At 37.8% G+C, this 72,089-nt stretch overlaps 1 long non-coding RNA gene across 2 annotated transcripts; it reads right to left on the reverse strand.

Annotated features, from left to right (window-relative positions):
- Nucleotides 1-7,632: 7,632 nt before the first annotated feature.
- Nucleotides 7,633-40,672, reverse strand: LOC135412503 (uncharacterized). 2 transcript variants are annotated; one of them, XR_010429700.1, is made up of 3 exons: nt 40,562-40,672; nt 8,206-8,290; nt 7,633-7,782 (listed from the first exon to the last, which is right to left on the reverse strand). It is a non-coding gene; the product is annotated as an uncharacterized LOC135412503 (long non-coding RNA). The 2 variants fall into 2 exon arrangements; XR_010429701.1 differs by having other exon boundaries at nt 40,504-40,666.
- Nucleotides 40,673-72,089: the final 31,417 nt, after the last annotated feature.

Genomic DNA, 72,089 nt, shown 5'->3' on the forward strand with positions numbered 1-72,089 from the left:
AAGCTTTCCCAGTCAATTCTATGGAGGAAGAGAGGACTGTTCTGATCAAAGAGCAATGCTGCTGGCCAATAGTCAATTACATTTTTGGATGAAGGAGCCTCCTAACTGATCTATTATCCATTTTGCCGTGTTGAAAAGGTTGGACAACGCCATGTCCATATGTGCAAACAAGATGTGCATTGTGTGGGTTGGTTAAATAGTCCCAAATATGCGATGCCAAAAAAGCTAGGAGGAAAAAAAAACAAACCACACTCCAGCAAATGAGCTTAAAAAAAGGTTAATAATGGTCAGCTTGAAAGCCATAAGGAATGCCCTAAAAATATAACCAAGAACTGTGGATGCTGTCTCAACATATAAGCACCAAAAAATCACTCACATGAGTCTAATAACATGTGAAACAGCTTGTATATATCTAGTTAAAAATAAAAAAAGCCCAAAGGAAGCTCAAAAAAGATTAAGCCTTAATTCAGTCATATGTATTCATGTATTTGGGAAAATATCCCTTACAAAAATTAGACTCCATAGTCATAACAAAAATTAATGCAGAGAAATGTTTGTGCATTATATACATATATATGATTCTCTTAAGTAAAAGTAACTTATTTGAAGTAACTAAAGTCTCACTTTTCATTCTAAAATTAATTAAAGGAAAATCCAAGTACTCAAGTTGTTTAATAAACACAGTAAGCAATGTCATGGTCAAAGAGAAAAACGAACAGGGTTTTTGCTGAAAATGCACCAAGAGGAAATAAATAGCTTTCTGGATAAGTAATAATCAACAGCAAACTGCAATGCCATTATGCTTTACAAAGGATAGAGTGGAATGTGTGGAAAGATTAGAACAAAAAAATAAGAAAGCTGTAAAAAACCCAGATACTTGACAGAAGAATGAGAAAAGGACATGGCTCGGCGTTCTGCAAAAATGATTCAAATAAATCTATACTTTGGCAAATAGGAAAAGGAAACAGAAAAGATGTAATAAAATCCAGTTATTTTTCTTGGCATTTCATTTGACAGCAATAATATCTAAGGTCATCTCTCATATAAACTTACCCTAACTAGAAACATTTTGCTTCTGTTTACATTGAGATTGGACAGTCAAGTCATTATAGTTTGTTCATGTGGTGGTGTTCTTTATCTTGTATGGCTCCTCACAAAGTAATACATTTTATAATTGGAGAAAGAAAAAGAGATTTGTATAATACCAATGAGTGTTATAGGTAGCAAAGACAATTTTACTGGCTTATAAAAATTGCCAATGAGTTCATATTATACGCAAGAATACAAAACTCTTGGGATACTAACTTCAAATCATCATCTCTGTCTCCTACTATACCATATCTTTGGCAAGGCTTATGAACAATGTTTCCATCTCTCAAAACTCTTAGGTTCCCCACGTGAACTTTGACTATTTTTCAAAAGTTTCCATTAGCCTTCAAATAAAAACCAGATAGTAGGGTTCTTTTACAGAGTGAGTAAAGGGTGTTCTCATAGGAATCTTTATACCTATATATGTGTATGTGTGTGTGTGTGTGTGCATATACATACACGTACACACACAGAGAATTAGTTTGAAAGCATTTTTGTCCAGGAAAAATGGAAAGACACCCTAAAATTTTTTGAGGGATAGGTGCTATGTGGTTTGAGCTTTACAGTACCATTACCTGAGTTCCAAAAAATGGTAATGTTAGAAAGATGTTCAAGTAATCGCTCTAAAAGCTTGACTGCAATTATAAAATACAATATCCCTACACCTTTTGATGTTGTCCTTTCTCTTTTTTTCAATACATTGAGGATGACACTAATAATGTCAACAATATTAATGCATCAGTCTCACGCAATGTATGTTTGCCATGTTCTGTATCATGTTAAGAGCAGGAATGAAGGCACTGATCTCTATTAAAAAAAGTTCTTTCAGCCAAAATTCAGATCAAAATGTTACCACTTATAATGCAGTACCACCATTAGAATAAAAAAACAAGCCTAGGTAACTGCTGTGACAATAAGCAGAGTAAGACTGTATTTTATGTCCCCCTTCATTAGAAATCCAATTGGCATCCATTCTAATTGCTAGCCTATTCTTAGAAAAAAAAGTTATTTGATGGGTTGGTGGATGTCATGTGTGCATTGTACATTTATAGCACTTCCATTGTAATTCAACATTAATTATATTTCACATTATGTACTGCGTGATGCTGCCATATGAAATGGTCCAATTCTGTAAATGAGAAAATTAAGCTCACTTTTGTCTGTTCTAATCCCATTTTACCCTTATTACACTTCAGTATCAGAACTCTCCTCTTTTGTTGTATTACCAAATCCACAAACACATGAAACACAGCTCTTTCACACGGAAGAGCAAAAGCTTTAACAACCTTTAAAAAAGAAAAAAAAAAATCCAAAAAAAAAAAAAATAATTTTCAGCAATTCTGTATCACTTTAATACATTTTCCTACTTTTGAATTCTTACTAGGCTCATAAAACACTAATTGAGAGAAAAAATGGAGCACTAGTTTCCTGTCATCATAGATATAGAAATAATAAACACGCATGACAGCAGACTATTGGTCAATGATTTTAAAAAATGTGTCACTTCATGTATACCCTGACCTCTTCTCAGTCAGTTTGACATTTGCTCAGAGATGGTTAGTGTTTATTTTCCCATAGCTGTGTTTATCACAGAAACATAGCATAAAAGAAAAAGACAAAAAAAAATGGCAGTTAGAGGGTTTTCATCTTTTGTTGAGTCATAGAGAGCTATCCCTACTGAAATGAACCTGATTATTAGTACAAAATAAAGAAATTAAAAAGGGAGTAGTACAGTGGAAGATACACATATATTTGTGGAAAAAATATTTTAAAACATCAGAATGCTTTTTACACTTTCTCTGATGCCTCACAATTGACAGAATTTATAGAGGTTGGGTCCTTTTGTAGGAACTTCTGTTGCTTGACTTCATTTCATCAGTACACCAGGTAACCTTTCCAGAGATCCTCTGGAAAGGCATTTTTGAAGCCTTAGGTGCTTAGTGTGGACAGACAGGTTGAAAGCCCAATTATGTTCTTCAAACAATTTACTAGGCAGTCCTTCTATCAAATATTTATGTCAAATGTGACACTTCTCAAACAGAGGCTAAAGAGCCCATGAAGGTACCGGGGGGGGGGGGGGAGGGGGGGGGAGGCAGGAAAGGAAAAATAAGAAAATATGAACAAGACGGGAGCTTTAAGACCACCCAGATTCCCTTAATCCATGAAGCCTTTCTTGTCCACCTTTGCTGACCCTTTGAGCTAGACTTTCCAGAAACTTTCTAGGAAATAAGGTAGAGAGGTTAATGACACTTGTTTGCTCATAAACATTCTTCCAGAATAGACACATGGTTGAATAGGATGCACAAGTCTTTAGTTTAAGAAAAGTATTGGGAATATCAGACAAATTATTTCTGCACCTGTAAGCAGGTGTTACTGTATCCGATTTACTACAGTTTTAGAGTAGAACCTCATGAGATGTTACTTGACTCTGTGGGAAAGTTGCCCATACTAGACCAGAGGACCAGATCTTGTCTTCTTCAGTGAAAGTGGGAAAAGCTACATTCCCATATGCAGTTGGTTATCTTCAGTAGCTAGTTGTCACGTCCACACCAAGAAATCAAAGGATATGATGACTAATGGGAGACCCCAGCTACAGAGCCCTCAGGCCACTTAGGCAGAGAAGGCCTAGATGGGAACTCCGTAGTCTTTCCTCAAGAGCTCGGCTGATCTGCCTATTTTCCTTCAACAGAAACAGGGCCTTTCTCTATTGTTTCTCAATATTTAGATAAGCAACCAAAGCCTTCATCCAATTTCCATGGGCTTGGAACCTTACAAGTAAGTGCTAAAATCTTACTGACTGTAAACTGCTTGTGGTTAAGACCCTTAAGGTACATCCCGCTGACAAGCTAAAACACAGCTAATACAAGCTAATACAGCAAGCTCCTTCAGAGCTAGACATGATCATCTATGTCCTGAACGGAAAAATGATAGCTACCTAGACCAAAGTAATACCTTTATAAGCCACAGTTTCATTGAGTAGTAGTTTAGCCATGCTATTATCTAGCTAGAAGAAAGTGATAGCAAGGAATCTATTCCTGCTTTTTATACAAACACAGACTCCACAACAGTCTACACATGCTGAAAGTGTCAACCTGTGCCACAAAAACTGAGAACAAATCTGGGATATCTTTAGGTAAAGTACCCAGAAAATATCTGTGTGCATAACGGCTGTTTAACAGAAGTTTTCTAAAGGTACTCCAATTGTTATAGGTAGAACATTCCTTCTAAATCTTAGACAGTACTAAAATGTTAAACCTTCAGGCTCCCATACAAAAAAATCCTATAGGTAGATGCTTGTAGTTTCCAGGCCATTTTCTCAAAGGAATAACCTACAGTGCCTCAGTAAAGTGAGCATTTACTGCATCCAGGAAACATTATAAATAAGGTGAATGATTTTTTAATATTATAGATAGTTTTCAATAAAATCTCCTAACAATACTGCTCCAGTTAATTACACCATTCCTGGACATGTTGATGTCACCATATACTTAAATATAGGGTTTCAGTAGAAGAGTCCTGTTTCTGAAACTTTATTGTGCATCTATAAAAGTTTTATGTTGAATTACTGGATTTTTAGTGTAATTATAGTATGTCAATTACATATTTATAACAGCATTACAGGGCTTGAGAACAGAGACTGCTGGCATTCTCTGTCTAGCACTTCAGAATTAGTCAGATAACCTTCAGCAGGGTATCTCTGCATGCAGGAGCACTGCAGTCCTGGAGTTGAGACTCAGACAAAAAAGAATAAAATCTGCAGCCTTTATTCAAAGGACTACAAGAATCAGCATGCCACACACACAGCAAAAACTTGTTATGCATGGATCAGTCACTAAAGCCATAAAGATTTATTCAATATTCTTCCTTTACAGTCAGAATTTCTTATGCCATTTTAGAAACCATGACTGTGTCCTGGACCTGTACCAAGCTTCCTGAGCACAGCAGCCTACCCTATGCTTTGTATGTGCAGTCTCAAGAGTATCCTGTGAAGGCCTAATGAATCTCCTCATCACTGCTCTCTCTGAGCCAAAATCAGACATTGTAGTAGCAAAGATTTTTACTGCAGTCAGAGGTTACAGACAGGTTAATAATACAAAAGACCAATACTCTATGGAGACAGTACAGGTTTGGGATACTGCAAAGGGATATCATATCATCTCATCAACCCTTTTAAAATTTACTTGACCATTCAGTTTGGTTTAATATAGATACAATTGTTAATTTAGCTAAAAATGAAAAAAAATCAGCAAGAGAATATATATTGCAGAAGTCTTCCTTTATGGCAGCGTATGCCTCTTAGTCCATTTTCATATAATCAAACTAGTCTTGTCAGAATTTGTCACTTAGTATTTGCAATAAAATTTCTGGTTATGATAATGTTTGTCCTCTATTATCCTTAATAACATTTTCAGAGGTGCTGCCCTAAGGATCTGCAGAAGACCTGACATTTAAAAATCAGTCATTTGATATTTGGAATTACTTAGAATTATTCTAACTCAAAATAAAGGTTGTGTATGCATGAAAGTGCACAGCCTTTCTTCGCGACACCTCTATCTTTCTTACCTTTTTTCTGAGCCACAATATTTTTGGTACTTGAAGTCCTGTAATAGCAAGTTCACATTCAAGATTTAACCAATGTCAGTGAAAGAAGTGTTAATTGCTTCCAAGTTACACTATCTGTTGGCTGTTCAACTACATTTGCTATACATGCTGACATGTGAAAGCCCAGACTGTAAGACAGTCCACTGCAACACCTCCAGAACCTTGCAAAGCCTGTTTGGATATAACATTAATTCACCAGAAGCTGGTCGGTTCTGGACTTCCATTCGTTTTAGTATTTGTCAAAAGTAGTTTTTTAATAAAAGTTCAATCATTCCAGTGGTTTAAAAAGCAGAAAAGTATAGTTATGCCCATTGTACAGATCATATATTCAAGCCTCAGATAAACATGACCTGTACAATTGCACCAAGTAGATCAATACCAAAATGGGAAGAGAACTTTTCTTATTTTGACCAGTGTGATATTCAGTGAACTGTCTTGCCACTTTTGAGTTATTTCAAGATTTACCATTGTCATTTCTAGTATCCCAGTTTAAAACACCTACTTTAAATGCATTTTATGAAAGCATAAGTAACATTAACGTGAAATTGAAAGAGATTTTTTTTTTGGGGAGCAGAAAGAGCAATACACTAATTATTACTTAAGACTGCTTCTCAGACAAAAGGCAGAGAGAACTGCCTAGCTTCATATTTAGTCTTCTCATACTGGAAATTTGCCAATTAAGACTTTTCTTCCTTGCATTATTCTAAGATTCCTTTAAGAGACAACCTAATTAGCACAAGGTGTCCAAATGGGATGACAATTTATGCTGACAGTTAAATGCTGAGTTATTCTTGTTTCTCAGCTTTAAAAAAAATGGGAAGAACCAGAATGGTAATGATAATTTCATATTATATAAGATAAAGTGAATTATTATGCTCACATTTGCTCTTCAGGCATAGACCATAACACATCTTGTTTCGAAGTCAGAGCCATTTTAAATCAATTGCAGGGCATTTAAATCAATTGCCCAATATTGCCACATTTGGCAACAAGCATTGCCAACACATTTTTTCTCTCTCTACTCTGCTTTGAAAGTCAAAGCAATCACAGAAAGGAAGTTCACAGGTAGCACCCAATTTCAGAAGAGGGCATAAGTCATCCCATGATGAGCTATTAGATGGACTGCTGGACTACTTTTGGTCAGTTAGGTCGAAGCTATCTGGTTTGGTCTGCAGTTATATTGCCATGCTGCAGACATACCCGAGTCATCTTTCCTTGTTTAGCCTCAGGCCCTCTTATGGTGGCCACAGCAGAATACACAAAAGTACAGTTGTTTTAAATGAAAATACAATAACAGACCCTTTATTAGGATGCAGAAGAACCCAGAAAGGAAGCAGAGATGTAACCTACCTGGTCTTTATAGAAATAGAGGTCAAGATTCAATGGATGAATTTTTAACAAGAGAAAAATAATCAACTTTTGTATTTTTTATTGGTTGTTTTAAACCATTGCCACTGATTATTCCAAGATTGGGCTTCTTTCTCATTATTCCTCTGAGCAGAGATAAAATAAAGCCTTCAGGAAAATACAATGCAATGGAAGAACTGTCCATGGAATACAGACATTTTCAAAATAACAAAAAAATAAACCCCAAAAAGAACCTGATCTCTATCCCTACTGTGAGCTGATTTATCAAGACCTATACAGTAAGAAACACTCAGAGAAAAATGGAAAATGCTTTTAAAGGAATATTGTTGCAATCCCAATTAAAGCAAAAACAATATCATTATACATTCCAAGAGGAAAAGTTTCCAGCTGCAATGATACACCTTTTCAGCAATCTGAAAGTGAAGCTATTTAGAAGAATGAGAACAGCTGACACTTCCCCATTGCTGTCCCCTTGATTCATGTGTCTAGATGACTCATGATAAATAAATCCACATATTTGAAATGGTCTTTTTTATAAGTCTATGAACAAACCACATTACCATACCATGGAGATTTCAGAATTCCAGATAGACCAAAAATTTATTTCCACTGTCCCATCTATTTTGCAAATCACTGCACCAAAACTCTGCATTATCCTGTCAGATTCCTGCAGTACTCATTTTTCTGCTGTGCTTCAGTGAACACTTCACCAGCTGCATCTTTCTGCATCAGAATAAAATGAACATGAAGAAAACTTTCAAATCATCAAAGTGGAAAAACAATTTTTCTTTTCTCCTCCACTTTTCTTTATATCCACTTTCTCAGGTGCTTGCAGAAATCAGTATATGATCATCTGATTGCAGGAGTTAAGAGACATGATGAAGCCACAGTCACTGCAGGAGGAAGAGCTTAAGCTGCCTCTCTCAGCTTCAGTTGTTTTCCTCACCACATCCTTGCTCCTTTCCCTCAGACTAGAATATAAGCACTACATTTTATAGACTGCTCTTTATTTAAAAAGATAAGAAAATTGTGCATATTGTGTATTAGAATGTCTTGAAATTTCAGTATTCAAAAATTTATTTGGTGTTTCTTTCCAACAATTACAAGGCAGGATCAGTCCAGAGTAGAGATGCCTTGTGTTTTTACCTGGAATAGTGACTTGCAGCTCATCAAGAGTCTGGAGCTGGCTGTGTGGCTTTTATCAAAGCCAGGAATGGCACCAAGTGTGTTCCTACAGGATTGGAAAAATTTAAATTTAGGAAGATATTAAACACCTAGTCACACTTCTCAGGTGCATTCTGATCAGAAGAAAGGCGCTGTGCAAAGTATTACAGAAGAGCCAAGCTGGACATTCCTGGAGAAAATCTTGCCATGGTACCATAACAGAGGAAGCTTTACACACACCCCTCATCACTGTACAAAGTCTTGCATGAGAGCAGGCACTAAGGAACGGAGGCACAACTAACAAAGGTTTAAACAGATCACGCTTTGCAAAGGGCAGCAAAGACCAAAGCTAACAGGTAGTCTGAGCACAGCAGTCCTCCAGGACTCTCTTTTCAGTCAGAGGAAAAAAGAGCACGACAATATTCAGAATACAATCTAGATGCTTTCTCTTAATCAGATTACTTGTTGGCAGCTTTGTTCAACTGCTTAGTGAAAGTGAGCCAAGTAATTAAGACACCAATTTCTGTCTAGCCTCTTCTAAAGTATATTTATTATTTCTTCTTCTCATAATCTTTCCCTAGTACACACCTTCCTTTTCCATATTTACTTAAACAGATTTTATCTTGTTAAGTGTTCAAGGCACTCTACACTTATGTTTGTATTTCAAAACTGCCCTGGAAATCAGTAGGATGTCAGTAGTCTCTATGTCCCACTGAAAACAGACAGAGTGGTGAAATAACACCATTAGCTGATGACACCACACATTCAGGGCAAGTGATGTTGCATGCAACCCTTACCACCCGGTTTGATCCATGAAGAATAGCAGTAACTGGCAAATCTTGTTGGTGTCATTAAGATGAGCCTTGAGAATTAGCCAAGCTATAGATACTACACAGAAGTATGTAATTGGTGCTTCCCTCGGGGAAACATCTTAATTTGATTAGTGTTGAACCCAAATTGTTTTCATTAGCTATTACTAGCCATGCGGGAAAAGGGCCTGCTGTGCACAGGTGGCTTGGACATCTCTTCATGCTTTCAGGACCTCTGTTTACGCCAGTGGGACAGTGGCATAAACTATTAGAGGCAGGGAAGTGATTCAAATTAATTTTCTCTGGGCTAGCAAGGCCATTTAATTTAGTCCCAGGAGATAAAACAAGAACTTGTAGCGACAAAAACATCTGAGGCTGCTGAAGCTGGGCAAAGGAGTTCAGGGCTCTTTAACAGGAGTCTGCTTGGAAGAGTTCTGCTGGCTTGGATTTTGCCATCCCAATGTGAAAGAAAAAGAAGCTTTAGTTTATTTACACGTGAGTTCATTTCCTCTGTCCTACTTCATCACCACCATCCCACTTGCAACCTCTGGGTTGGAAGCCAACTTTTTCCAGAACCCTTTTTTTCCAACCATATCCGTAAAGTCAAATCAGTCCCTACCTCTGCTACAAACACAATAGAAAATACCATGAAGATTAAGAAATGTATGCCTACAGTTACAGTTTCTACTAAAACTCACTGTTCTCTGAATTTCAAAATAAAGTAAAATATAAAAGTTTCCAAGGCAGAAATCATGACAGCTAGACTGGTTGTCTGCCATCACAATCCCAGTGAAAAGTAGCTAAAATCTGACCTCAGGCTGTGGTTCACACATATTTTCAATGCAAATATGCAACTACTTTCAAATCTGCAAAATCACAATGTACCGCAGTTTTATGCAGGCCTATGTTTAGGCTTCCAAACATGTTCTCCATCTGCCACAAGTCTCATACTTTTAGTAATAACTCTGAAAAATTACTCTGATTCAAGACCTGGTATCTTCCACTACTCATAGTTTTCATAGTCCCTCAAGCTAAAATTCTCCTTTACCTCTGGATGGATTACATAATTTCAACTGATAGCAAGAGGATTAATGTCATAGGATAGAACTGGAGTTGAAACTATTTACAAAATCAAGTCCAGCTGGGGAGCTTAGCCCTTAAAAATGAAGCCAGACATCAGACAAGCAAACTTCAGAAGAAAGAAGCCAGAAGACACTGCAACAGAACACCCATGCCAACATTCTTTAGTGTTGCAATATTTTAGCTTTCTGTTACTTTAAAAAATACATATATTTATAAAAAAGTTATCTCCACACACAGCAATTATTTTTCATGAAAATTATATTAAAAAAAAATTATTTAACTGGAAAAACACTTGCTCATTGACAGAAACCGGATAAAAATACCAATCAGCTTGCCTCACCTACTGCTGCGGGAGAACTTAAGGGGCCAAGAAAGTGGCCAGCTCTTAACGCTCAAAGTCCAGTTGCTCCTTATGTCTCCCTGACTTTGACTTTCCATACGGTCCCTGGTCATTCCTCTTTCCTGCACTCACTCCTGCCTCCAGGAAGGGAGCACTGCTGGGAGAAAAAGCCTCTGACTCCCTGCTAGAGTTCCCCAGAAGAGGGCTTATAACCAGGAAGAACAAACCACAGTGACTTGCTGGATGGAGCCAGCTGGGCACCACACACAAGGGAAAATAGCACGGGAGATATTTTGGCTTCCCTGAGCACAATATCTCATTTCTTTTGCACCAGGCAAAGCAGCCTCTAGTGCTGCTTATACCACAAATTATGGCACAGAGCCCAGATAGTCATTTCTACTGCTGTTGCTGCTTAAGAAGTTTCCTGGCTTCAAAAATAGGTTTATACAATTCTTTTAATGATTTCTATTAGCAAATACTCATTTATTATGAAGTCCTAAGCTAAACAAACAAGGAAGTAATCTTGTGCAGCACAAGGAAGTGTGCTGAAAAATAATTCTTTCACAGAATTAAAGCCTCTTGATACTACTCGTCACCATCAACCTTTCCCCTATCCCATTTTTTTGAATTAGGGTTTCACAGTCCATTCTTATATGCCACTGAAGCTTCATCTACCTCACTGCGGGTAAATGGGGGCCATGAAGGCTTATTTGTGAAATGTGGCATTGAACTTTATTGCTATAATGCTGGGAAAGAGCACTGGAATATATTCTAGTGTCTTCTGTGTTCTAATCCCTCTGTGACAGGACTGGAAACCAAGCAGAGACACTCTCCATGGAACATTACAGCACTTAAGGTAAATACACTGAGGCAGATAGCTGAATCCTGACCTCTTTTTGTACCAAGTCCTCCACTCCTTTTTTTCCTCATTATGATATTTTTACAATGACATGTTTTGATAAAGAGGAAACTTTTCATACAATGTTATTCTGAAACCTCATTTTTTTTCCTATTACTATATAGTTGCCATAACAACTTGATGCAATATCTTATTTAATAATAATTCTCTGCATCCTTTTTAGCATTGTAGTTGTCATGACAACAACATGGATTTTATTTCAGACCTACCTCCCCACATTCTTTCATGTGTTTTGGTTGCTTTGAATGAAATCAGACTCAGTCTGCACTAAAAAGACCAAAAAAGACTTTGATGAAGTGCCTAGAAAAGAATCATCCTTTTGGAAAAATGTTCTCACGCTGTTGTATAACACATAACTATGTCTTTTCCTGATGTAGCCATGTTTACTTTAACAAAAATCTCAATGGAAATCTGTGTTTGAGAGCTAAATGCATAGAATGGAGCTATATAAACATCCAACATTCTGTCTAAAAATAAGCAATAGTTATCAATTAAACAAAAAGAAGATAATGGAATTGTTTAAACTAAGCTAGGTATTCTTTCAATTTGTAGCTTACAGTGAAATATTGTCTTTGACCTCTCCTGCACTACAGCTAGGTCAGATATTTATGTTACATCAGAGTGTTAGCAAAACTATCTAAAAATATTGTTATTTTTCACTCAAATATAACATCAATTGAGAATCATTCTAAGCTTCAATGGGAAAAAAAATAGAAATATTGTGGCAATCTTATACCACTCTAAACTATATGCAGTAGTGGAGATTTACTTTTTTGTGTGTGTGAGATGATTGTCATGAAATAGTGAGCTAATGTAAAAAAGCTTCCAAGTCAGTGCCCCTTTTTCTGTTGAATATCAGAATTTACAAATTATAACTGAGATTTGAAACTTACAGTATCATGAGTAGTAAATTCACATCGCTTGTATAGAATAGACAGATCATGAAGTTCACCCTGGAAATAACTGTTCATAGAGATATCAGGTCAAAGACTGAACCAGTTCTTGTCTCTTCCATTGACAGCAATACAAACTCTGTTACCTGGAACCTACTTGTCTCCTTCTGAAAAGAGTTACTACCTTATCACTTGAAGTGCTCTACTTTTTTCAGCTGTCTGAATTGTGAAATTCAGAGTAATATTTACATAATATTTACGAGCTGTGAAAACTTAAGATCAGCCCAAAAAGATTTCCAGCCACTTCCTACTACACATCAGAATATGCTTTATGTATCTGCAGTTCTTACAAATGTTTTCTCAACTGCAGGAAACGTTTTAGCTTTCCCCGAATATTTCAAGCTTCTTTTCCCAAAATGTGAAATTCAGAGTCATCCAAAGTGCAACATGTGGTTTCTAGGCTGCAGTAGCTATAATGATAGGAAAGGTGAAGCACATGTGTAGTGAGGGAGACAGAGGTTATGAATTTTAGAGACATGAATCTTAATTTCCATTTTATTGTTTCTGTGGATTGGTATCATATGTGCTGTATGCATATGCACCCTAAATCCCTCTTTAACATTTTCTTCAGATCTACTAAATCATATTATCTGGGCATCCTACTCTGGATCTGATGTTTCTCTCTAAACATTCTACTTCAAAAGTACAAAGCAGAAGCAAAAATATAGAAAAGAAGGGGATTGTCTGATTTTCAGAAATATGGAGAAATAATTTATTTGCAAGAAAAATGCAGACAAGACTAGAACACATAGTAAAAGGATAAGGAATGGGAAGTATTGAAAAGATCAAGTATCTTAATTTTTTTCTTAGCACAAGAGCTAAGCAAAAACGACCAAAGTTAAAACACAGAATTTTTTGTCACAGAATTTTTTGTCACTTATTATCAGTGAACTTAGTAGAATAAAAATTATGAATTTGGCTAAAGAAATATCTGCAATTACCGAAACAAGATGCAATAAAAGAATTGTAAGTCCTTATGCTCATTTGTTAACTGCAAACCATGTGAGATTGGAAATTTCCTACTGGTAGAAATTCCCATGGATATTTACCAGCTTATACACAGAGATACATAAAAAGCATGGCAATAGTGATAGAAAGCAGTGTGCTTTGTACAAGTGCACAACACGCATTTTAGAGACAATTTAAAGAGAAACTAAATTAACATCTATCTGGTTGGAAGGGAAAGAGTGAGATAAAGGGAAGGTGAAAGTGAGTTAATATAAAAGTCTTTATAGAGAAGAGGAATCTGGTTATTTAAATCTTGCTACTTACAATTATAAAGCTACTACATGCAGCATCTTGGCTGATTTATTAATCTTCACCTTACTCTTATCTTTCAAAATGCTCTTATCTGTTACCATTTGTGTTAAAACACTACAAAACAGCTTGCTTTGTATTTCTTTTGTGTGAATTGAGAATTTATTTAGGAAAGAGATAACATGAATGCTTCTCATTAAGAAATGCTGTTGCTCTAATTTTCTCTTAAAGGAAACATAAATGTTCATATTATTCTGAACTTTATATTGGGATAAAAGGTAATTGACAAGAACAAGTACCAGTACAAATGCACTCCCCTTCTCCTAAAACACATTTGTATTACCTTATTTTTCAAGTATCAGCACTCTTACCAATGAAAATCCAGTTTCTGTGTTACTGCTTTACTCTAGGTGATAACAATATTTCCCAAAGTCAGTTTCCTTTCAAATCATCACTCTCTGCTCAGGCTTCCATTTAGTGTTTCAAATATGAATTACTACCTTTTTAGTTTATAAGGGTACAAACCTAGTTTAGCCATCACTTCTGCAAATAAATTCATGGCATAAGATGACAGAAAATATTATATGTCTTATTTTTATATATTTACATTTCAAATATGAGATTTTTGTGTGACCATTTTTCATCTCTTGCCATAGTAAATCAGCTTACCAGTTTCAATGAGTAAAAAAAAAAAAATCACAAAAAAAAGAGAAAAAATAAGAAAGAAAAGTCTTTCCTATTTTCTTCACAAAATATTCTTATGAAATAAAGCTGAAATTCAAGTTGCAGCTACAAAGTTTATATACTTTGATTGTATTTAGTAACTAGAAGAAAATCTGGAATATCTACTGGTATTTTGCACCCGGAGGTATTAGAGTCCTGTTTCAAGTAGGTTTGCAGAGCCTGGCCTCTTAGACTAGCCAACTCTGAAACTGCCTTTTATAAATACCCAACAATATCAGCCTGTTGACTGCAGCATACTAGATGTTGGAGAAGGCAATTTATAGATCTCATTTTATTTCATCACATAAGAAACAGAACTGGAAAAAAAAACCCTAGATTTTTTTAAAATAGCCAAATTTAGAAAATCTTAATTATCCATAAGCACTTACATATGTTTGTGCATGTGGGTACTTTCTGTATGCGGAAAGAACAGACAGGGCATCATGCCTAAGAATAAGAGGCTAACTAGTCCTGCCTCCTGCAACACCCTAGTTCACTTTAAAGTGTTTATTATCAGAAACAATGCAAAGCAATTGGGGAGGGGAGCACACAATGAGTAGGTGAGTTCGCTGTAACAAACAGCTGTAATCACTCAACAGCATAGCTTGTCTCTATAGTCAAGACAATAGGGTCTTCCATACCACACTATGATCTTCCTCTAAAATTTCCCTCTTTGGACATGAAGCATATCACAAGTAAGAAGGGGGGCAAAGAGCCTCTAGAAAGTAACTTCTGCAGGTGACTTAGGTACTCAAGTCCTGAGGAGCTGCCTACATATTTTCTGGGCTGTTCTAAATTGTGTCAGCCACAATAAGGTCCAGCACAACAATTTGGCAAGTGGAGATTGCCAGAATGCAATAACCCTTTGCTTTCCAACTCTTCTTGACACCTACAACTCACTGGAGTATACCTCAAATACAGAAAAAAATTATAAGTTACCTGCTTAGACAATCTTTATTGCAGAATTTTGCTGCTGTAGAGGCATACAATGAACCCAGGAGTGCCAGAGACTCAGGGTAGTTTCTTCGTAACACTGCTTGACTACTGCTGAACCAAACTGCTGGAGATAAAAAGGCACACAGTCCTATTCCTACTCAACCGGAACAAAACCAAAACAATTACTTCAAAGTCCCTGGGTTCCAGTGATGGCAAGACATACTTTTGAAAAATGGAGGCAGGCATTAGCATGTGCTAGGCATAAGAGGAAAGAAGAGGGCCACTTTATGCATGAGGAACACATCTGAAGAAAAGAAGGTGCATGTGGGACAGAGTCCATGTCATTAGTCCCTTGTAAATGACTCCCAAAAGTGAGAACAGAAAATATAAATATGGGAAAGGGTTGATAATGGGATTTTCTGAGTCCTGTCCCAGCAACCCTGAGTAACATGCTCTAGGGAGCACAGCTTAAGCAGAAAGGTTGGACTAGGTGATTCCGAGAGGTCCCTTCCAACCTTAGCCATTCTGTGATTCTGTGATCTGCTTCTGTTTGTGTTATGCAGCAAAACCCTGTCATTTCCAGGCAATGTCCACAGCGGTATCTGTCAATCATAACTGATCATAAAACACAGCTCCTGGTCACATCTTTTCCCAGACAGCTAGGAAAATAATTTATTTTCTTAGAGTGACAGAAGTCTTTCTGGGGCAATTTGCTGGCAATATTTGTAATAATGCACAACACCATTGCATCCATTTCCACTGAAAACAATGGCTTTAGCTCACAGTGAACAGAGCCAACCTTATTATTATTATGCAGAATCACATTCTGTGTCATGGCACCTGGGAATTTAATATCACAGTGTTGCCTTCTTTTTCCAATGAACTGACTGACTGCTTTGGTAGCAGCGTTAATTATAGCATTGGCAGAGCTGCAATTAAATTAATGTGATCACAATTTACCATTGACCAATATCAAGCAATTTACTTCAGACAACTACCAATTAGTTAGCTATCAAAAAACACCCTCCAGAGACATGATTTGCAAGTTCAGCTGTTAATCTAATTGAAGTGCAAACAGTACTGTGATTACTTATCAAAACATTATGTAGTCTAGCAGGTCACATACCCTTTGGACATCTTGAAGCCTTCACTTTTTACCTCTGAGCAGGTATGAGGGGAGAAGCTGGAATGAGTACTATCAGTATCATCTCTGTTACAAAACGAAAAACCTATCCCCACTTATACATCCAGCCCCTGGTATGTTTTACTGTAAAACACTGCAAGAGTAATGGGGAAATGAATATAATCTTGCTGATCAAAGACCACACAGCAATTAACAGGGAGTATTCTGTTCAGAATTTATTTTGACATTAAGTCGAATTGAAAGGATGCTGAAATTTTAATAAAACTTACATAGTTATAGACATGCAGAATTTTTTCAAAAGCTAAAAAAATTTTGATCTCAGAATAATGAGTTTTACTGATTTCTGCTGTTGGTTTAGTTGTTTCAGTCTTTGTTTTGGTTTGGTTTTTTTTGGTCTTGATTTGGATTTTTTGTGGTTGGTTTTTTTTTTTGGTTGATTGATTTGGGGTTTTTTTGTAACTTCATTCATGCATAAGATCTTTGGGGAAATTCCAGACCCATCCTTTCTGCAACATATCTAAAAACAATCAATATGTGAATTTTTACTTTCTATTTAGAAAGGTTTTTTTCCACACTTACCTGAACCCTTTATATTTTAAACAGTTTAAACACTCATTACTATTTCTATTTTCTTTTTTCTACATTCAGAGGAAGCAAATTTGAAGTATAAAAATATCTGTTCCCTCCAGTGAACCAGCAGGATCGTAGCACTGGCTAAGTGTTGTGCCAAGTGAGAGAGGACCTCAGTGTCCTGGGCCAGGCAGGCAACGGACACCTCTGTAAAAGCACATCCATACCCTAGACGCAAGCACTGTATTGCATTTACTTGAACTTGCTAGGTAACACTGCAAGCAGAATAAAAAATTACGCCTAAACCATGACGATTGGAAGAATTACAGTTTGATTTGTAATCTCTGTGAAAAGGAGAAAGTTAAGAAATGGAACAGTTTTTGTTCCTCCAAAAATATTTGCATGTATGTAAGCTGGTTCAGAGCTAATGAACTCAAAGACCTATTCCACAGTCTGACCATTTAATATTTTTTTCTGTGAAATTTTCAATTATTTAAAAAACTCCTCCAGTTTCTGACTCCTATTGAATCATATCACAACACAGTAAGGCAAATTATAGATATCAATATAGAATCATATCCGCTGTTGAGAGTCACCTTATACAAATATTAGTCTAACATTTAACACACACAGGTTAGGACTGATTCTAATATAGAACAAGAAGCTTTTAGAGAAGCTAGTCAAGGTCCTGTTTTTACCCTTCTTTAAAATTTTCTGGAAAACAAAACAACAAAACCCACCCACAATAACAACAACAAAAAACCACAAACAAACAAAAAAACCCAGGCAAAAGACAGAGTGGCAAGATGTCTTGCAAATTTACTAAACGCATTGCTCCTCTTTAATAAAAACTCTTTTTTGAATGCAAAAGCAAATAATACGACTCTGTTAGGTTGACACAGGCAACAAAAGAAAGCATAAACTCCCGAGGTCAGATTATTCGTTCTGAGGGACTTCTGTTTACAAGACCAGATGAGCTTTTGCATTTCACTCACCCTAGAAGAAGTACAAGAAAAATGTGTGCAATACTGCTCTTCCTCTATATTTGCTATGGTCACTCTGAAAGCACATAAACTCTTCTGCCCCAGCTGAAAAATTTAAAATCTCCAATATAAACTCCGGAGAGATAGTGGACAGTCCATAAACTGTTCATTTCTCACTTATACTATTATATACTAAAGACAGAATAAAAATATTATTACACCAGTTCACAGGAATTGTCAAGCTTCACTGAGGAGAAGAGGACAAAATATATTACCATTTGAATCTGATTGATACTGTTCAATCATGGCTAACTAGTGATGCTGTAACCTCACTTTAGTACTGTCAGCACTTAAGTGGTAAAAATTCATTTCAAATAAAGTTGGCTATTTTGGTATCCCAGACAATTTCATTTAGGACATTGTACAAAAGTTATATCTATGGTGAAAACACTGGGATTTTGGGCAGACTAACCATAAAGAGAGATACAACAAAACCCCTCGCTCATGATCCACAGGAATCTATTTAGTATCTCCAGCATTCATAATGCTCTGAAAATACTAACTGCACTTTGAGCAACCTTACAACTGACCTCAGGATCAAAAGGAATTACTCACTTGAAAAAGGAATGCTCAGATGGCTGACGCTTCAGAGTATAACTTGATGGGAAGTCCCATTCAAGCTTTGTGTCTACTGAAAAAAGTGAAGAGAACAGACACCTTTAGTTTTGTGTGCTTGCAGACATGAATTGAGAGCTTGTTCTGCTAAGTGGTGCCACTGAAATAAACTGTCTTAAAGAAGGCTGATCTGAAACCTACTGGCTCTTTCTCAGAATTCTTTCCACTGACAATAAGAGACTTCAGTTCTGGCCACAGCTTCATACAGTTAAGTACAACTCATCAGAATCAAAATTTGGTCCAAAATATGTCAGTACAGACAGAAACAACTGTTACCTCAACAATATTCAACTCTGTAGCTGAATGAGGTGTATTATTGCTGTGAGTTTTGCAAATGTTTATTTGGTTGGCATTTTTATTTTCTTTTAGCATTAACCAGTGCCACTTACCTTATCTTTTGTCTAGCACACTGGCATGAAAAACAAATAAATACATCTCCAAGCCTCCAAAAAATTCTGCATTTTCCTTTAAAACAGAATCCTGCTTACAAATTAAGTGTTTATTCCAGTGACTGCCACCTAAGCTAGAGCTGGCAAAATTATTGCCCCAAATAAATCAGCAGCCTGAGACAGGTAACTTTTTTTTTCCATTTGCCTTCTTCAGCTCTTTTAACATATTTGTTCGTTGCACCTGTGCTTTGGCTATGTGAGACTATAAAGCTACTTGTTGGCAAAATATTTTCATGTCGATCATACGTTCTCCCTTGGCTTTGGCTGACCACACTGGGGTAACGTAGTATCCCTTTGCTCTCTCATACAGATACTTCCATAACAGAAAACAAAGAAAACCTACAAACCAACAGTGGTTAACAAGTGATATATTGTAATTCCCCAAGTACCACTGTAAAGACAAAGCAGTTTCCAAAAACATTCAGTAACAGCCTGGCCACTTGATCAGCTCTTTAGAAAATATGTTCAAAAACACTTCTTCCAGCTACCTATGATCTTTACACTTCAAAAAACACAGCAAAAGAAAAGGCAGAGGCCTTAGCTGAAAACATAGGCGTGCTGCAGCAGACTTATATGACCTCTTCTGCTCTATATGTGTTACACTCAAAATGGCTAGAAGTACAGAAGAAAGTAAGTAATCTTATAGCTCATTAAGGCTTTTTCAAAAGATGCTGACTTAGGATCTCATCCATCCTTTTGATTACCACAAAGAATAATTGTGTAAGAAAAGAAAGAATCAGGAGGAAGAGGGAAAGCTGTGTTTTTCTGTTCATATCCCTCTTCTGCTCCAGCTCTTTAGCACATCCATCACAGATTCGCATGTTCCTCAAGGAGCTTGTCATAATAAAAGGTGAGATTCTTGCAATGTCAATGGAGCTGACTGGGGCAGTGCCCCCTAAGAAGGCTCACTGAAGTGAGCATGACTATTTGTACGACAAGACAGTGACCCATCAAGAGTTGAGGCAGACAATAGCCAGCATTAAAGCATGACCTTTGGTCAAGAACTTCTCCAGACAATTCAGCTTACTGGGATGTGAGTGTATTCTTGGACTGAAAGTTCTCTTTGAAAGCCCTGGGTTTTGTGGGTTGGTTCTTTTCATTGTTTTTAAGTCTCTTGAAATGGGCAAGTTCTCTAAGATTTAGTGGATTTAGATGAACTCCATACAATCATTCAAGGATGCATTCTGTTAAAAGGTGAAACAGATTGAAGTCACTGCAAAAGGTACAGGATGCTTGGGAAACTCATTTGACAACAATAGTAATGCATGACACTGGTCAGTAAAATACATCTTTTTCAATTAACATTTTATCTACTGGAGGCTTATTTGAGTTACACCAAGCAATTTAAAAGTCTACAGCTCAGTGATGTGTCAGAGAATACATGCTCTCTTATTTGCAAGTCATTAAAAGTCACTGGTCCAGATGTTTCCTTCCATTTTCTGCCACAAATATGAAGCAAAGTCACAGCAGCTGGGGGAATCAGCCTACTTCTATGCTGCTGAAATTGAGAGAAGAATTCAACTCATTTGTCATTAGCAAACAGATAGAGGAGGACCCGTGCCTTTTCAAAATAATAAACAGTGATGAGCACCCTTCTCCCTAACACATCTATTTTTATTTTAAATGGTTTAGCCACGGCTGAAGAGCTTGAAGGAAATTAAGCTTCATCAAAAATCCTATTCATGCTTTCCAAACTGGAATGGATAGTCTATCATTTTACTTATGCATCTCTTTCAATTCTATGCTTATGGAACAGCGGTTTTCTGATTTGTTTCCTTCAGTGTGGGCTACTGATTGTGTGTTGCACTAAAAGCCTCTTCATCTTGAAGAAAACTTATTACTAGTGCATTGTGGGATGCCGGAGCTACTGTTGAGTGTCCAGTAGCTTTAGCAGTTCATCAGACTGAAACTAGGAACACACAGCGGGTGGGACATCTGCCTGGAAATCTACAATAACATCAAAGGCACACACACAAATTATAATAATGACTCATTATAAACTCTTCGTGCCTCTAGAAGAACATATATATCACAGCTTGCCATCTTGTTATCATCAAGAATGCGAAAATGCCACCTGAAAATGAGTGAAACATATTTTCATATAAACATCCATATTTATAGGAAAGGAAGAAAGTGACAGTATATCAAAGCAGAGGTAAAACACACAACACTGATGAAAGCGGAAAGACTCTTGGAACTATGCACATACATCTTTCTAAAAAGAAAAAAGAAACAAAGCAGCACTATTTTTAGAGAAAACGTGAATGTGGAAAACCACTTGTGTTTAGGGGATGGCGGTTATGCAATATTTGGTAGCCATAGGAAAACTATGTAGTTTTTCAAATTATGCACTTTTTATGTTATTAGGACTATGGATGTCCCATCCCTGGAAGCATTCAAAGCCAGGTTGGACCTTTAAGGTCCCTTCCAACACAAGCCATTCTCTGATTGTATGACTTTTGCATACTCTAGATCATCATATCTGTTGTCCAGAGTCCCCCTAATGTTATATTAAGGTCTAAATTTAAGCCCATATAACTTGTTTCAATTCACAGGGTCTTTTGTCTCTGGCACGTTTGGAAGTACATTCCAGCATGCTGTAAGAGCGTGTGAAAATGAGGTGAGCCACAGTTCACAACTGTCAGCATGGTATTTGGAACAACTTTGTATTACAGAATGCCTTAACAGTGAAATAGCAATTTTGAGAAAGACTTAAATGATAGAAGGCTGAATACTTAACAAAAAGTGACAAGAAATCTTTATTGACTGGAGGTCAGGCAGACAGAGAGAGAATTCTGCTTCCCTAGAACTCTTTACTCCCAGACTGAACTAAATTCATGACAGACAACAATGAAGCCAAGACCACTTTAAAGAGTGGAGGTTTATCCAAAATGTGTACTTTACTGAGGACTACAGCTTTGCAAGGCAGTGATTTCTCAGACATACCAAATAAAACAAAATGCTGAAAACAAAAAGTTATTAATCTAAAATTATTTTCTTTGAGGCATCTTACACAAAACAGCTTTCAAAGCTAACTGCTAGTCTTAGAGACACCATTTACAAAACAAAGTTTAGCAGCAGTCTCTATCATCTCTGACTGTTCCTCACCAAGAAGGTAAAGTCAAAGAGTCTCCATCTCTGATGAGGATATCCTATTAGAAGAGAAAAATTTACAGGAGCAGAGCAGCATCACTAACAGGTAGTGCAGAGAACCCACTTTTCAAAATAATCCTTACAAATAATGCTGCAATACTTCCTTGAAAAAGAACAACTTTTGGTTGCAAATTGTCACACATGAATGGTGATCTCCCAACACTTTCAGCAACTTCTCCAAACAGCCAAGTTCACTCCAGAGTGAACCTGAAGATGTTAAAATTGCTGCCTACTGCACTAGTGTGTAAGAATAAACATGTACCCTAGGACAGAGGTAGTTACAGGTTATTAAAGGAGTGAAATAGCATAACCACTTTATTTTTTATAAATACTGGCTAGTGTAACAAACAAGTAAAAACAGCACCACAGCAATGGGCTTGCCTATGGCCAGAATCATGAGAACACCTTTCAACCTCCTAATCAAGGCCATTTATCAGCATGCAGTATAAACCACCGCTTATCACTTTCACAGCCACTTCATGCTGGATGAGAAGTGCCTCTCCCCAGCTGTCTGCATGCTATCATGAGCACAGTCAGCACAGCAAAATCACAGAAATCACAATGGTAAACCCACTGTCACCTCAAGGGCAACTTTTGGCAAACACTCCCTTTTATATTAATCCAACTTCTCCTTCAAACACGGTTGTGATCCATTTGTTCAGTGGCTTTTCCCATCTAAATTCCTCTGAACAAACTGTGCACCAAATAAGAACTGACAATGAGCAGACATCAAAAGTGACTTAGTTCTTTGGATCACTTAACTCCTGAGAGGCAGGCACAGCAAAGGAGACACGTGCATTCCCTATGCAGCAAGGTTTGTGTTTTTAAGAAAATGTCCCATGCAAGCTAACTTCACAAAATAAAAAAAAAAAGGTTTAACAAGAGAGAGGAAGGGAGGACAAAAAGGGGAGCTCTGCTGATTTCTTAGGAGACGACAGGATAAGTTAGAGAAACAGAGAACAGGTATAAATGCTTCAATACCAGGCAACAAAGAGATAACAAAAAAGGAAACCATTCAGAAAGAAAAAGGGCATAAATCTGGAGATGCCCAGACAATAAAAAAAGGAAGCATGCAAACAAGAAGAAGAAATAGTAAATCATTTACCAGTTATATTTCTTCACCAAATTGGTGAAGTAGGCTAACAGTACCAAGGACCACCTACCAAGCACCAGTCTCCAGACACCACTGAGACCTGCTCTTCTCACTCTGAAGAGCTGCCATGACACCATGGCACCATGGAGCCTGCTGGCTCCCCAGGGCCACAGTGCTGAAGCCAGGACCTGTCTTCATTGCCCAAGCCAAGGGCAGTGCAGCCTCAGCCCCAGGCATCAGGCAGGTCACCTCCCACAGCCACACGGCTTCACCTGGGGTCACCCTGCGTACCTGGGCCCTGCAGTGCCCAGAGGCCACAGCCACCTTTGGGAGCGACTCCTTTCAAGCACTGTCCCATCACACTGACACCTCCCCCCATCCCCATAACTTGGAAGTAGTTTAAACCACTGCCTCCACTTTCCATTCTTCATTTCTTTCTCTGGAGGTCAGAAAAAAAACCCAGGCACCTGCATCTCCCTAGAAAAAAATTATATTTTTATTTATGAAAACTTATTTTCGGATTTACTCCACAAAGTCCAATCTTTTCTCTCTTCCAAAAACCACCTGGCATTTCAACCCAGCAGTCCATGATATCCACACATATAGAGGATCTAATTCAGACAGCAGAAATTGATTTTCACCTTAATCTCACTGCATTTAACAGAAGGAGATAGTGGTGTTCTTTTACTGGCAGCTTGACTGACCACTGCTGCCAGCAAGACTGACCAAAAGTGGGATCCTGAGGTTACAAAACTAGCAGTAAGTCATCACAGGTACGTTATCACCTGAGTTACAGTATTTTTCTTACCCTTGTTACTATCAGGTGGTCTTATGCTCCACTAAAGGGAACAATACTGTGCTGATACTGATACTCAAAGTAATGCTGTTTCTTGTGGGAAATATAAACTTAAATGAAACCTAAACAATATGCTTTGCTCTTATGCAATTATGTGTGGCAATAAAAGGCAAAAAGACAACAAAAGTAATGGTAAGAAATAGGCAAAATCACAACAGTTTGAGAAGTTCTCCATGACACATCTGCTGTTCTTTAAATGAGACAATCTGTTCATTGCAGGACCTGCTTCCTGAAATCCAAGTTTTCTAATACCAACCACGTCCAGCATTACTAAAGGCTCATTCATTTCCTTTCTTCTGGCCTTTCTTGTTCTGCTTCTATGAGAGGCATTTTGATAGCCTAGAACAAAAAACACTTAAAACTTTGGAAAGTTCAGTGCCAGTTTCCATAAAGCATTAAAATAAACTTTCATGGTAACAGCAATAGTTAGTGCAGTCACAATCAAAATGATATTCAGTAAGAAGTATAATTTCACAGCCCCGTAAAACCAGATACAAATGTGAACTCCCTCAAGTGAGACTTATTCTTTTCTTAGTGTTCTTTTATTTCTACCTTTTATTGTTTCCAGATACCATCCTCCCTGTTAGCTTCCAGCAGCACTAGACAATAACGCAAAATTACTGTGATGTTGCCATGCATTAACAAAGCCAGTCCAAATCACCTTATCCCGGGAAGCTGACCACAGAACTATTCCCTCCTGTGATAGCAAAGTATTAACTGTTACTCTCCCAAAGGGTCAGCCTACCTTATTGTTAGAAAACAACCCCTAGAGAGAAGACAAACAACTTTATGAGGACGCCATCACATAGACCTTCATATAACCTACACAGACTATTCCTGGTTTATCTTGTAATTTTATTTCCTCTGTGGGATCATTTTATTTTTTCCAACAGAAAATTGCACATTTTAATACCTTTATTTTTTCCCATTATTGGGAGAACAGTTATACTTTGGGGCTATTTTCAAAGATGCAATCTTTAAATAATATTGAGAGCAAAAAAATTTAAATGGATCAAGGTACTGGAAATGCATGACTTGGACTAGGTAGTCCTTTTCTCCCTTACTAATCCATTCTCCTCAGCCAAATTTATCTCAAGTAACAAAGTAACAGTGCCATTACAGGGATTCCTCTTACCTATCAGGTCAATATGAGAAATTTAGGAGACTAGTAAGACATTTCATTAACTTGGCAGTTTTTTACACTTAAGTAAATATATATCTTTGCTTACTTAATTCTCAAACAAAATTTCCATATATTCATTTCATTCACTACCTTCCACAGCAAGACTCTCTTCTAAGAACAAAAAGATCACCCTTCCAGAAGAGCAGAGGTATCTCAGATGGATGCACAGTGCCTCTTCCTCTTAGAGGAGGAACTTGGATCCACAGCATACCTCACAGGTAGGAATGCTACCTAGAGTAAAGAGTTGCTCTTTATTTTTCTATAAGTATGTCACACAATGCTGAGCTGCTCCCAACAGCAAACCCTCAAGAAAACTCTACATTCTGTTCATGTCAGACAAAGACATGAGAGACAATAAAATTCACATACAGGACTATCTAGCTGCTATTGCTTCATTTTACCTCTAATACTTATTATGGGAGAGTCAATGAGAGAGTCAGCAGCGAGAATGGCTGGTCCTTGATGGCTGGGACATTTGCACAATAAAAAAGCACATCCCCATGCCATTCCTCACCAAATAATTGCCCAAACAAAGCAGAGGAATAGGAATAGGAGAAACCAGAAAAAAACCACCCCCAAACACTCTGGTACTCTTAATATAGTCTTCTTGAAGACAAGGGTTTAGGTGGAATTCAGAAGAGAAAATGTTTGATCTTGGTACCAACATCCTGAATGCCTTCATTTACAATTACTAGATCTTCTTCTAACAGCCTTCCGGGTCATAGGATACACCTAATTTGATTCAAATGTGGTTTTGAAGTAGATCTTCCAAGTATCCCTGCTTATTGTGCTGTGCTTCACATTAGGCAGAGGTTTCAGAGCACATAAGCAGGAAACCTTTTGGGGGAAAAAAAAAAATTAAAAAAAAATCTAAAAGACATTGTCCAGGACCTCACCTGATGCCTTCCAGGGACATTCTGTCCGTGTATCATATTAGGACTAGACCAAAGAAAAACCTGCTGAAACATATAGTGCAGATGCTAAGTCCTCATCATCGGTTTACTTTTCAGTTCTGCTTCTACTGTGCCACATTATTTTCTAACATAGATGTACAATAATTTTCTTTCCTGGGCAAATTGAAACCAGCTTTTGAACAGTTTGAAACAATAAAGCCTGCTCATCTTTGCTTTAATATTTGTCTTTGTCTGAAAAGGTTAACCTTTTCTAGACTGACTCAGTGGGAGTACCAGAGCTAACTGCATAAGCAAATCCCAACACAAAACCAGTATCCAACAAGCCTGGGGTCATGTAAGATCTACAGTGATCCAAAATGGCCAGATCAGTTTGAAGTGGGTAGCAGCTTTGCTGGTACTCTGGAAAGAGCCCAGCAGCTTAATAGGCTTGGTGGCTTAGCTAGACTAAAGAGGGGTGGAAAAAGGCAAGTGAGCCTAAAACAAATATTGGTTGATCATGGTTCATGCCCATTAGCAAACACATCACTAAACACAACTATAGGAAACAAGACTTACTGTTCCATATCAAGCAAAACAGAGCAAAGACTGTATCTGTTGACTTTTACTCCTACCCACATTTTTCCTGTTCAGTGAGGAAAAAGGAGATACCAGCTAAAAATATACTGTCTCACCAGAGCTGTTTATGTTTCAAGTAGTAATTGTCATAAGCAGCTGAAAGTACAGTAGAGAGAACATTGTTGTTGCCCCAGGTGGTAACCACGGAATCAAAAGATAAGTTTTTCTCAGTGGATTTTCAGACAACACAGAGAAAGATTGCAAGGTTTTTCTTTGTGTTTGCTTAACCCATGCTGGAAAGTGAAGTCTTTAAGTTGTCATTAGAATATCAGAGATAACCTAAAACCATAATTGAGGTTGAATTCTCCATTAAAATGATTGAGAATTAAAAAGAGCTGATCTTTGCTCATGTAACAAGACAAAACCAGGCTAGACACAATGAAAAAAAATATGAAGAATCAATTTTAAAAGCTCTGCAAATGCCTGACTAAAGAACCTATTCTTTTCAGCATTTCTAGCATTAATGCCACAGCATAAAAAATAAAAAGATTTATTGAAAATGTTAAAAGTAATGCATTATCAGATGTTATTTGCAAGCTAACCAAAAAAAAGATAAAATTTAATATCAGAATATGTGACCCAAACAGAGTCCATTAATAGTCCTACTTACCAAAAACATTCAAAACAGATTAAACTAAATGCATTTTTAGAACATTTCTGGAAATAAGTTAAATTGATCACTGAATCAAAATATCTGCTAAAAAAAACAGCAATTAAGAATCTCTGAGATGTACCTTGTGAAATTATTCCCTCTCTATTTTACTGTGAGACAAAACACAGGCACCTATGGTGCAAATACACGACACCATACTCAATCAGATGTGTTGGCCAACTGACAATGAAAGGTTTAAGTCAAGTGGCACATCCATTTTCTATCTCATGTATGGCTTCCAAACAAACAATATCTAACTACCATTTTTCCCCCTCTCACAGAACATGCAAATTGTCTAGGATTTGAAGCAAAACCCTCCCATAATCATAACTTCCTGATGAGCTGCTGAATGATGTAGCACTTATGCAAAAAATTTGTTCCTTTTTTTATCATTATTTCCACAGCCAAATATATAGTGTCTTCTTTTAACATCTCAGTTTAATACCATCCCATAAAAATATTTTTTAGTTAATATTATAGCACATTCTTCTAAAATAATTGTTATGAGAATAAGAGCTTCTTGGTCATCTCCTCATGGTTGGTTTTGGTCTATTCTCTTGTAATTTTGAGTCTCTTACAGAATATATTCTTCCCCACTTCGCACATTATTCTTTTCATTTAACTCTAGTAATTAGATGCAAGATGCCTAAAAGTTAGCCTTCCTTTACAGGCTATGGGAAAAAAAAATAGAAGACCGCTAAGGTTGGTTCAGCTTATCTCAAGAACTCCCTTAAAGAAGAGGGTGATTCATGTCTTCTATGTCTCTGCTCCTGACCAGCAGAGCTACTTTTAAGCCAGTCAGACAAGATGAAACCCTTGGCTGACGCTTTACAGTTATATCTGCATCATTAGGTAGCATGGTGCAAACTGGAGTGCAACTGTGGAGCAGAACCCTTGGTGCTGAGCAGCACACTTCCACACTAGGTATACCTCAGGGAGAGAGAGGAAGCAGCACTTCAAACTTGCTGTAGTCTGTCCCCACAGGCTGGAAGTCCATTAGCAGCTGGAGCATATTCAGGTGTGCTCTTGTACACAGGAGTTTAGGCCTGACTGCTTAGTTTTACCACCAGTTTCCACAGCCCAAGACTGTTCCTCAGTGAGAACCCAAAGCAGTTAAGTGTGAAAACCCAAGAGGCTCAGTTTAAAAGCGTGTCCTCTGTCCAAACTAAACTGCTAATATAGATGTACCATGAGTCAGTATTTATGTACTTTGAAATGTAACTTTGGGATTTCTGGCACTGCCATCCAGGCAATTACAATCCCTTTGGTAAAATGCCCACCCTCCGCATCAATGCTGCATTTCTGACGCTCGTTGCTTACGTTGGAGTGCCTTTCATTAACAGAAACAGGGTGTAGGCAGCCTTTTGAATGAATGTCCAGTACCAGCTACAACACCAACTCTGCTACCCTATTGAAAATATCTTACCCAGCACTTCTGTGGCTGCATCTGACACCTTCATGATTTTATATATATACAGTCATCTCGTTCTCTTGCTCCACAGATGACTGATTTGAGAGGCAAACAGCAAAGGACAACAATGTTGTTGAGAATGAAGTGAAAAGCTGTTGGCATGAGTCAAAGAGTGAAAAATTCCAATGCTCCCATTTTCTCAAACACATTATTCTTGCCTTTAACCTTAATGATTTTTTTTTCTCACTATTCATTTTTAAAAGCCTCTGAAGAATCTAAGGGCAAAACATTTTCATTTTCAATAAGAAATCAAGCCAAACACAGTATGAGGCAAACTGAATTGAAAAGTACTCCCTGGGAGCAAAGTAAAGACTAATAATGGGCAGACTGAATCACCTGATGGTGAGTCTCTCTAGCAAATATCGCTGTTAAATCAGGTATCTTTTGTTACCACCGGGAAGTGATTGCATGGAAAATTTAAATCTGACAAAGGGAACCATTAATTTTAGAAGATAAAGATCTACTAATAATGAACCCAGCAACAATATAACTTCACAGATATTTAGCAGTATAAACTGCATGTCTTATATCCTTTGGGTATGCACAGACAGCAAAAGGTCACTCTGCTTTGTTATTCATATCAGAACATTTAACCTAAGAGGCTCTTCTACAAGGCACAAGAAATAAATATATTTGTAGAAATCAGGGTTTTGCACATGAAGCACATACTAACATACTCCTTCACTTCAGGAATGCTATACATCTAAAATTTCCAACCCAATTTCAGTTGGAAGCAGTAGACTGATTCAGGAGAGATAAAGCAGTAATTCACAATATCTTCTAGCAGAAGCAAAGACAGATTGGTATTTCTCTCTCCTCCTGCCCCCATATCACTATTAGGAAAAGTTACCAAATGGCTACTCTTCTCATCACCAGAAATAAAGGTCTCTGTTCCCATACTCCAACCCTGCACTCTTACTTCCCCAATGGGTATTTCAGAACCTCCCTCTGACCACCTCCACAGATAAGGCTAGACATCACTCCTGGCCCCTGAACTACCTTAAGTGAATTTGCCATGCCCAGAGAGCACATGGAAAAGGCCAGCCATTACATGTCCTGACCTTCACATTTCAGCAGCTCCCTCCTCCTCTTTCTACATCACCCCTTGCACCTGCAAGTCAGATGGGGTAAAAATGTCTAAGATAGAACTACCCGTACCTTTCCATATAAATATTTATTTTCTCCTGACAGCTCCAGGCTTCAACGTGCCCCTCAGTAGGGTTTACGTCAGCCCTCAGAAGCAGCAGATCAGACACAGAGATAACAAAATACCCTGTAAGTTATACGCTTGCATCCATGTGATGCGAAAACCACCTCTGCAGCACAGTCAATGTCTCAAATTTAGGTCGGGCTACACTGAGCTAACTACAGCAACAAGCTCAACACAAGGCTGAAATGCCTTTCCTGGAAGCTTGGGAAACTCTTGGCAGGTACCTCACACTACTGCACTCTTGGTCAAGCCAGATAATTTAAAGTTAACTCAGGTATGTCCTGGTGCACAGTCACAGTAGCAACTATGCAAGAGTAGAAAAACCCTAGATTTAAATCTTTGGTGGTCCAATTCCCTACTGTTTTGTATTTTCTTACTACATCACCGATGAAGAATTATTACAAAACATTTCACTACTAGCTGAAAGCATTTAATATATAATATACATGTACACACAATTCATGTGCAACAAAGCTTTATGTATCTACTATAAAGATTCAAGGGAAGCTGAAATTAAATGCAAAACCTCTAATACAGATCTCTGAGAGGCTTTACATCAGTTTTCCATTGATATTAGTGTATTACTCCCAATTTACATCAGTGTAAGGATGGACAAATATAGGCCCAAGGATTATGAAGAGACCAAGTCCACAAGAGGAAAAGAGCAAATTTTATAAACATAGGACTCCATTAAGCTGCCTATATAATACCTGAATTTGCAGCACTACACTTCATATATTGCTGCATTTATTTCTATTATGAAAGTTTTTAACCAAAAAAAATTTGTCTGATTAAATTAAACTAGAAGTTTGAAGACTAAAATCTGTCAGAACACTCCTGAGAAAAAGTTATCCAGAGTTTGTGTTTCACAAGCAATTTGAAATTTGCCCTTGATCATCTTTAGTATTGTTTTTTTGCTGAACTCTACCCTAAATTCTAAACTCAGAGCTTTATAAATTTTACAGAAAGTTTTAGTCTATGTAGTGTCATTGTCAGCTCTGTCAGACTACAACATTTCTGTCTTCACATACAGAACAGAAAAGCTGGCAGCTGCCTCTCATACAGTAAAATCCAGGAAATTACTACTGTAAGAAAGTATATTGAAATAGAAAGTGAATGATTCAATGTCAATTTAATCCAAAATTGCATAGAAGGACATTTTTCATCATCACTAGAACATCATACTAGAGCTTTTGGAATCTTACTTAGTGCTCTTTCTACTGACTGCCATAATGTGTCCCACAACCTTTTTCTTGCCTCGTGCCAAGGCAAAAATGAAACAGAAAAAGTGACATATTCAGTGCTGTCATTTTGTGCTTTCCACAAATATACAAAATTGTTATGAGTGGCAGAAGTTTCAGTCAGTAACTCAACTGAGCATCGTAGTTTATTTCCACTAAAAGTACAAAGACATTATACTTTTATACTCAGTGAATTTTCAATCAATTCCCTGCAGCTGTTATTTCCAGCATCTTTGGTTATGCTTACTAAGAACATTGATTGAGATTCTATACAGCAAATGTTTTCATATAGTAAACATTTGGCTCAACATTTTACGTATGGTGAACTAGTTTCAAATAACAAATATTTATATAACAAAAACAAAAAACTGTTCACAAGCATTCTTCTAATAGTAAGCAAGAGCATTTGTCTCATACTATACATTATGAATTATTCTCATGTAATATACATACAGGTATTAAAGTTTGTCCTCAACTAGTAGCCCAGGCCTGAATTTGCAGTGCAAGTTTCTCCTCTTAACGGACTGAAGCTGAACAGTAAATATAGACCCTAAACAGCAGAAAAAAAAATATCTCCAGCCTTAAGTCTGGAAGCTACATCTTATTACAGCATCACAAAAGATAAACTAAGACCAGATTTTAATCTGAAATTCAATATGGCCTGAGAAGATTTACTTCACATTTGGAGACTCCAATTAAGTATTAGATAGGACAAAACCATTAACAGACACCCTTCTATGATCAGTTTAAGGGATGAAACATCTACCTGTAAACCATGGCAAGTGGTATTAGCAACAGGATATATTCTGGGTCTTTCTTTCTGGTTGCTATGCATTCATATTTTGCATCCAATACAGATATTGTGTGAAGAAGAATTTTGTTATTGAAATTTGACTGCCCCACACACTAGCCAGTAATGTTTCACCTTTTCTCAAAAGTTTTTTGACCTTATGTCAAAAACTGATATATGTCATGAAAAATTAGACTTATGAGACCTCAATATTTCACTGAGTATTGGCATATGATGTGTGTCATCCTAATTATATCCTATTCTATGGCTCCATTCTGCAAGTATTCCATGTAGTGCCAGATACTTCTCAAAGCGATGATGCTGCCAAAACACATGGGATTACTTACCTAAGAAATGCAGTGCTTGAAAGAAAAGTACTGAGATACATTACGCCCAGAGAGACGAGCAAGGCATACATGATACATGCTACAATAAGATGAAAAAGCTTTGCAGAGGTGAAGTAAAGAACAGATGCTGCTCACTGTCCCAGAACACACAGCTCCCATGCCCATGGGAGGGAGCACCTTGGCCTCTGCATCACCCTCCATTCTCTAACGCTCTCCCAGGCCTCCTGGGCTGATGCGTTTCTTTGCACATCCACAAAGGGATTAACGATATCACCCCTAGACTATGAACTCTTCAGCTAAATGCCTAGCACACAAGGTAAATCAAATATTTGCTTTTACATTTGCTTCCATGTAACAGTTTTCACTTCTCTTTTCCAGCAGTTAAATATCTCCCAGGCAACATCTCTGTCGCAAAACCCTGGGAGAAAAACAGAAGGTATGCTTAGCTCTAAAGCTAGGTCTATCTGTGCAGCAGATCATCATGACCCCATGAAGTTTCTCTTAGAGAATTTGCTCTAACAAAAAGAAAGAAAAAAAAAAGTCCCTGTTCTCACCTTGCAATAACCTTGTAACACAGTCTGACGCTCCACACTTCCCGATCACAGCCTGCCATCTGGACTTTTGTCTTCCTCTGAGCTCAGTCCCGGTCCTGGGCCACCTCACAGTTGTTAATTAGTGGCACTGTCTACATGCAAAATACCCTGCCCATCATCATTTATATTATAAATGCCTTTTCCCCCCTGACTCTCTGCTATGTTCCTGCTGTTAAATGTCCTTAATTCAAATTCTTTATGCTAGGTTTTGCCTTTAATAATACTCCAATGAAAAACAATTTTAAAGCAATCCATACTGTCAGTGGTCCCCTCAAGCAAATGTGTTTCCTCTTTCATGTGTAGGTTAAGAAGTTTAAATTGAGTAATAAAAAAATACATTAAATTGAAAAAAAAAAAAATGCTTAAGGTCAACCATTGAACGAGGCACACTTTTACACATTTTCCCAACAGCTGCCCATATGCTTTGTAAATTCTTGCAGACCATCAGCTCCCACTCCAGCCTACCTTCATCATTACAAGCTTTAGCTTATAAGAAAAATTAATGTAACACATTACAAAAGGAAAGTTTTAGAAATGGACAACCAGCTAAAGCAAGTTAGTAACGAATACAACAGCTGACTGTCAACACATTCTGTTCTGCTAATATATCAGCATGGAGGCATCAAGGAAAATGAGGCTTTTTGAACTGAAGAATTAGTAACCTTGAGAAATCAGCCAAATAAATCAAAAGGTATTGCAGACACAATCAAGAAAAATATTGAGAAAGCATATTCTTACAGAGAAGATACTAGACCGGGATCCAGAAAAGTAAGTTTTACACTTTCTGAGGTTCTTAAGTATCCATGGTATGAACCTCAAATCAGTTGCTTTGGTAATGACAGAACAGAAGAACATATTGATGCACATTAAGTGTTCTTTGAAAATTCTACACAATGGTTAAGCACTCAGAAGCACATAAATGTGCAAACACCATCTACTTCAAATTTCCAGAGGAAACTAGGTGCCAATGTATTTTTGAAAGTATCCTTTGACTCTTCAACAACAACACCTATTTTCCTGCTCTCAGCTTTCAATCTTGAGGTCTCCAGTAGCTTGTAAAGTACAAAGAATGGACTAGTCAGTAACTAGTCAGCACAGGAATTCCCTGGGACTCCTTCTGCCCCAAGAGGCAATGGAGTTAACAATTTGTAAATGCATTCAGTTTAGATTTGCATATCCATACTATCATCACCTCTCTTTCCTGTTTAATGGTGGACCAATTTTAAAGGGCATTCTGGTTTCCAGTGCTTCTGTAATACCTGCTTGGTGGACTGACATTACACCATGCAGTGCATAGTATGGCTCCCTGTGTCTCCAGAGGGATGCTGACTTCTCCACCAAGAACTTTTGGAAGTCATACTAGCTGCCACTGGGTGGCAGATGGGACAGTAGCGGCTCTTGTGCAGAGGATCGGGGAATGGCCTTTCCCACAGCAAAGTTCACTTATTTCCTCATTTCCCTGACATAGAGAAGTGGGTCCAACAAGCTTCATTCTACCTACAGGCCTCTTGTTTTTAGTGTCCACTCGAACAACTGCCCTTTCCCCCTAACTCTCTCTTCTATGGCATGTGCAGCCTGGGTACCTCCCACTTGGGACAAACAAATTCAGCTCCAGCAACAACACTGAGAAACTTGGAAAGTATTAGAGGACCCATTCTAGCCCTGCCTCCATATCTAGGAATTTGCTCCACAGACAGTGCTCCTTAGCCACAAGCAGGATGTGCACGTGTGCTTAAGCTCAGTGCTGCGTGTGTCAGAGTCCTGCAGCAGCACCTGTACTACCATGGCTGGCATCTGACCTCACCTTCCTGCCAGACATGAGACTGCTCTCCTGAGGAAGGTTTACAATCTCATTTTGTTTTGAAAGTAACTTATATTTTAGGAGCAGAACTTGGCATCCCTCTGGAGACACAGGGAACCTTGCTGTTCACTGCATGGTGTGATGTCAGTCCAGTCAGCAAGCATTAGAGAAGCACTGGAAATCAAAACACCCTTTAAAATTGGTCCAACATTAAGTAGAAAATATATGACAATAATAATATGGATATGAAAGTCTAACTTTTTTATGGTTTCAGAAGAAATTTATAATACTATTTCTCATGGGCCCCCAGGGCAAAAAAATCAAAGCATCACCAAGACACTAGCCCCCAAAAAATCCACCACATATCCTGAGCCAGTGGATAACAGTATGGCCACATTGACTCTTACAATAAAATAATTCATGAAGACATGCAAGAAAAGAGTTCTGCTGAAGTTTTAATTCTCTTCTCTTGGGCACAGACAAGTGTAATGACACAGCACTTCAAATTAAATATTCTAATGCAAATCAGGCCCATTTCTGAATGTCGCAGTGACCTGAACAGCCACCCAGAATAAAATTGTGCCAAAGTTCCCTCAACCAAAGGACAAGTCTAATGGTGCTCATAGCACACAGAACTGTAGAAATAGATTTTCTCCATCTCATATACAAATGCACAAGTCTTGAAATGAATTCCTCTGAAGAAAATGAGATGGCTAGCAGTTGTACGAGAAACTAATGGGAATTTTAATAAGGTACAAAAAAATTTGTGATGGACACAGCTATTTGATATCTCTTATGCTTCATTCTGAATTTTAAATAATTAATTTTAAAAACCAAACAAACAGTAATTGGGTTTTAATAATTGAGAGAATACCAGATAAGGAAACAATATCCAACAAAGAGCAAAGGAAATTAAGAAGTAATAGAAATAGTCTTAGAAGACCCAGATAACTTGAAATCATATTTCAATGTATTTCATTTTTTCCTCCTGGGACTTCATACACCCTCAAATCTCACTCATGTTCTTGCTTAGTTTCTACTCACACAAGACTTCAGCATTTTTATGTACTGCAGCAATACTGTAGTAAGTTCTATGACTTGCATTAGTTAATGCTGGAATAGGATGTGTTTGTATTTATTAAGAAATTTATTTATTTATTTATTATCATCTGCCAATGATGTTCATGATCACCTCTGTAAGATGTACAAGTGAATTCAAAGATGTCCTCCTGCAGATTATACCTGTGACAGCTCTTTGAACAGCATACCATTTACCACTGCCAACTCAGTTTTTGATGGGTGGCTGCACAGAAGAGAGAACTTGTATACAAGCAACATGCAGGTATGGGTCAGTTGTTTGTCGACATTGGTTCTCTGTTAACAAGAGTGTTTGACATGGGTGGGCACTGATAGCAGAAATGATCACTGATGTACAAGAACAATTAATTTTCCTTGTCTTGCAAGCTATTTAAGAATATAGGGTTGCATTATATATAAAGACCATGAGATAAAGATCATTCTACTGTCAGCTTTTTTTCATCACACGGAGGTCTGAAAGGGTGCCATGGATTTACAGAATTTGAAAGCCTGAATATTTCTAAATGCATAACGGAATTTCACAAGAGCCTTGCACAGAGAACTCATGAGAGACCTAAAGCAACAAGTCTGAATTCTCTTAGAAAGAATAAAGAAGCACTTCAACTCATGCCAAAAGCCTTTGAAAAAATTACAGTGCACTCCCTATCCCTCACTGCCCTATACATTTGTTTATTTAAATGAGTCTAATGTGAGATTCTCAGATACGTGGTATGCCTCTGATATGACTAAGCCAGGGGCAACTGGCTTAGCACAGAAATTGTTAGGAATGTATCTGAAGTCCCCAGCTGAGCAATAAGCCCATTGATGAAGTCTCCAAGCTGCTCGCTGGGAAGGCTTCTGCCCCATAATACTGCCAGTGGTGACCAAAAGGGCTACGTGTTTGCAAGTTTCCAAGGTCTGCAGCACAGTTGAACCCTAACAAGTCACTCAGGCTTCGCAAGGTTTAAAAAAAGTGCAGCAATATGTTGTTGCTGCTTTATTATAAAGTCTAAAAATAACCAAGAGCATTCCTCTCCATTGTGGGCTAACGCATGGTCTGCTGTGCTGAAAGTCGGCAGGATTATTGTTGGACTGAGTCAACAAGCATGTACAGGCATACAGGTCCCATACAGGTAACAGGGGCCAGATATTGTTACACCTTATCTCCTACAAACCACTGCACAATTTTTATCCTTGGAGTAGTTGTACCTCACAAAGTGGAGTATATCTTGTCCCAAAATATACTACTAAAGCTTTGAGCATCAGCAGTTAGAGACCTGTCAGCAAGCAAATCAAAGTCAACTCAGCAGTTAAACTACCTAATCAGCCTCACTGTTTGGTCCTTGTTCTTTTCTCATACCAATGCAAGTCAACTGACTGAGATTATTCCTAATTTTTGCCACTGTTTCTGAGAGAATAATCTATCTTGTTCTTCTCAGGGGATGCCCTGAGTTAGATTCTAGACTGCACAGCACATCCTTGCAACCCAAGAAAAGTCCTCCACTGTGTACAGGGACTTTATTTCCTCTTCCCCTACCAAAAGAGAAGGCAGGAAATCTATTTCCTAGTAGAACACATTGCAGTGAATAATCTAAATTTGTGTAGGACTAAATTGCAGTTCTTGAGAAAGCTAAAAAACCAAATTCCCTTATGGCTTTGATAGCACATATTACAAAGCATTTACAAGGGTCTTTTCCCTGTGATTTGTCTCCTTGTTCTGCCAATTGATGGGCAATAGAGAGGACACAGACACCAATAGAGGGAATGGTCTTACTTTACTAGCAGTATTAAGACAACACAAAAACAAAATAATGCATTTAATATGGCAATAAGCTTAGCACGCGCACCATTTAGGCAACAAACAAACTAAGCAAGGTAATGCATCTAATCATTACTATACAAGCAAAGAATATTGATTAAAAAAGATACATCACCAGTTACCCCATTAATACATTACCATCATCCAGACCACTTCATTCAGTGGGGAGCCCTGAGTCACAGCAATGGGGCGGGGAAATCCTACACAGTGCATCTACTTGTAGGTGAGGTCCCCATCTTTGCTGTAAGGGGGTCCATCCACCTTTTATAGGGCCAAATTGGCAAGTCAGAGCAAGTTGCATATTTTGTAATGCGGAAACATCTGGTGATAGTCTTCCCGACCACCCAGGGCCAGGGCATGGCCAGAGTCCAGGCCTCACTTGGGCAAGGTCCTCTAAAGGTCCCCAAAATATCTTGCAGACAATCACAATAGTAGAGCACAACTTCTCAAGCATCTGGTTTAACAGACAAAATTTGGCAAAAGATTTCTTAAGTATATGGTTTGACGTAATAATACTTAGCATAAGCAGTCTAGCTAATCTATGTATAAAGTTCGCCTATTTTTCTATATCAAATAGGGACAGTACAGGATTCATCTGTAAGTCAGTTCTGGCCTATCTCAGGCCCTAGCACTTCACTCCTGAAATAAAATTTTCAGGTTGTTTATTAGTATAATTTACAATTGGTCACCTTAACACCTGGCTATCCCAGTTAATCCTATCTAGGAAGCTAAGCCATGCCATATTTAAGAATGTCCTTTGACCTTTGCTGGACAAATAGTTAGGAACTGAGAATCACTCTTCCCCTTTAGGAGTGCTGTTTTTCAAAGACTGATCAAGAGAGAAATGTAAATATTAGCCTGCTCCTCTCCCTCCTATGAATTTAGAAATGCTGATCCTCGCTGCACTACAAGAGTAGCACAATAATTCAGCTGTCACAGAGAGAAGCCAGTCAGCTTCTGCAGGATGCAGAAGGGCTGTTCTGCTCTCCTACCTCATGCTCTGAGAGGAAGCAACAGAGTCAGCAAGTGGAGCCTTTGATGGAAGGTCAGCATTAGCAGATCTTCTTTTCCTATGTTTACTTGAGCGTGTTTTCAGGCAGCCAGGGAGATCACCAACAGCAGAACTCATGAGACCTAAAGACTTGAAGACCTTCTTTTCCCTAGGAAGTGTCCCTCCCTCCTTTGCCACTGCTGCCATGTTCACTACTGGCTGTCAGACATACACCCTATTGAAACAAGATTATGGGAGTAAAAGCATACCCACAACCACCTTGCAAGCTGTTTAGAGTTCTGCAGTGGTGCTGGATCATCACCCTCAGGCATCTCACTTAGGTCCTTTACTGTTCTTCACTCTATACTGATGCTGCTTCAAAAACCTCTCTAAAATGACCCTTTCAGATTTTCATCCTGCCAACATAGCCATCAGAAGCCCTCAGAGCCACACTCACAAGCCCCAGCAAAGTCCGGGATTTATTCTCATTCCTGAGCATGGGTCTCCCAGGTGATTTTAAGTCCCTCTTTTCTTGCCTCATTAGTATTTTCTACCTAGCACACACATTATAAAGCACACAGATACAAATAAGACAAGTTATAATTCTGTTTTCTTGACAAGATGTGCCTTTTAAAGTCTCTCCTGGTAAAAAGCAGAAACAACTACTGCTGGAAAGCAGTTGGAGAGAAATATCAGCAGCAGTACAATGTAAATAATTAACCAAACCATTTTATTAGATTGCATTATGCAGAGAAGAATAAATCATCAGATGAGCATTAAATATTTCATGGAAGTTATTGTAAAGTGGAAGAATCAAGTGTCCTTCTCTATCATCTAAGAGCATGGAAAAGTCATCAATACATTTTAGAACTGCCTCTTATCCCCTTTGCAGCACTGAAGGAGATGGATTCTCTTGAATTCTACATGCACTAAGTATTCGACATCCAGATTTCTAGAAGGGGAAGAAAAAAAAGGGAAAAAGAAAAAACTACCAAAATAAGCCAAACAAACGAAGAGGGGAAAAAAACAAATCACTAAACCACAAACCACCCCCCCACAGAGGCCTTTTTATGGCCTCTCAAATTGGGTAGCCAGAAATGGAGGCATATAAAATTGTTAGTAATTTCTGAAAACACTGACTCACTGAGCTAGTAATAAGCAGTTGTGTTGCTGAATGACTATTGAAACAAAAGACATTATTCACCTCCCTCGGTGATACTTATTAGCAATAAATCTATCTTCTAGAGAAAGAAACAAGGCAAAACCCAACCCAACTCCTATTTATAGTGCTGCCAAATGAACTTTTAATGTGGGATCATCAGCATTAATAAATAGAAAACCATGGAGCTCATCCAGCCATATAACTTGCTCTCCAAATCATTAATTTTTCAGGAACATTGGACATAGTAAGTGTCTTGTGATTTTTGCTAATGATACATTTTCTCTTAACAGGTTGATAAATTCTCAGTACTACCATTGACTTTACAAATCAGAAGATAATTCTTACAACAGAGAGTTCACCCAGAACTGAAAAAGTATAAATATTTCACTATTTATTCAGTTTACATTTAGATATATCTATTTCAAAATACATCTTTTTCAGGTTTCTTTTTTTTTCACTTGTTCTCATTACCAATAGTAAATCTGCAAAGTTTCAGCATTTTCTGTCAAGCTTTTCCCTCCTTGTCTACCTTTAGCCACTGCTTTTCATCCTACACTGACATTCCAGGTTCTCCTCAGGCCTGATAAAACTAAGGCAGTGCAGTATCTGGAGAAAGAACCACGGTGGATTAGAGCACCACAATTCATAGAATCATAGAATCAGCTGGGTTGGAAGGGACCTCTGAGGTCATCAAGTCCAACCCTTGATCCACTACTGCCATGTTTACTAGACCATGGCACTAAGTGCCACATCCAATCTCATCTTAAAAACCTCTAGGGATGGAGAATCCACCACTTCCCTGGGCAGCCCACTCAAAATTGTCTGCTTTGAAGGAGTAGGTATATGAAGCTCAAAATAACTACTGATCTGAATTGAGATCCTTATGTGCACAGGGCCTGGACAACTTCGACTTCTAATATTCAGTCTACATTGAAGAAAGTCAGTGGAAAAAAGGACTAGAGCTCTGAAAACACAAGAACTTTTTTTGCTAGCAGAGCCTCCACAAAAAAAAGCGAGATAAGACCAGAACATTGTATTTCTCAGCTTCTGGCATTGTTTTAGCTTATGTAACACACTAAAGACACTAATATGTCACTTTACTTCAATACTAGGTCAAAATAAAGCAAGTTGTGAAAGTTCTCATGGGAATAAAAATTATTTTTAAACAGTAAGAAAAAAATTAGGTTTGACCCCAGAGTAAGAGCTTTATATTTTACTTATTTCCAGAGAACTTTTGATGGTGGGAGAACTTGTGAAATCACTCAATATGCAAAATAATAAATTCTACAAAGGTAAGATGCATGAAGAAGTGATTATTGAGGAAAATTAGTTTAAAACGCATTAGCAGTACACACACTTGCGTGTAATAAACTTACAGATTCATAGTGTAGATCCTAGCACACAGATAAAACTGTATTGATACAACTCTGTCTTGAAAACACAAAAAGGAGACATTTCACAGTTTCTCAAAAACTTCAGCAGTTGTGTGGAACCAGAGCCCTTCAGAGGTGGCATCAAAATTCAGGCTTCAAGTTCAGAACCAAGGGGGATATAAATACAACAAAGGTTCCTGAAAGTCCAGGTGTCACAAAAACATGAAAAAACTGAAAGTCTCCTCTTCTTAATAATTAAAAGAGTGAACACTTGAGCATAAACTGTTAGTTCAGCAGTTACTGCTCCAGTACACAGCTTCATGGCTGGAACTGGGAGGTCCTGGATTCCGAGCCAGAAAGTGCTTCTGACTCACCCCCATTTTAGAAAGGTGTTTGACTGCACCGTGTTTCCAGTTTTTCCTCAGATTCATCAATTTCCAAAGCAAGATACTGATACCAAGAACAGGCTTTATGCACAGAATTCCTCTCAACAACACCATGATAAAAGGGCAAAGCTTTACACCAAAGTGTTTGGTCTCTTCTTCCCTTTTTCCTAACTAGATCATCCCTATTGCTTTCTACCATCTGATCTTTCCCCCTACAGCCTTTGCAATGCAGAAAAGAAGAATATATTACATTTGCAGTTCATTATAAAGCCTAGTTGCCCCAGTTGTACTGGGAGGGAGTTGGTGTGGTTTTCTTCCCAATTTAAACACAAACAGGCAGCCAGGCACAACCCAGGCCAGACTATACAACATTATATTTTACCTGAGCTAATGGGCTGTAGCTAGTGCCACATGTGTTTGTAATAGGTCCAGATGCATTCAAACAAAATGCATTTAGGTCTCTGATGCTGCTGGTTTAATGAGAGTTGTTAGTCTCACTTCTCCTAAAACAAATTAGTCAAAATGCCATTATTTTATCCAGTATCTAGTCAACCTCTGCTATGCTATAATCAAAATATATCCAGTGAATACCTCTGAAATTTTCATTTTATTTATTTAGTCTGTAAGAGTCTCATCAAGCTCCCCTATATCAAATCCAATAACCTGATTAACAAATTAATCATCTTCACACAACACCCAGTATAGCAAAACACTATTATACTGCTTTGTCTTAGTGAGCAAAACAGAAATCCACATGATCACGTAATGAAGCACAAGTGAGATACAAAGCACTGAGCATATTATTTGATATTATTCTGCAGAGAGCATGTGTGCTCAGTTGTCTTCCAACCAATGAAGCGGGGTTTTTGCATCTGACTTAGGTTACCCTATAACACTGCATAATTCTAACAGCAAACTTGAGATTCAAATAGGCAAGCAAGGAACTGGACCATTTCCCAGAAAGTTCTCTGAAAGCAATCTATCCTTCTTAGCAACCAAGAGATGAATATGGTGGATCAAAGAATTAGATAATAAAACAAAAGCCTAATCAGAAATACTATTGCCAGCATTTTACTGGCACGGGGCCCATGGGAATAAAATTTAAAATTAAAAAAATCCTCTAAAATTATTTTAATTTTTCACAAAGTTAACTCAAGGAATTGAAAAGCAGAGGTTGAGAGACTCAGAAAGTTAACAACCCTAAATTCTTTTAAGGGTTTTCCCTTCAGGCAGAATCAGTATGTCAAACCTTCTTCAAGTCTATACAGATTTGTGGTCACTGCTAATGCTTTGGAACTAAGGCACCAAAAATGCTTATAGCTCTCCAGCACGAGGTACGCAACAATATTTCTTGAAGATACGAAAAAACGTATCAAATAATTAAATTTCCAATTATTTTTTGCATCAAATATGTTATCTATACTAATTTTTGCAGAGTAAATCTGGAAAATTAGGGGGTATTCTTGTTTCTTACACATTTTCAAAGCTTTGTAGACACCTTAGAATTTTTCCCACACCAGCTCATACATTTGCAAAGGTTTCTGCATTTAGCATTGTCTTTATATGCTGTTTACTTGACTTTTCATATCATTAATAAAGATGTTAAGGAAAATGCACTTAATATTTGTCTCCATAGTACTATTGGACATCTCTTCACAATACATTGCTTTTCCATTTATGAATTTGTAAGGATGTCTTTTCTGTACAAACCAAGTTGGAGTTGGGACCTTAGTGAAAACCCAGATTTTGATTCAGAATGAACCTGTCTGACTGCAACATGTTTCATGAGCTACCATAATTCACCTATAATAAGACTATATGGTAGAGACAAGATTAAGTGTTTAATCAACTGCTCTTGAAGAAATTTACTCCTGATTACTTCAGGAACTTGGCAGGGCAATCTGAGAGATGCTGAAGATTATTTTCATCAATTCATAAAAGTTGACTAAGATCTATGAAGTTTAAAGTTTTGAGAGCTGGAGGGAGAGAGGTGTGGAAACCCCAGTATCATTCCTTCATCTGTAAAATACATTGCAACAAATAATAAAGCAAGTTTCTTATTTATATCATACCTGCTTACACAGTTCAGAGTGGATTTGCCAAAAGCATTTACATTTCTTCTCGGGTATGAAAACACTGAGAACATAAGCATGAGTAAGCATGTGAGAGGTATTGCAATGGCTTTTCCTGCACAGAAAACAACTAGAGTGAAAACACAAGCAGACCAGGCTAAATACATGCAAGTAAAATCTAAGCTGAGGTACTACCAGGTTTGGGGAATCATATGTTGACAAACTTCTAGTCTGCTCATGGGCAAATACATAAGACAGCAAGCAGATGATTCCAAAATCTAAAAAAATCTCCTGTTCGGTGGTTGTTTCCTATGATCCTGAGGTATTACAGTACTTCATTTCCAATTAAAATAATGGAGACTAATGATTTACAGAGACACCTAACAGCTAGAAAAGAACAAATGATTTTAACACCTACACTATTACATTGAGTCCTATCTGTTGTGTGTCACATGCACACAATCAGCCTTACTGAAAACAATCTAACATAACACCAAGAAAGGAATTCTAGACATAGGTACCAGATAGTTTGCTATAAAATTCTGGAACTTTTAATTAATAGAAAACATTTGCCAAGATTCAGAAGGCTAAATAACCAGAGTCACACTTAAATCACAGCTCTTAAAAATTGATCCATCATGGACTGACCTGGCTTTGAATGTTCTTTTCCACATACTAATTAAACTAAGTTGAGAGCTTATGGTGAGCAAGACACTGGAAAAGCACTAAAAACTGCTAATCTCTCAATCCCTACAAAAAGTTAGCAAATTATCTTAATTGTCTGCTGCCCCAAAACTATGCTGGCATTTAAAATTATAGCACAAATGTTATTCCAATAACTCTGTTTACCAGAAACACATGCCACTGGCATCATCCCAAATAGTTTGAGGTAATCACACTCTGGGGCCATGGAGAGAAGTAGTAGAAGATCTGGCACCTCAGCTCAAGTCTCATTCACACCTAAACCCCATCCCAAGGTAAATAAAGGCAACAAATTGGCCCTTATGCCCCTCTTTTTCTCCCCAGTACAACACACAAACTGCACACAGAAAAAGAGATCCACAGAAACAGTTGAAGGATAATCCTGACAAGTTTCTGAAAAAAAAAAAAAATAGTTCACAGTACAAGGAACTAATCTTCTTCAGCCAGCAGTCTTTCCATGGGGAGAAGCACTCAGCCATACAGGTTCCACAAAGCCAGTATGCCTCTAGCAGTAAAAGCATCCCGAAGTACCTATAGAAGGCTTACACCAGAGAGATTACAGTACATGCAATTGCACTCACACCCAACTCAGTCTACTGGCTGATGGGGAAGAATAAGCAACCTGTCAACTTGTCTTTCAAACAGTTTGTAATTAGCCATTACCCAGACTCTAGAGGGACTCTATGCTTTTCAATGCCTCCTCTCCATTGTGCAAACAGAGAGAGAAGGATGAAGGTTCCTATCTCCCTTACTGAGACAAGCCTAGCAAATATCCCAGGTCTCTCTTCTCAGCAACTGTACAAGATTGAACGTGACCAAAGGCTTTGTTCAGACATCTCTGTCACAGAACTGTGCTGTTGATTCATTTTGTATCAAAAGTAGTAAATTTCTGCACAACACTCAGACAGGACACTTGCCAGAAAATTATTAGATTCAACAACATACAAGGTAGTGCATTAGAGCTTTCAGCTATTACCCAGGGGTTTGAAGTGGCATATTTTTCTATTTCATGATGAAAGAAAGGAACATTTTCTCCTGCTCCCTCTACCCACTTTTTAATTCTCTATACTGATTTAAAATGATAGAGACCAACAAGGTTCTTCATCAGCAGAAAGAGCTCTCTACAAGACTCAAAGAGCACGGTGCAGTCTGGATGACCACAAAGGAGAGTCTTTGCACTGAGAACTCCATTTTTCATGGTCATAGAAGCTCAACCAGAAGTTCTATCTTGTACAAGCAGCAGGAGATAAAACAGTATGACTTTGAGACTGTAGGTGGATGTATTTAGAATCAACATCCTCCTGAACTGCAGAAACAGAACTAAGAAGAACAGGGATAGTTCCCTTGGGGCAGCCTCTTACCCATCAGATGAGGTCAAATTGGGTTTTGCAACAACAGGATCAGCTCTGTCATAACATACTAGTACAGGACAAGTTCAAGGGCTTTTGTCACTACATAAGAGAGCCTTAAGCAGACTAGAGACTCTCAGCAATAGAAAAATATGGTAAAAATATCCTTCCCTTGCTTAGAGGAGCTCTACCATTGGAAATCAGCTCAAGTTGAGCTGCTGCACAGTTGGAATTGGCCTTATCTGACAGAACATCAGAATAAAATGTCCAGGAGGCAAGCAAGGAAGAGGTGTCAGGATTTGGTATGACATACCTTTGGCTGGCACAAATTTTTTGGAGAAGGGAAAATTGTGCATTCAACCTATCTGTACTTCAGAAAAGCATTTGATTTAGTGCCACACAGGATCAGCCAAAATATAGAAGAGAGGAATTAGTGTGGTGTAGCAGGGACTAACTTTGAAGAGTTGTTCTGAAAAGCAGAAGTAAAGGGTTGGAAGTGGACTAGCAATGGACTTTCCTCAGACCCAGTCTTGGAACTGATATTGCTCACTATATTCACTAGTAACCTTACATAATCAATGTAGCAATGGCCCACACACTTTTCTTTCTCCAGCAAATGCTTAAATAAACAATCTTTCTTGTGTGCCCCAAAACGCATCAAAATTTCCCTGCAGAATACCTAAAGAACAATACTAAAAATTGTGTTCCTGTCACTATCAAAAAATCTATCATTTATTTTGCTTATTTTTGAAAGCAAACTCTTAACAGAGAAGTCAGAAATAACATAGCTAAAATGTTTATATAGCAAAGAAGAACTACTCAAGGTCTTCAAGATTAAGCCTACCTGAATATTAGCAAATAAATTACAACTATAAGTATTTAGAATTAAAACTGAAAAGTTTTGAAATATTTAAAAGTTCAACGTATTTCCACAAGGTCGAAAATTGGTTTTGATAACTTCTAAATGAAGTACAAGTCCCAGTATTACTGAAAAATTTTCCTTCCTAAAAACTATGGTTTATGATAAAAATGTCGCCAGAGCTTTAAGGTAATCAAACAATCCTAGTCACCACAATGATAAAAAAGTTCATCAGCCATCATATGCGATTTCACAGGAAACAGTTTCCAAATATTTAAATCTTCACTCTTAGAGACAAACAGGAAAACAGACAAAAATGCCGATACAATGGTATCTGATATCAAGGATGCCAAAACAAGCTATTAAAAGACATGAAAAGAGCAAAGCTAGAGAAGCTTGAATTGTTCTGCAGCACATAAGCCCTACAGAGAAAAAATTGCAGGCTAAATTCAGTGATTTAATTCTCTTCCTATATATAAAGTGAACAAAGCTAAGTGAGCTATTAATTCTCCAGTATATTCTTATTTTTTCTTGTTGTTACAAACTGTACATGTCAACCTCACAGGTAAGCCTGAATCTAATATTAATTTATGACCAGAAAAAAAATGATTGCAAAGCACCACTTATACAAACAAAATCAATTTATTATGAAAGACACGGAGAGTAGGAATAATAAGGAAGAAGTTGTCAAAGTCAAAGCTTTGCCTGTTTTCCAGACACTACTTTAAAGTACAAGTTTTAACTCAGATTTACTGACAAATCAGGTGTTAAAGAAAATTATCTCTTTTTCATCCTCCGTATTTACTTAAAACTTTTAAGCTGACTTGACCTTTTACTTTTCCCACAGAATAAATGAAACACATTTTTCCTATTACCTAGCAAAATAGTTAAATAATCAGAAATTCAGCAGTATGTTTTTTCTGGCAAATGTGTCTGTTAACACAAGAAGCTAAATTATCCTAAGTGCAGGGACATTATGGGACATGTTCTCACACCTCTTCGCAGACCCAGGACTCTGCAAGAAGGGTTCAGAGATATATCTCCTAATTAACGTACCCTGTTTAAGACTGCAAGTCGTAGAAGAATTAATCCATGTACTGGCATGATGGCATTACAGATTGGATGCAGATCCTGATTTGGCAAAGACATACAGCTGCACTTTTTGGTGAACTAATTAGAGTATGGGCTTCCAAGAGCTGAAAATACAGACTCAGTAAAGTTGAAGTGATGCACACAGACAATATTTAATCCAGAAGTCCTGGTACATACTGCAGACTTACCCCATTTTTGAATAGCTGAATTGGCAGAGCAAGTTAGTAACATAAGTGCTTTTCATAATGTGGTTCTGCAGTTTTGATGCTTAGTAGATACCCTTAATCCAGACTTAATGCATCTGGGAAAGACAATCTTAGGGCCATAGCCCATAGAATTTACAATGATCTTGGGCAAGCTGAATTTTAGCCAAAAACCCTGCAACAGCACTTTTCTCCATCAAACATGTTCTTTCTTGTCTATCACAGATAGACCCTGAGGAATCCAGAATGGAATTTTCCATCAGTGCAAGAAACCTCACAACTCTTCCCCAAAACCTAGATCTCCTACCTACTCTACCAATAGCTCAGCGGTCCAGTTGTATAGATTGTTTACTCAAAGATTATCTACAAAAGGCTTAATTTCACATATTTCACAAGAGCAGAAAACCAGATCTTAAACCTTTCTGACTTTTCTCCAAAACTGCTGTTTCAGAGCATACTCAGTTTTGTGTCCTGCCATGCTGCACATACGATAACCAGCTAATACCATGTGCAGCACTTTTGGGATAAGATCAGAACTGAACTACTAAGAGAACAAAAGAGAAACTGTTCAAAGCTGATCAGTGAAGAATTCCCAATGTCATGGGAAGTCTCCTGTGCCAGATTGGGAGAGTAATTTTTGCCATTCTGCCCTGCAGTCAGTCTGCAAAAAAAAAAGTCCAGAGCAGAACAAGAGTGAGAACCCTCGTGTATCTGCGTGCCAGCGATGTACCCTCATGAGGTGTCCTGGCAATGAAGATTCAGTGGGCTACAACCAGTTCCTCTGACTTCCTCCAACCTCCTCCACTTCAGACTGCTGTGCAGACCAACAGGATAGCCCAGGGCTGTTTGTCGAACTTCGGTTGTACCAAAAAATTTTTCATTGAAAAATTAACAATTTATCTTTTATTTTCAAATTCAGAAATTTCCAGTGCAAAGGAGTTCTTAAGGCTTAGTGATATTCCAGATTACACATCTCAAATATCCTTATACAGAATGAACTACTCATTATCTGTTAGTTAAAAATAAATTAGACATATATTCCACTTACAATAGTTTTGTAGCTGTAAACTTTACATAATTTAAAATTATACAACCAAGTACAAATTATTGTACTTTTCTGTTATATTTGAATTCACAATAAAAAGGTCTAAGGCTTTAATTAGTATAAAATCAAGTCATTCAATTGCTGATTTTGAACATGGTATAATTACAGTAACAAAATCAAACTACATAGCATTTTTAATAGGTGGTTAGGGTACATTAAAGTAGATCTTTAAAAGCTATGCTGATTTAATTGCAAGTGAACAGAAGTTTTTATTAGTATGGACATATTAAGGATCCATGTACTGCCTGGAGAGCCAGACATATTATATAGTGAAACTTTTGACTATAAGCAGTATGTTTTTAAAATAAATTGATTTCACTCAGGTCCAGGAATATATTTGCTGTTTGAAACACTGATTTTGCTTTTCTCAGCTCCTGGATGTGTAGATCCAGAACAGAATCCAGGACAGGTACAAGCAGCTGGTCTTTTTGCACGATACATATCCTTGGCATCTCAAAATTCTCCCTTCCAGGTTAGGCACAGCTTATCACATGATTTTCATGACAATTCTTGTGTCAGTACTCCCTCTCACTGTACAAAGATTAGTGTTTACAGAGCCACAGTGCTGTCTACTCTCTTATATGGATCTGAATCATGGGTCATCTATCGCCACCACCTGCGACTCCTAGAACGCTTCCATCAACACTGCCTCCGTACAATCCTGAACATCCACTGGTCAGATTATGTGACCAATACATCTGTTCTAGAACAAGCAGTAATTACAAGTATTGAGGTCATGTTGCTGAGAACCCAGTTGCACTAGGCAGGGCACATCTCAAGGATGGAGGACCACCGCCTCACTAAGATCTTGCTTTACGGTGAACTTGCCACTGGCTGCCACATGAGAGGAGCCCCAAAGAGGAGATACAAGGTCTCCCTGAAACAACATCTGAGCCTTGGCCATATTGATCAACATAATGGTCTACTCTGGCCTCCAACCGGGAGGTCTGGAGACACACCATCTATAACTCTGCTGATGCCTTTGAGAAAGCACGCAGGATCACCCTTGAGGAGAAAAGACAACACAGAAAGAACCATGTCTTGCAGAATTTACCACCTAAGGAGTCTTTCTGCTGTGCCTTTTGCAATCAGACATGCCTGCCTCGTATTGGCCTTTTTAGCCACCAGCGCACTTGTGACAAACGTGGGTAGAGCCCTTCCCAAATCTTCATTCGTGAAGCCCAGCCATGATGACTCCCTCTCTCACTCCTAATTTCCATCTATGCTTATGTAATTTAAAAAAAAAAAAGAAAAAAAAAGAGTATATCAGCAAGTGCTCCACACTAGTTGATGTCTCAATAGACCAATGAGAGAAGAGTATCCAAAAGCTTAGTCTCCAAGCCAGCTGTATCTCTCAGTTCACCTTACACAAGCAGAGAACACCAATGAATGACACAGGGTGGGAGCCCCAGAGAGAAGGGCTCCCATGGTTTGGGCAAACACAGTTCTGTACTGTGGGGGAACAGCAGGATTACAAAACCTGGAAGGAACAGCTTTAGAAATGGGTCCATTACAGTGGCAGCTTCCCAGGATCGAGCGAAGCAGAAAAACAATTACTTGCGTTTTTATTTGTACAGGTCCTCCCTGAGTTGTGTAATTACCCCAACCCACACGGTCCCATCCACAACCATGTTGTCTACCTCCCTGATCACAGACTCCACCCCTGCACAAGCAGGATAGGCTGCCTCACCCGCCTCTCCCCAATCCTTGGTTCTGTTACTGGAATGTGGTCCTCCTGTATCCCCCATTGGTCATTAGAGCCCTCAAGCCACTCCCTTTCTCCCGGACCTTGGCCCAATCACGTTACTCCTTCTAGCCCTCCCCCTGTGCCCATATAAATCACGGGAGCTTCGAAATAAAGGTCTTTTCGCCTTGGAGCCCAGAGAGGAAACTTGGTCGCTCTCTCCTCCTGCCTAAAGAGGTCTGAGCAGCTGAGTTGTTCTCTGGGAATCTCTAGCAGGGAGTCCACAATTAAGTTCCGTTACTGTACATTGAATAGAGAGCTTTCCTTACACTATTATTTCTGAATTTCTGTAAGTTTAACACCATACCATTTACACTCTGAATTCTGGCATTACCTAGATTTCCAGCTAGCTGATTACTTCTAATTTCTGCATATTCCTCAATTCTTTGAAATTCTACTACTTTGAAATTCTACATGCAGAACAGTAATGCCTCTCTCTCTGTAGATAAACACTGGTACATTTGACTGGTAAGTCTTGCAAAGATGTCAGCCTCTGCAGGAACAACCATAGTTGTTTCTCCTGTAAGTGTTGAAACCAGCCACTCCCCAGTATGTTTAAAAGCTCAGAGGCAAGGCAGGAAGGTTATTTACATAGCAACAGACTATTTACAGAGCAAGAATCTAACAGTTCCTTCCATTTTAATTATTTATTTTTAAGTAAGAAGGGTTTATTAGTGCTGCACTGAAACAGATATTCTTTTTCAATTGTAAGCCACTTCTCAGCAGTAGCAATTCATGCTACTGCATATGCAGTCTGCTGTGAAGTACATTCTGAAATGGTTTCTAAAAACATTTTAGCTGATTTTCCTAGCAAAATCTTGGAACAGCCCATCAAAGCAAGGAGACACAAAGCAATCTTTTTCAGGCAGGTCTTAAATATTTGTCCCCTCACTCTGAAGTATTTCTTTAAGCCACTTCACGATATTTCGACTCTCCAGACAAACACAGATTGCAGTGCCATTTACAGCTCTATAACCATAATGATGTAATTCTAATTTGGAAAAAGATATTAATCGGCTTTTCTTCTTAGCAAGCCTTATTCTAGTCCAATAGCTGATATTAAGCTCCATTGTCAACTGCAGACTCATTTACCTAGGTAAAATGTACAGTCAGGAATGGTGAGTTTATTTTCCAAATTTCCTTCTGCAGCACTGAAGGGAACACACTGTTCATTCCCTATGTGTATGAGCATCCCAATGACCATGAACATATAACTTCCTAAGAAGAACTTCACTCTTAGTAAAAAACCAAAACGGCAAAACATGGCAAGAGATTAAAAAAACACACCATTAGCGTCCCTAGTCCAGTCCTATGCAATAGCAGAGAATTTATTAGGTGAATATCCCAGCTATCTCAGGTGTCATCAATATGGCTACTTGCAGCAGTTTTAACGATCTTAAGAGTACAAGAGCTTGAGGTACAAAATCGGGTCATATTGAAACTGTTCCAAAGAGCGGTAGTCTAATTCATGACTTCACAAACTTTTTGATGCTTTATATAAAGAATACTCACACCTAGCAGAGGAGAAAAAGCACACAGGTGACAGGAGACCACCACATAGCCTGATAACTGTTAAGCTGATGTTCTCTGTTGCAATGTAGAAAATTAAGAACTCTGCCTCATCTTTGGAGACTATGCCTAACAAGAGATTTCATATGTCACTTTTCTGAGAAATTCTGCTGTGCCCCTGAGGCTTAAGGGGATAAATTACAAATTAGGAGGGATAAATATTATCTTCATAGGTACCAAACACATACAGACTGAATGATACTTTGTCAGGCTGATATCCACAGAATTAGCCTCCTAAAAATAAAAGCTCTTTTTTGCTCTGTACTGCACTTCATATTTTCCTCTTCAAGAGGTACAAAGAAAGTTTAATCATCCTAAAAGCTGAAAAGGCTGAGAGTAAAGATTCTCAAGCACTGAAGAGCTCTCTGTGGAGAAACACCACAGAGCTGACTAATCTCTTCAGAGTGAAGGAGCATCTCTTCAATAATACAGCACAATTAATACTCACCATTCTTAATCTCAGTAATCTGACAAGGGAAACTAATACCTTTTACCTCCGTGGTTTCTTTTTTTTCCATCTCTCCTAAAGCATTTGAGTTCCTTATTGCAAAATAATGCCAGTATCTCACCCAAGATGCATAGAAACAGTTTCTAAGAGAGAGAGAGAAAAGAAATTCTCTTTGAATAGCCAAGACCAAAAAACTACACAAAGGAGGAAAGAGGGTGGAGAAAAAGAAAGAAAGAAATCCCCAAGGCAGATATCCATTGATCATCAGGCGTACCATCTTCATTAAAAAAAAAAAAAAATTCTGGTAATTACTGACATTCTTGTTTCTCTACAAGTTGGGACATATCACCCTAACTACCAAAGTAAACATTTTCACTGGACATGTCTGAGAACTCCAAAGAGAATTTGTCACATAATACACAGAACATATTTGCTTCATAAAGAGGGAAGGTGGCAGCAGTCAAGGCCACATATGAACTTTTTTCCAAAGCTGCCTAGTCTTAGGGATTGGTAGTACCACTGAGAACATCTTCAGTCTCCCAGCTATTCGAGCAGAGAAGCTCAGAAGCATGAATCACAACCTCCATGAACTTTTAATGGTTCTTATGAGATGAACGCAGAAAATGTCATCTTCATTCTTTTCACAACTGCACTTATAGCTAAGCCAATCCTTTGCAAGGAGGTCTCTTCTCTGACCTTCACTGATGCATTCAAGGGCATTCTGAGAACTTAACATCAGCCCTTGGTCAGTAGGCACAGAAGATGTCTACCCACAAAACCACAGTGAGAAAGCAAGCTTTGAGGGGGAGAAAGCAGCAACTTGAGGGTCATTAAAACAAATTAGAATATTTGTTTAGTTTGAGATACTGACTATTCACGTGGTGTGTGAGACTATGAAGATATGTAGCAAGCACTTTTTCTCTCTCTCCTCCTCAACTGTCCCTCTTGCTTAATACTTCAGCAAAATCAACACAATGCTCTCCTAAGAGTTTCTAAACTAACAAAGTCTACTGTGTTTCACATAGCACTTCTTACACTGACTTGCAACTTGCATGCCTGGACATTCCTGATTAAACTCTCACATGCCCTTCTCAAATCCAGTTTTAGTCTGTATCATGGCTATCCATCTGTAACAGACATAAGAGGTTCAGCTCAGTGCTACAGAATTATCAATATGTAAGAAAGAATTTAAAGGAGAAAAGCAAAATTAAGAACACAAGAACATTTGATGAAGAAAAATCATTGAGAGGTCAGGACCCCAAAAACCACACCATGTGCTCTCTGGAAACTCAGGAGTGTTCACACTGTCCAGAACAAGCATATCCTTCTGCCATCTATTCATTTGTGCCTGAGCACACATTTGTAGTCTCAGGCAAAACTCCAATACACAGCAAAAATTATTTCCTTTCTGTTAAGACCAGAAATACTTTCAGCGTCTCACACTTTACCTCCCTTATGGTTATCTGAGCTTTGGATTATATTTCCTCAAACATATTTTTTTTTACCAAGTGGAATATCATATTGCTAATTTATGTCTTTATTAACTCAATTTGTCCTTCTCCTCCTATTTTTAGTGATGCATGCAATTCACTTCAATTTGATATTACCTCTTAATGTCATTAGTGTGTGCTTACACCCACTCTGAGGTAATTATCAAAGATAAATTACTGAAAACATTAAGACGCCAGGAACACACACAAAATAGACATATCAGTGATTGAGGGGGAAAGAGTCCAAGTCCACTCCAAGACCAAGTTTCGTCACAATGATAATAATTGTGACCATTACATCATCTCTTTTTATCCTTAAAGGGAAGTTATATAAAACCAGAAGGAACTTTATGCATATTACAAAGGCCTAGCTGAGGAGAAATCAATCCTTACCTTTATTTCCAGTCTCTGAAGAAGATTTTGGTCTGCATATTCAGATCTTCATCAGATATCCACCCAAATTTAAATTAATCAAGCAAATATCACTTTATGAGACACTGTATCAAGTGATACACTAAAATCCAAATATTTTAATAGCTACAATATACCAATCTTCATTTCCCTTCAGTTTCTGTTTCATTGTTTTATCTATGAGTATAACCTAGCTTGCCTGCCAATATTAGTTTTTTTTGTGAAGAGACACTGATGGTCAGTAGTAGCCCCATTAGCCTCTAGAACAGACTTGTTTATGAAATTGCCCTAAGTTAGAGAAAGACAGTGAATCTCACTGTCAGTGTATGCAGTGGTAGGATAGGATTTGCACTTCTGCATGTTATCACAGAAAATGACCTCTAGAGGTCCAGCACCTCATTCAGATGGCCAGTGAGATCAAGTCACTTAGTCTTGACAAGGCAAGTTTTAAAATTTCCAGGAGCAGAGACTTCACAACTTCTTTAGGCCCCTGTTCCACTGTTTTGAACACTCTCCCGGTAATACAAAAAATCCCAAGCCAACAAACACCTCTTCGTATCCAAGTGAGTTTTCCTGAAATGCAACTGAAGTCTGTTGCTTCTTGTCCTCTTACTGCATATCTGCAAGAAGTTTCCAGTTCTCTCTTCTCACTCTTGTGATTTTTTTTTTTTAAAGCAGCAATTTCTGCCTGGTGAACACAGACAAGGAAGGTAATTAAGCCATTTTTAACCCTTTCCATATTTTGCAGGTGTGGGAGATTAATCAAATTAAATTATTAGTAGGTCAGTCAGGGTAGCTACCAACATGATTCACGAATTTATTTGGTATTTCAGAAGAATTACAAAGAACACAGCTAGACTGAAAACAGTTTCTCTTCCTCTCTGCCTGGAAAGTCTTCTTTTAAAGAAATATTAAGAAATGTTTAGTATTAATAACAACTTTTGCCAATATTTTTCATAATCATAGCTCCTCAATGTATAGGCTTCTATTCCACTCAATTATCTCTAGAACTCAAAGAAGAATATCCAAAATTCTCATTTTTTTTCTGATAACGCCTGGTTTTCTAAAGTCCTTCAAATCACCAGTGAGCCAGTCTACCATGTAACCTACCCACTATTGGATCCTCCATGCTTCTTCTCATTATGTTAACATTTCCCAGATTTCCATTGTCACATAAACTCTTCACCATTCTTTCCCTCTCTACTACACTGACATCGTGGAAAAACTCTGCTAAAAATCCACAGCAGACTGAAAATAACACAGCTTTTCACATAATAGCGTATGTAGAATATATGACGTGTGATGCGGCAGAAAGCTTTTATGGTTCCTTGTCCAGCTCTACTTGCCTAAATCCCTCAGGCCTTCAGCCATCTTTAGATATGTAATAAGACTAATCCCAAAGTTATGCTGAACAAACCCTTATCAAGCAACCTTTGACATCAATGGGACTACAACTGAGGCTAGCCACAAATTTCCCATTGTACAATTGTACTGTATTAAACATTTTGCTAATATTTTTACATTCAGTCACAATTTATGCCTACTTTTTTTTTTATCCCAGATGTTGAATTAGTTCTGATTTGTATATTTAGAGAGAAAGACAAATACAGCTGTCATTCTAAAAATAATAAATGTATTGATACCACATGCAAGCCAGTAGTACTAACTGCATTCTTTCAGAAAAAAATAGATGAATCTGCCCTTTTAAGAGACCATCAGCATCAAAAATACTACTGTACAAAAAAGCATCTTCCATTCCATATTCTCACTTCAAGAATTTCATTATTGAAGTATAAGCATTTCTTATTTGACACTGCTGTTACTAACTTTCCTTTTATCTGATGGAATACTCACATTAAGGGAACTACATTTCGTGCAGCTAACTAGACTCCATTTATCTTCTCACATAACAGCAGGAAAAATTTCTATGATATTTCCCTTTATAAATCTTGCTGACCTCTTTGAGGAGTAAAGACAAATATAAATATGTGCCTGAAAGTAGTATCAACTTATATCCAATTCAATGAATTTTTTAAATTTTTTTCTTCATTTTCCTATTTTTTTTGTGTTAACTATGCAAGTTCTGTTCTTTAGATCAGGCAAATTATGTTTACTTGCTTCTGTTAGGCATTTACCACAGATTTCTATCAGAATTATACTATTACATTAAAACAAATTTCCTAACACAAGTTCCATACATCTATTTATGTAGTTAAAATGTAATTTTCCAAATGGCTTGAGTCATAAGCACTTTTCAAAAATGTTATCCACTATAAGTATATTGAAATGCCATTTTGTGCAACATGACAAATGTGTGTAACAAATGGTGGGCAGTGAAAAGGAAGTAAAAATGTTTCATTTGGTCTTGAAATTACAATAGACTCTACTCAAACATTGTGCTTTTCTACTCATCAGTGCACTCAATTTGAGTAAATTCAGCTCAATATCCAAATTCTTTCTATAACCCCAGTTCTGGTGAGAAGCTCCTTAATCACAATTAGCCTACATCCCAACTTCTATCCATTCCCTTCTTCTAAAGAAAAGCAGCCATTTATCTGTCCTTTTTTTAAATTAAAAATGCAATTGAAATTCATTGGGCAATCTTTCCAGATAGATGAGACATCGAATTGCTTCAAAAGCAGCCAGACCCTCCTGTCCTTCATGCTGTGCTGTGCCACTGAAGCTTTTAGAGCAGGAGCTCCCACCATGCTGAGAAGGCCAGCTACAGGAAAGATGCAGGTGATGCATCCTGCAAGCAATTTATGTGGTTCATGTAAATAGAGAAGCAAAAACTGAGCCATACATGAAAACAACTAATGATTTTCTGGGAGAAGTGGCAAGTTTCAGCAAAGGTCTCCACCTTTACTACACAATAGATTTTTTTTTTCCTGACTTGGGCAGGCACCTTAAATAGGTGACTTCCATCAAACTTCTGTTTTCTGCTTTAGACTTTCTGCTTCTAACAGCTTTACCATTGCTGTATGTAGCTTTCAGATGGGCTGCTTTTTCACTCCTTTACAAAATGTTGATGCCCGACTGCAAGAATGCAAAAGGGCTAATTTTTGCTCCATTTTAGTCTGACTTTATTGAAAGATGATTCTTCAAATCAAGAAGGAGTTCTGTTGAGCTGTTTTAATTGGCATAGACACTTCAAGAGCAAGTGTCAAGCTGACAGAATTGCCTGTAGCACTATGTAAGTTAAGGGAGGAACACATCACTTCAGATTACAGTTCCACTATAAACTCCCAGCTGGGTTGGCATCCTTTCTAAAATACTATCAGAAGGCAGAGACAGTAAAGATTGTAACTTCATCTCCTTCCATCTTCATTATAAGGGCCTCTCATAATACATTTTTTTGACATTGTGATAAGCTTCATTCTGCTCCCCTGGCTGTTTCACAGTCCGTTATATTTTTGCTGGAACACCTTCCAGCAATGGTCTAGATATTTGAAGAATTGCATTGCTCTTTTTAGTTCTGGAAGGCAAGCTTGACCTAATCATGCACCACCCATCCAATTAGCAAAAGCATCAGATGAAGACATTTCTCAGCATCTTATACCTTGTGTTACATAGTTGATAGAAAAGATCATTCAGCCTTTTCTTCACTTAAACCTAAAAAGTTTGTGTGTTGGTTTTTTTTTCTTCCTCTTCACGCCATTAGCTGGAAAATTCAAAAAGCAAACTTACAATAAATCAGACCACGAACTTCAAAATGTTAACATTCTCTTTTTATCACAGGATTTCCTGTCTGTTTTGTAGGTGAAAGATTACAACGGTCAATAAGAAATTAAGGAATCAATAGAAAGATTAAAGACAACAGTGCTGCAACCTCCTGATCTTCCTTGATCTGCTTAACACGAGTCTTAGAACCACAAATTTCAAGAGTTAGGTGAGGAACTGGGTAGTACACCATAGCAAACAAAATATAATCTCAAGTAACCTCCCTCAAGTGGAAATCTTATGCCAAAGGTAGATTACATGAAGTAGAAAATTATTAGAAAGACTGAGCCTAGCTCTCAGCACCAGAGTTAGAGAAAGTCCAGTGAAACAGAAGATAGCTTAAAAAGGCAATTACCAGACAACTTTCAGTATCCCCGAGTTTTTCTGAGTGTTTTCCCTAGTGGTCTACATTTAAAAATAGACACCACAAGCAGAAATCCTAGACCCAGAGTAGGTCTCCTATATTTTCTGCAGACTCAGCCAACACTCTGGAATCTAGCATTGAAATACTGGACCTTTATAAACCTGCTGTTGGATATATGCTTTATATATATTAAGGTTGAGAATTGAAGTGTAAGCTCTAGACTAAGAAGGAAATGCAAACCTGGACCCGAATACGAATCTTCATTGTCTACAGCTGTATTACCGAGAAATTCAGCACAACAGAAACAAAGTAGTAGATGGAAGTAGTCAGTGTTATGACCCCTCTTCAATACTTGTTTGAGGGCCTCATGGGCAACGTAGCCTATGCACTGGTTCAGTGCTCTCAGTTAAGCATAGGGGATCATATGGGGTACCCTCAGAGGGGAACATTGGGGTGACTGCTTTGACCAGCAAGTACTAAAACCACTCTGCAAATCAAACTGGCATGCAGGAAACAGAGAGCAACATAGATTTGTTTAAAAAAAAAAAAAAAACCCTACCAAATAAATAATTTGTGAAAGCTCAAGGGTTATGACCATATCTAGTGTCAAGTCACTGGCTTGAAAGTACAGCAGTTCCCACTAGCACCTATGAAGTATAAATTCTGAAATTACGACAATTTTCTAAAAAAAAAGTAGGGAGATTTAACTTCACTTCCTTAAATGGTTCCTCTTCTTCAGATTAACTCTCATAAGAAAGTCTGTTCTTTCCAGAACAGTTGTCAGACACAGGACACAAGTTCATGCATTAAAATTGTATATGCAGCTGACACAAGCCCCTCTCATGCCTTCCCCAGAAGTCATTAAATAACGTTGAAGTGAAGACCCAGTCAGATGCAACTGAAACTAATTTCATCAAACTATTTGGATTTTTGTTTTCCTTTGGAGCTTTAGAGCAATGGAAAAAATACCTTTGCGGTGAATAGCTGAGACATACCTTTTAATTTTGAAACCCTAACCATGCAGAAATGTTTGAATTCACTTTAAAATATCTACACTATGTCAGACTAATTTCTCAGGATAGTACTTTTAATGAGAGGCGACTGCCTATCACTGACTTTCAATGGGACATAAATATTTAAGTTCCTTTGAAGCTTTTAAAAACCTTCTTTTGAAAGTCATATTATTAAACTTTCTAGAAGTTTGTCACTTCTACCAGAATTCCACTATCCTCACCTAAATTGCTTAATAATGTGCAAATTTAATGTTAAAAAGTCAGATTTGGTTTAAAGACAAGTCTGGATGGAGATATGTAGGAATTAATATACCTTATGTTCCCCAGGCTTTTCTTTGTCCTTAACCTCACTTTGAGTCATCTATTCAATAAGCATGCAGGCATTTTAGACCAGCCTTCAGAGAATGGTATGGAGTAGCACAACAATGTCTATGCACACCTTCAGACAATTGAACTCAAGCCTGATGTTCAAGTATGGTGAATCTCTGCCCAAACCTTCTACTGCAGTGTGTAGTAGACCCATTCAGGCATCAGACAACATCCTAGTGCTAGCGATTCACTTACTTCGCTTACCTCCACAGTAAACCGGTAACTAATTTTCTTAGTTGTCCTTTGCCAATAGAAGACAAAACTACATGAACATATGAATTATCATTTCAATTTAAGCCCTTAAAAAAAAAAAACAACTAACCTGCAATTCTACTGTAAAAAGCAAGTTAGGAACACACTTTCACTCACTTTGTCCTCATGTTCTGGAGCAGGAGGGATGAGGTCTCCCTGCTCATGAGAAATGAACCAAGACACTGAGATGCTGGAGCAAGTCCAGAGAAGGGCAACAAAGCTGGTGAAGGATCTAGAGCATAAGAATTATGAGGAGCAGTTGAGGAAGCTGGGGCTGTTTAGCCTGGAAAGAAGGAGGTTCAGGGGATCTTATTGCTCTCCACAACTTCCTGAAAGGAAGAGGAGTCAGTCTTTTCTCTCAGGAAACATGTGATAGGACCAGAGGAAATGGTCTAATGTTGTGTCAGGGGATACTGAGCTTGAATACTAGAAATAATTTCTTCACTGAAAAGGTGGTCAGGCAGAGGAAGAGGCCCCCCAGTAGCTGGTGGAATCTGCATCTCTGGAAGTTTTCAAAAGGTGTGGCACTTGGCAATACAGTTTAGTAGTGAACACAGTGGTGCTGGGTCAATGGTTGGACTCAATAGTAGAGGTCTTTCCCAACCTTAATGATTCTATGGTAATCATTGTGTCTTTAATCAGGTTTCTTGTGAATGAAAGCATGATTAGGAGATAAAACTCCCTAGCTGCTGCTTGAGTTCTATGTCCACAAGATGCTGCATGACATGTCAAGTCCCTATAGCTGAGTAACTATTCCAATAATCCAAAGAGGCTAGAGTTCAAGCACTGGATTCCAATGCTTAGACAACATACAGTTTTAAGGAGATTTAAACCACAACCTGTAGGGTAAGCACAGCAAGTATCTAAGGCAGAATGCAATATCCCATTAGGGACAAAGCCCTGATCACACTTTATGTTCCATCCTTGCTGCATAGCTTTACTTCTCTGACATTTGCTCTGGATGGGACAGCTCTGCCTACCATTTAACTGTTCATTCTTACTCTCTAGTATTATTTGAATTTTTCTTAGCTGCCCTTTTGCCAAGGCATGCATGCGTCACATCTTATCTTCCAGCTGTCAATCTCCATATCTCTTCACTAGCTTATCTACATCAATCTACTTTCTAGCTTCCAACTTGCTTTATCTTATCTTCAGTGTGACTTGTCTTCTACTTGTCACAATCTCTTTCTCAGATCCCAGACAACTAACCACATCCATCACATCTACTTCCCTTAATCCCCATTGCATTCGGCTTCCCCTTTGGAAGGTACACACTGAGTTTAATCAACGTAAAGTGATGAAACTACAAAATTTGACACCATAAATATTAACTGCATGCTAAAACAAATTCAAAGCAATGAAAATAATCAACCACTGCTGATATGTATTTAAATACTAGAGAATCCATGCAACTAGCAGCTTGAAAAACAGCATGCTAGTTTTTCTGGTAATTTCTCCCAGAAACAACTCAATGCAACGTGTTCAAGTATCCTACAGATGGAATTACTGATGTGCAATTGCTTCTGGCTGCTACCACCTGTCAATTTACTCACAGAGGTTATGAGATATAAGTTTCCATTAGCATAAGTTTCCCACTCATGCACACTTCCATGCTTTTCATGCTGTTTTCCCACTCTCTTGTGGCAAATAAATAGGCCACATTTATTTCTTACTTTCCATAGCTGTTTTAAAACTACAGTTAAGTGTCTAAGCTCTTGTGAGGATGAACACACAGACACATATATGGTTCTGACAGTGTGGCAATTAAGACATTGTTTTTGTAATAACATTTTGAAGAGATCAGTCTTACTACTTTATGAACAAAATTCCCAAAAATAAATCATTCTACACTCTTTAGTCTTTCGTGATGAGTGAAAACAAAACAGAACTAAAAAATTTTTGTTATAGTCTGTTTAATATGAAGATAGCATGGAGAATAGTTCACCAATACCATAAGCTTTTAAAGTTTAGAAGATAACCTATTGCTCCAGACAAAACTATTACCTTCTTTCTTACTCATTTTAAAACTTCAGCTGTGAAACACTCATAAATGCTTTGTAAATTTTATACATGGAACTGATGAAACAGAAACTAAGAACTTGATCCAGACACCATCAGCTGCAGTGAAGGCTTGATCAGATTCTTGATAAAACCAGACTTTAGCACATACAGAAGATCCTTGTAGAATACATATTTGCATTTATAATACACTAAAGCTAGAGGAATTTCTTTTTCTGACCACATAAGTTTGAATAAAGAAAAAGTTTTGATAAGTATAACCCTACGTCCTGGGACCACTGGGCTAACAAGAATTTTTTTAATCGCTTTTTGCTTGCTGTCTTCATCTTTTCTTAACATCAGGAAGCCTGCAGTAGTCTTATCAAGGTGTTTCAAAAGCAGGGTTCACAGAAGACTGGTGGAGAAAGGGAGAAAAGACAATACAGTCTTTTTTCCCTTCTGAAATGAAGGGAAAAAGGCGCTAAAAAAAAAAAAAAAAAAAAAAAAAAGCCACCAAAAACCAACCACTATCACCTATGAACTCCTAGCCAGTTATCTCAGCTGTGACTAAAGAAGTCAAAGAAATAAAATTCAGCTGTCTGCCCTGCTTAAGCATAAGCCTGAAGCAAGAGTGGTGTGGACAAACCACAGTCCCACAGCCAGGGCAGGCCAGAAGTGTCTCAGGAACAGCCTTGCGTATCACAATTCCAATTTCTCCCCTTATTCCACTGGGCTGTGTAACAGTAAGCAGTGCACAGCTCACCCTCTCCAGCATCCCAATGTCCCAGTCCAGGCAGAGTCATAATGACAGCACAGAGGAAGACCTTTATTTCTGCTTGACTCATTCTTTCTCAAAATCCATCTCTTTGTTACCACACAGCTTTGAAGAAATTCTGAAGATTCATTAATACTAAAGAGGTTTAATTATACTTTTTTCATTAACATTTCAGTTCTCACAAGGCTTTGATGTGTTTGATATTTGCAAACCAGCAACATAAATAACACAGAACCAATTCTTTGTTAAACAGATACTGCACTGTATTAAAATTCAGACATGTTTTATTCCTTCAAATATGCAACCTCGCAGTTGCAGAACCAACCTTTTCCTTTATCCAAATGAAACAGAGTCCTTAAGTCTTTCTGGATTCTGATTAAGCCCCCTGAATGAAACAGTGTGAATGGATGAAAACAGAAAGATGACATGGAAGCAATGAGGCAGCAAAGTAACTGCCTTTGCCAGATTTTTATTAATATGTGTTCATTCTAGCACACTTATTGTGGCATGTGCACCTACACATTCAAAGCAATTCCTCTGAAGGATTAAACAGAGACAATATATCTCCACAATTAGTAAGTCAAAGGTGACTTAAGGTGAGGTTTCCCCTAATTTCTCTCTAATGTTGGTTGAAAAAAATGTGAATGATTTCTTGAGTTTGCATGCTGCAGGAAAGGGCACTTCAGAGCAGACACAGAGCAGGACTAAAGGGGAAGTAACAAGGCCACTAAAGAGTAACCTGGGCAGAGGCACATGCTACTTTTAAATGGTACAGCCAAGCAGCTCCACTGCCGTGCAGTGGTTTGGTGTTAAACAAGGGTTTCAATGAGGTACACGAAGCTGTGAAACAAACTCTTGAAATCTTTATGTCTCCAGAGACTTTATGCACACACTCAGTCCACCAGCCATTCTTTTTTCAGAGTGCTTCTCATGACATAAAACCAGAGGTGTATATAGCCTTCTCTTAGCTGTTTCTCAGAGATTTGCCACATCCTCCTTTTTCCTAGTCTAAGAATAATGTAACTTAAGGACCAAGTTGTTTGCACAGCTTACAGATGCTCTTTGTGAACAGGAAAACACTGAAACAAGGCCACAAGCTGGCATGAACCTAGAAGTTTATAAACTTAAAACTTCTCACCACATGCCTTACACTGCTCAGCTGACAATACCTACAAACTGAGGGAAGCAAGGTAGTGATAGACATGTGTAAATAAAAACAGGGAGCTTACTTTCATCATCTAATGCATCCAATGAAAAGCTGTAGTTTTGAATATATGTATTCTTACCTTCCCCCAGAGGCTATTCCTGTCATCCCTCCATTACCAAAGCCTTGCTACATAAAAGCAATACGGGGTTCAAAAGTGTTCTGAGGGCAAATGACACTCAACATTTGAAATGTCCTGTGGTGATTCATTTCTCATGGAAATTTTTCAATGCATTTGCTAATAAGTTTATTACAGAGGGCATGGAAGTTCTATGAATGCAAAAAGAGAGAGATTCACGTGAAAAAATGACATAAAAAAATAAAAGATCCTGCATATACTGCTGATCTAAAAGGATAAATGTCAACATAAACTGACCTAGAAACAAGAGTTTGTAGAAGTCACCACCATGCCCCAAAAAGTAACCACGTCAAAACACACCTTATATTATATTAAACATGCCTTTTACATGGCAAACAAACATCAAGACCACAAATTTAACACTTGTAAGAACACAGCTGTATACCATACAGAGGAACACTACAAGTGATAAAAGCGAGGAAAATAAACAGAAAAACTCAGCTACTTTTAAGACAATTTTTATCACATAATCTTATCTAGAAGTCTGTGAACCATTTTTAAAAGTATTATATTTATTGTGCATCTCTGAAGCAAGTGTACAGCAAAGGCACAAAAATTCTGACAACCACAGTAAGTGGTGGAGCCATTCAACATTTCATTGCAATACAAGGTCAGAGAGCTGGAAAGGGACAACAGGCAAACTTTCTAGCCTGCTAAGCCAAAACCGTCTATTCCTATTTTGACAGAGTATCCCATCTCTTGCAGACAGCTGTGCAACTCTACATTCACAAAATGCTTGGTGGTACTTGTTGTTTTTCCATTTGCCTGTCATGGACAGTCAGATGACCTCTGTTGCAGTAGTCACAGGGTGTTCCATACATCGAGATTTTTCAAGGCTGGCCTTCCAAAGTGAGATAAAATGGAAGACTAGGATATGAGTGAGCTTGCATCTGAGCATAGAATAGAAAAAATTCTGTGTTTTGACTGCCCCAGAAATCTTGAATATTTGGGATTCAAATTCTTAGAATGTGACCTATGTTCGTGTTCTCAAAATAGAATTTAAAGATGAGGGGGAGATAGAAATATACAGGAAAAAAAGAGGTGACTTAAGACAACAGACAACCGACAGCTATCAAGTTTGAACTGTTCAAGAAGCATGTTGTCTTCTCACCTACATAGTACCCAGTACCATGTGCAGAACAGCTTTTTTTTGTATTAGGTGGGGAGCACTAACTTGCACTATTCCAATACAACTGCATTAGATTGTTGGAGTCCACTGTCATGATTGCAAATGTTGTTTATCTTCTTCTGAAGGTAAAACTCCACTAAAATTATTAGAATACTTTAATAAAATAAATAAAATTAAAATAATAATCTGGCATTATCTACTGCCATCCATTTCCCTTTGTTTTTTCCTATCTAATTTATGGAACCAGTATATTCTCTCCTCTGAAACATTTTTACCCTTCTCACTCAATGAAAACTTTTCCATCTAGATGCATACTCGTGTGTGAATACGTACATAAAACAATGGGTTGTCTTCATGCCCATGTTTTTATCATTTAAGAGTCATCACATTGAAATGGTGTTCTAAATCAAAAGCTGATGTATTTCTGACAACCCTTGACTGACACATATCACTCTTTATGACATTACAAAGGACAAGAATGTAGCAGGATATGGTTTATTGCTGCCAGGGTAGGCACTCTGAACAATGGCTCAATGATAACTTTTGAAAACATCACTATGTTTATGGCTTTTGTGTCCAAGTTTGGGGCTTTTTAAGGGCTTATTTTCCCCTCACAGTCAGGAACAAAGTAAGTGTCAAGAAACCAGAGTCTCTACCACTAATTCAGCTCTTACAAGTATCCATAGCTTCAGATGTATCTAAAATTCCCAAGGGTATGGCTCAGTAAGAAAAGGTCTATTGAGATGTAGGAATGTTTCACAACTAAAGCCCAGTTATTAAAAAGTTTCCTTTTCAAGAAGCTGTATCAAATGCACAACTACCAATATCTCTAATGGCTCAGAAGATTTAATAAGTGGCTAATGAAGTTTTCTCTGTGTGTGACCTTATTTTCTACACACATTCCCCCTTTTCCTTCCAGGCCTGGAATGAATTATGAAACAGATAACCCAGGGCACTGCGATCTTCTAGAAAGACAAAGAAAGAATATGAGAATAAATCATTCATCCCACAGGGTATCAGTGTGGTTGAAAACCTGCTGATTTTGAAGAGTTCAAACAGTATGGATAAAGAGTCACTAAAGTTGTCAAGTACTGATTCCAGCTAAAGCAAAACAAAACATCTTCCACACATTCTCTTTTCACACCCTTTGAATAATGCATTTTCTTTTCTGTTTTGGTTCCTTATAATTTCATATTTGCTTTGTTTCAGCACAGAACACCAACATACTGCTACACACAAACAAGGTAAATTGCAGGCTAAACAAATGCATAAAAGGTTCACAGGCTCACCTAAACACAAGGCTGGAATTTGACGTCTCTGCTTTATACAAAGCCATGGTGTCTTCTGGGAGAAATTCTTGGTGTAAGAGCCAACATAACTTACTAACCTGGGCATTCTCACTTAGATATTTACTTCTGCTGAGTGGATTCAATTCCCCATCTTTGGAATTTTGAAAAAAATGAGAATAGAATGACTATCATTACATGTCAATAGCCAAACTGCTGTTCACTAAAATACCTTTAACACAGTACTTTGACAACAGCCAGTAGATGTGTTGATTCAAGAAGGTAGAAGAACTTGAAGCTTGTGGACTTTCTAAATTACAGAAGTGCTAACACTGCATTTAATTAAAGGTTTTTCATCATAGATTTTCATATATTTATGTAGTTACCTTTGAACCCATTCAGAGATTTAGGATCAACAACATCCTCTACAACACTTCACGGCAAGTAGTTCCTCATAGTAGCATTTATCTTAAACCTGACACTTGCTGTTTTAATCTGTTGTTCATTCTTATAAAAGAATGAGTGTGTAGGTTTACTTCCTCCATGTCTCCCATGATTAGGTAGACTTCTATCTAATCTTATGGCTATAGTTCCTTTCTCAAAGCAGAAGAAACTCTTCTGCATTTAACCCTTCCTTTAGCAAAGCCATTCCACAAAAATCTGATTATCTATAAGGAGCTGAATATCCACTTATGGAAAAAGCCTGGAAGACATTTTTACTCCTACTTTGTTTCAGGACAGTTTTGATTATCTCCTGGTCACACTTGATACTCAGGCAGGAATCTGGAAAGAAATGGGTAGTCTTGCACAAGACATCTCTGTGTTTCAGTGGATAGGTTAATGCCAGCCTCAACTTCTATTTGGTTTAGCAACGACCCCCAGCAGCTACAAAAGTGGTGAAAGCAGTTTCCCTGGGGACAGATACCATAAAATTTTGGTCCCTTCCTTCCAGTAAGCTGTGTTCCATTAAGGCAAAGTGAACATGACTTTCAGTCCTTACCCAGGAAATATCTGATAGCATGTTATGGCCCAATGAAAGGAACTGAAAGGAAAATACTTAGCACACTGTTAAATTGTCCCACAAAAGTGTCAACACATTAGATTTCCTTTTTTACCTAAGGAATTTCCCTAATTTGTAAAGACAAACATTCCCTTGCTGTTATTTTTTGCACTTATTTATACATTCTGGGGATAGTCTATGAACAGGTACAATAATTCTGGTTGTTTCAGATCATATTTCCAAGTACAAATTTCATATGTGTTTTCAAAGCCATCTTGGCCCATCAATGTCCAAATGTATTTCGTAAGTGAGAAATCTCACACCTGCAAAATGTACTTGCTTATTTCATGAATTGCTGACAGATATTCAACTGTACTGAGAACATGTACATGAGAATTGAGTCTGCCAAGACCCAAAATCTGCTCTCTCAGTAAATTCCATTAATCGATTCAAAACACACTAGAAAATTCAATTTTTTATGAATCCTTTTGGGATAAGTTGTTGCTGTAAGAAACCACTCAAGCACCTAAAGCTGCCTCCCACAGAGGAGGGCAGAAGCCAGAAGCCAGGTTTCATGTTAAAAAAAAAAAAAACACATCAATTCTGGACAGGTATTCCTTATTTTGGAGAAACTTATGTCTCAGTCAGTCAATATAAAAATCATTAAGAAGTTTCCCTCACAATTTTCTACGTGTTCAAGTGGCAGCACTGTGTCTTACAATATATGCTGTTCCAAAACTTCATGCCACAAGTGGCTCTGCATGTCATTTTAAACAGTGACCTACTAAAACCTTTATATTATATGTATCACCACAAGAGTCTCCCCTCTAGTGAAGGTGCTTTTCTGTATTCAGGTGCACAGATACTTAAACATACCCACACACACTGGTTCAGAATATTTGTATGCTTTTTATTCTGTATGCTTCTCCTTGGATGAGTGAGTCAAGCATGATGGATTAGAGTTGCTGTGCAAATACAGTCATTCAGTTATAGTCTGACAGAGGGCATTTGCCTTAAGAAAGTACCCCGTGAACTGGCATTTTGGGCATTACTGCTTGAAATAAATCAACTAAAGCATTTTCTGTAGTTTTTCTCAATAATATTTTGTTAAAACATCTATGTACCATCTTAACTGTCATCTTGATTAAATGCTGTACCTGATGCCTGAAATTGAGCAGTAGCTGCAAAAAAAGCAGCACAGAAGTGTTATGTATATCATGGTCAAACTCTTGACCATTATTTCTCCCGGTTCGCTATAAGCCCAGTGTAACTACATCCTTCCTTATATGCTTAGCTTATAGAAGTAACACATGGAACGCCCTGACCATGACAGCTGTTAGCACTATAAGAATACTCACTGTGTTTTATACTAGCAAGATAATGGCTTGAGGAAGCAAGCTGAACAGCCAGCCAGAAGTTATACCAGTAACTGATAAGGCTTTTGGTGATTATCTGTCTGCTTTTGGCTTTTCCCAAGAAGATAGAAGTGCTTTTCCATTTGCATAGATGTTCTTTTCCATTCTGTTTCAGAAAAATAGCTGTTAAAAATAACAGTTACTCACTGCTTTTGGAATCAGGGCCTCAGATGTGAAGCAGCTCTTCAGCAAGGTTGACTCTGACAAGAACTATTTATATGAAATATAAAAAAATATTTTTTATCTGAAACACAATGTACCTTGTGTAATCCACAATGGCATACCAACATGCACCTTGTCATTTCCATAAGCCACAATTTGTCTAATTTGGGAGAATTATAGAAGGAAAAAAATCCCACAATGCGGCAGTAGCACAACCTATAAAGATAAAAGAACAATAAAAGAAGCTTACTCCAGTGTCCCTCTTTTTTAGCAGCCTATTCCCTTGCCATTACTCCTGCTGAATTTTGGTGAGTTTCCTAAAAATATACCTTTTAAAACCACCATTCCTCACAATACAAAATGGGCTATGTTTATGAAATTATAGTAATCCTCTAAACTAACCAGTAAAAAAAACCAAACCAAAACAAAAACAGTAACAAAAAAAAATCAAGACTACCACTTAAGAGTCTAATCTTTCACTTTTTACAAAACAGCCATTGATTACACTTAAACCATGCAAACAGCACATCACTGCAGTGAAACTATTCAACAAGAATTTGAGTTCAGAAAATTTAAATTAAATATCAAGAATATCCTTGTTATAAAAAAATGTAATATCTACCCTAAACAAAGGCAGCTGTTTTCCTCTTGATTACTCAAAGATGGCCACATTTAAGTTTAGTTTGTGTCCACATAACCGAGAGCATAACATAGACTACTTTTTGCAAAGCAGCCCATGTAAGGAGATACAGCTAAGGATTGCATACATATCTAATGAAAGATAGCTCAGAAACCCTAAACTGTGGACATAGCCTAAGGACCATAGGGACACAGCCTATATTTTGGAATAAGAGAGACAAGAGACACCCCCCCCCCCCCGGGTATTTTACCGTGTTCCCCCTCCCCTCCAAATAAAGTGATTTGGACAAGTAACCACATATCATAAATCAATCCTGCATTGCCAAATCTTTTGTGGTGAAGAGGATTGTCAAAAATAAAATTCATTCAGCCCCAAATATTGTAATTTAAAACTATGTTTCTCGCAAATGTACTGGCCCTACTGAATGTGTGGTTTAGGGTAAATATACTACGATCAGAAAGGCTCTAGGAATATGGGATTTGCAATTATATAATTTTCACGGCACCTTATCTCCCATTAAAAAAAAAGGAAAAAAAAACCCACCACCAAAAAATAACTAACCACAAGCAGCAGTCCCGGGAATTTAACTACAGTTCTCAGCATGGTCCTCTTTCCCCCTTTCCAAGTCAAATGTTTCCCTTTCTTGAAAAGGGAAACTGAAAAGGCCATTGCTAACCACTGAAGTAACAAACAGTAACTTGAAGATGCATAAGCAAATTCTGTAATTTGAGGTGAGATTAATGCCATCTTTTAAAAACCACTTTACTAAATACTTTTTAACAACATCTTGGGACAATTTCGAGGTCACCAAGGTAAAGACTACGATTCAGCACTGCACAGATACAGCTCCTGATTTGATTTCCTGGAAGCCCAAGTGCCAGACTTCATATGGTTTAACAGCCTTTCCTGACAGCAGCTTAGTCACCAAGATGCTTATGCGGCAGTGAGTTTCCTGAGCACCTCTAGCAGAGAATTCAGCTCCACATATTCAGTGAATGCAATAGGAGTACCCACTGTGATCAAGAAATACTCACAGCAATTCAAGGTAAATGTTCTTTCACTTTAATGTCCACAATTGGCTAAACAGGCATCATTCCTCCCTGCATGAACAATTACTGACCATCTGACAAAGCCTCCAAGATGAACTCAGCTTAAAAAATTACCTTTATATTCTTACAGATTGAAAGTTGGGAATGTGAGAGGCAGCCAGGTCAGTGGAACAAACTGACAATTTTACTAGGGAGACAAGATAACCAAGTGACCAGCAGTGCTTCAAGAATAATGAGCACACACCACGAATCCTAACTACACCTTGGCTATTGAAAAAAATACAAAAAACAACTGCATGATTAATAACTGCCCTGACATCTTGAATGGAGTAAGAAATTAATAAGTGTCTATTGAACCTGACACCTGAGGAAGCCGTGTGATACCAATGTCTCCTCCAGTTTCAAATAGATAAATGATTGTAGAATATATTCTGGCCATGCTTATTTTGGCAGATATTAGAGATTTCATTCTGCTATTAGAGATCACATTCTGGCCACACTTATTTGTACAGAGGTTACAGAAGCTTTTATACCTTTTGCAAAGAGATTATAAGAGTAGTGAGCAGTGCTACATCATCCCTTCAACAAGGGCAATGGATAATTCTTCCTACTTTTTCTCTGGGAACGGGAGGAATACACACTTTCTACTCTTTACTGACTTTGGGGTTTTTTAATATGAGTGAATTTTAGCTCTCACCTACTAGCCCTGAAGGTCTAGAAATCGGGTTGTCAGGCAAGC

This window comes from Pseudopipra pipra, chromosome 3 (genome assembly GCF_036250125.1).
Source record: "Pseudopipra pipra isolate bDixPip1 chromosome 3, bDixPip1.hap1, whole genome shotgun sequence".
Classification (NCBI taxonomy): Eukaryota; Metazoa; Chordata; class Aves; order Passeriformes; family Pipridae; genus Pseudopipra; species Pseudopipra pipra.